This window comes from Monodelphis domestica, chromosome 1, assembly GCF_027887165.1.
Source record: "Monodelphis domestica isolate mMonDom1 chromosome 1, mMonDom1.pri, whole genome shotgun sequence".
Classification (NCBI taxonomy): Eukaryota; Metazoa; Chordata; class Mammalia; order Didelphimorphia; family Didelphidae; genus Monodelphis; species Monodelphis domestica.
This window is the reverse complement of record NC_077227.1, coordinates 267,721,829-267,793,917: the sequence shown is the minus strand read 5'-3', so window position 1 is coordinate 267,793,917 and position 72,089 is coordinate 267,721,829.

Below are 72,089 nucleotides of genomic sequence, written 5' to 3'. Positions count from 1 at the left end.
TGTAGAAGAGCAGAAATAATAAATTCAACCTTTTCAGATCACAATGCAATAAAAATAATAATTATTAAGGGTTGTAAAAAATTAAATCTAAAATAATAAAATGTTATATTTTAGGAGGTTTATTAAATGATCATTAGAAATAAAGGAATAAAGGGATACAAAAACAAAGACCACGTGCCCATGGCTGATCAGCCAGTTCAAATGCCCACCTTACTACCACCAAGCTTGGGACAGGAAGTAAAGAGTCAGAACCCTCCACGTCCCTGCCTAATATCCCATGTCTATAGGAGGTATGTAATGACAGGAAGTCAGTGGGTTCCCAGGAAATGAAGTTCTTTTTTAGGGCAACAGATTTTCAATTATACAGAGTCCATGGAGAGCCAAATCAAAAATAAAATGGAAATTAAATAATATGATTCTCCAAAATCGGCTAAAGAACAAATCATAGAAACAATTAATAATTTCATTGAAGAAAATGACAATGATGAGACTTGCTTTCAAAATCTATGGGATACAGCCAAAGCAGTACTCAGGGGGAAATTTATATCCTTGACTTCATATATTAACAAATTAGGGAGGGCAGAGGTCAATGAATTGGACATGCAAATCAAAAATCTTGAAAGTGAACAAATTAGAAATCCCCAGATAAAAAACTAAATTAGAGATCCTAAAATTTAAAGGAGAAATTAATAAAAACAAAAGTGAAAGAATCATTGAATAAATAAATAACTTTAGAAGCTGGTATTTTGAAAAAACAAATGAAATAGACAAAGTACAGATCAATCTAATGAAAAAAGGAAAGAAGAAAACCAAATGAACAGTATCAAAGATGAAAAGGGAGACCTCACCTCTAATGAAGAGGAAATTAAGGCAATCATTAAAAACTATTTTGCCCAATATGGCAACAGATATGGCAATCTAGGTAATATGGATGAATATTGATAAAAATATAAATTGCCTAGATTAACAGAAGAAGAAACAGAATACTTAAATAATCCCATATTAGAAAAAGAAATTGAACAAGCCATAGAAGAACTCCTTAAGAAAAAATCCCCATGGCCTGATGGGGTCACAAGTGAATTCTATCAAACATTCAAAGAACAACTAATCCCAATACTATACAAACTATTTGACATAATAAGCTAAGAAGGAGTTCTTTCAAATTCCTTTTATGGCACAAATATGGTATTGATCCCAAAACCAGGCAGGTCAAAAACAGAGAAAGAAAACTATAGACCAATCTCCCTAATGAATATAGATGCAAAAATCTTAAATAGAATACTAGCCAAAAGACTCCAGCAAGTCATCACAAAGGTTATTCACTATGATCAGGTAGGATTCATACCAGGAATAAAAGGATGGTTCAATATTAGGAAAACCATCCACATAATTGACCATATCAACAAACAAACCAACAAAAATCTCAATAGACGCAGAAAAATCCTTTGACAAAATACAATACTCATTTCTACTGAAAACACTAGTAAGTACAGGAAAAGAAGAGCTTTTCCTAAAAATAATGAACAGTATATTTCTAAAACCATCAGCAAACATCATTTGCAATGGGGATAAACTAGAAGCCTTCCCAAAAAGATCAGGAGTGAAACAAGGATGTCCATTATCACCTCTATTATTTAACATTGTACTAGAAACACTAGCAGTAGCAATTAGAGAAGAAAAAGAAATTGAAGGTATTAAAATAGGCAATGAGGAGACCAGGCTATCATTCTTTGCAGATGATATGATGGTCTGCTTAAAGAATCCTAGAGAATCAACTAAAAAGCTAGTAGAAATAATCAACAATCTTAGCAAAGTTGCAGGATACAAGATAAACCAACATGAGTCATCAGCATTTCTATATATTTCCAAAACATCTCAGCAGCAAAAATTAGAAAGAGAAATTCCATTTAAAATCACCCTAGACAATATAAAATATTTGGGAATCTATCTGCCAAGACAAACACAGGAACTATTTGAACACAATTACAAAGCACTTTCCACACAATTAAAACTAGATCTAAACAATTGGAAAAACATAGATTGCTCATGCGTAGGACGAACTAACATAACAAAAGTGACAATCCTACCCAAACTAATTTACTTATTTAACACCATATCCATCAAACTAACGAGCAACTTTTTTTTTTACTGAATTAGAAAAAAAATAGAACAAAATTCATTTGGAAGAACAAAAGATCAAGGATATCCAGGGAAATCATGAGAAAAAAAAATGTGAAAGAAGGTGGCCTAGCAGTACCAGATTTCAAACTATACTATAAACAGTGGTCATCAAAACAATATGGTACAGGCTAAGAGACAGAAAGCAGGATCAGTGGAATAGACTTGGGGTGAGTGACCTCAGCAAGACTATTTATGATAAACCCAAAGATCCCAGCTTTGGGGACAAAAATCCACTATTTGATAAAAGCTGCTGGGAAAATTGGAAGACAATATGGGAGAGATTTTGTTTGGATCAATGTCTCACACCCTACACCAAGATAAATTCAGAATGGATGAATAACTTGAATACAAAGAAGGATAAGTAAATCAGGTTAACACAGAATAGTATACTTGTCAGATCTTTGGGAAAAGAAAGATTTTAAGACCAAGCAAGAGTTAGAAAAAAATTACAGAATGTAAAATAAATAATTTTGATTACATTAAATTAAAAAGGTTTTGTACAAACAAAACCAATGCACCAAAATTAGAAGAGAAGCGACAAATTAGGAAACAATCTTCATAACAAAAATGTCTAACAAAGGCCTAATTACTCAAATTTATAAAGAGCTAAATCAATTGTACAAAAAAATCAAGCCATTCCCCAACTGATAAGTAGGCAAGGACATAAATAAGTAATTTTCAGATAAAGATATCAAATCTATTAATAAACACGTGAAAAAGTGTTCCAAATCTCTTATAATCAGAGAAATGCAAATCAAAACAATGCTGAGGTACCACTTCACACCCAGCAGATTGGCTAACATGACAGCAAAGGACAATAAGGAATGTTGGAGAGGATGTGGAAAAATTTGGAAATTAATGCATTGCTGGTAGAGTTGTGAATTGACCCCACCTTTCTGGGGGACAATTTGGAACTATGCTCAAAGGGCACTAAAAGTCTGTCTACCCTTTGATCCAGCAATAGCACAGCTGGGTTTATACCCCAAAGAAATCATAAGTAAAAAGATTTGTATAAGAACATTAATAGCTGTGCTCTCTGTGGTGGCAAAAAAAAATTAGAAAAAGAAGGGATGCCCTTCATTTGGTGTATGCCTGAACAAATTATGGTATACATTGGTTTTGGAATATTGTACCCAAAGGAATAATGAACTGAAGGAATTCCATGTGAACTAGAATGACCTCCAGGAATTGATGCAGAGTGAAAGCAGAACCAGGAGAACATTGTATACAGAGACTGATACACTGTGGTACAATTGAATGTAATGGACTTCTCTAGTAGTAGCAATGTAATGATCCAGAACAGTTAGAAGGGATTTATGAGAAAGAACACTATCCACATTCAAAGGAAGAACTGTGGGAGCAGAAACACAGAAGAAAAATGGGGATATGATTGGGGATATAGACTCTAAATGATCAACCTAGTGCAATCATCAACAATATGGAAATAGGTTTTGATCAAGCACACATGTAAAACCCAGTGGAATTGTCTGTTGGCTACAGGAGGGGGTAGGAGGATTAGAGGAAAAGAACACGACTCTTATAACCAAGGAAAAAATATTCTAAATTGACTAATTAAATAAAATTTTTAAAAATTAAATTTAAACAATTAAAATCAAAATGAAGTGAGCAGAACCAGGAGAATATTGTACACAGGAAAAAATTGTGTAAAATGATTAACTGTCAATGACTTAACTGTTATCAGCAATGTAAGTATCCATGACAACAGCAAGATAGTCATGGTAAAAAATTATATGCACCAACATAGAAGGAACTGGTAGAGTCTGAATGCAGATTGCAGTATACTATTCTTCACCTTATTTTATCTATGAATTTTTCTCTAGTGTAAGCATTATATGTTTTGTTTCATAACTAGCATGGAAATATGTATTGTGTGATAACATATGTACAACCTATATCATATTACCTGCCTTCTTGGGTCTTGGGGAGAGGGGAAGCATAGGAGAGAGAGAGAGTGCATGGATCATAATTTGTCAGAAAATTTTTATTAAAAATTGTCTCAACAATTAATCTGAAAAAAATTAAGTTTTTTGCAATCTGAGGGTCAGAGTAAATATATTAGTTAAAGCTGGAAGCAAAATAGAAAGAAACCCTACAACGATTTGCCCAGTGGGAACCCTGCATGGTGGTGGCTGGCAGAGATTATACACAAGCTAGCAGTAAAGCATCATCTAGCAAAGCAACATCTGCTGTAGATTAATTATCCAACAGAGACCAGCAAGGAATAAATCTAGTGGGAGCAGGACAATGATATCACTAAAAGACATCCCTTCAGTGTCAAATGTTTGAATTTCCCCTTGGTGCATTTAATCTGGGATGCATGCCTCTCCAGATATGTATGTGTCCATTCTTCCCACTGAGGTTGTTAATATTTGTAGAAGACTGGGCTCTAGGTTTCTAAGAGGATGTTTTATTACTACTTTTCTTACTATACCATTTCATTAATGTTTCTGCTTTGAACTAATTTTGTGCTTTGGCTAACTATTAATGGCAATCACATCTCTGGGGGCTCATGAACTGTGATTTTGATGAATGATTGCCTACAGAATATCTTGAACCTGGTATATCTTTTTAGGGATCCTACCCTAGACAAAGGTATGGAGGATGTGCTCAATAAACATTTTTAGTATATTTATTATGATGCAGCTGAGTGGGACCAATAATGAAGATTCTCCCAAACTCTAAAACATTAATAATAGAGATTTGAATAAATAGGTAGGAATAGAGTAGTAAAAAGGGAAAATTGCTGACACAATTGTTTAGGGTAAGAGGGAAGGAAGAAAGATGGGAGAAATGAGAGTAAGGATTAGTACAAAGTGGAATTCATGAAATGGATACTGTTTAGTTACCTAGGAACCATTTTATTTTGCTTTTAAGGACCTCAGAGGTAGTCCTACAAGCTTATATTATGTGTCATTTCCAACAAAGGTCTCTCATTTCCCAATTTCATGCTTTCTATCTATTGCCCTTCTAATCTTACAGCAAAGAACTTAGCCCTCCCAAGCTTTTCTGGAAGTTTGTATAGTTAGGGATTTAAAACATTCCAGCTCATAACTCTGTTACCACTTTCTTATTCATATTCTGCTCCCCTTCTTTCCCCCCCAAAAAACCCCTCTTTTCCCCACTTTATTTCTGTATTGAATGTTGCATTTTGGGATTCTTTGGGTAGCAAAATAATATTCGTTTACATTTCGTAGATCCATGATGGTGAACCCATGTGCATAGCCATTTTCGATGACACATGGCTGCATACAGGCTCAGTGTGCCTTGGGGATTGGGAGCTGCGTGCCCACAGCCATGGCTGTGACCATTCCCCAGCCCAGCCCAGGGGGAGGGCTGTTCCACATGCTAGCCATAGGTGGCTGGGACTTGTGGTGCTCCCATGATGGGGGGAGGAGGAGCGCATGCAGAAGGAGCGCACTCAGGTAGGCAGGTTGGCAAGAAGAAGTCTCTGCTTTTGCGGTGCCCCTGGGCCAGCCTGCTGGAGATGGGAGGGACAGGGCCAGACTGGTGGAAGATTGGGCGGGGCTCCAGCCCACCTGCAACAGAGGAGTGTCTGGTACCAATTACCAGACATTTTTAGCACCTTTAAAAATATAGCAATGACTTTACTCACAATTTTTCCCTCTATGTACTTTTGTGAGACCTTATTCTTAGTGTTAAATAATATCAAAACCAACAAAAGAAACAGATTGACAGATGAAGTTAGAAGCGCTTGCTCGGGCTTGAAGTTTACAAAATACCAACCTTCAATTGAAGATTTAGCCAATGAAATACAACAACAAAAAAGTCACTAATAGGCAGATTAGTGAAAGAATCCCCCCTCCCCCTCACTTATCTTAGTTCACAGCATTCCACACAAGTTAAATAATATCAAGACCAACAAAAGAAACCAACTGACAGATGACCAACGAAGTCACTAAGCAGGTAAGTTAAATAATTAGTTTTTGGTTTATTAAATTCAGTCATATATTACAATTACACATTTTTGTTTGTAAACTATAAATATCACAAAATTATGGGTTTTTTTTTTTCTCAAAGTAACACACCACCCTAGTTATGCTTGTTTTTTTGGCAAATTTTGACACACCAAGCTCAAAAGGTTGTCCATCAATGTGATAGATAAAGAATATTTAGCCAACTTGAGCACTTCCTAATTCAATTCAATAAACTTTTATTAAACACCTATTGTGTGCTAAGCACTGTGCTTAGTACTAGGAATACAGAAAGAAACAAAGGAGGATCCAATGGGAAATTTAACATATAAACAAGTATATATATAAAGTAGCAGAATAGGAAATAATTAAAGGAAAAAGCACTGAAATTAAGAAGTCTTAAAGAAGGCTTCTTGTAGCAGGTAGGATTTTAGTTGGTATTTAAAAGAAGGCAGGGAGGATGAGTAGTTGAAGTGGAGAAGGGTGAGCATTCTAGGTATAGATATGTCCAGAAAAAATACCTGGAACCAAGAGATAGAGTGTCTTGTTCATGGAATATTCAGTTGACCAGTGTCACTGGGTCAAAGAGTACATGTTGTTGAGCAAAATATAAGAAGACTGGAGAGGATAGATGGGGCTAGGCTATGAAGAACTGTGAATGCCAAACAGAACATTTTGTATTTGCTCACAGAGGCAACAGGAAGCCACTGGAGTTTACTGAAAAGGGAGTTGACATGACCAAACCTTTGTTTTAGGAAAATCACTTTAGTGATTGAATGAAGAATGGGTTAGAGTAGAGGGAGTTGAGGCAGGGAGACCGACCAGGAGTCTATTGGAATAATCAAGGAGTTGTGTGGAGTGAGAAATTAGTGTGTTATTCTCAAATTATTAATAGTTATTAATATCTTAGTTAGTAAAAACTGGTTCCCCCTCCCAGCCACCTCCATCCATCTCTCCCTGCATGACAAAAGCCTTACAGTTTTAAGTGTTTTGAGTTTGGTCTTTTGGCGTTTGTTTGGGAAATTGTTCTTAGATCCTGAGAGTACCCAATGATCAAATCTTGAGTACTCTTTTGTCTTAGAAGTCTCTCCCAGGTAGTCAAGCCCTATGGCTGGAATGATCCTCACATCAGCCCCTCCCAGATGTCCTGAACTCCTCCCTCTCTTTGTATAATATTCCTGTCCTTTATTTCTGGATTAAAATCTTTGTCTCCAACTCTTGGTCATTTCTTAAAATGTTTTGTACCCACCATGGCCTAATAATGTTACCTCAACCATCCCCCAACCAAGCTTGCTCCATACCTGGAGCAGACTGAGTTACAGTGACAGGGTCTACCTCCTTCCAGATGGGCTGGCTCGGGCACATGTCCCTTTTTCTATGACAGATTTAGCCCATACTAAGGAGAAATTAGGTTGCTACTCAGAGAATCACTCCAAATTCATTGATGGTTTAAAATCCCTTACCCTGAAGTTTGACCTGTCCTAGACAGATTTGCACATTATTATTTCTACCTGTTGCACTCCACATGAGAAAAAGTGGATCTAAGATTTGGCCATAGAAATAGGAGATGAGAAGGCCCAAGGCGGCACATGAGCAGGAGTCTCTGGTGCTACTGCTGTCCCAGGGCAAGATCCCATGTAGGACTATATGAATGAAACACATAGACAGTGTAGAGATCCCATGATTGACTGTCTCCTTGAGGCCATGCAGAAAGGGAATAGGAAGTAAATAAATTATAACAAACTTAAAGAGGTTACTCAAGGAAAAGAGGAGAATCCAACTCTCTTCTCGTTCCAATTAGTAGAGGCCATGAAACAGTATGTAAATGTCCACAAGTTCACATAGTGCATACTTCCACAAGGTCTAAGAGACAGCCCTCAATACTTTGGGGCTGCCCTCAACAAAGATCTCAGAGCCCTAAAACTCACAAACAGTTCAATATTACAATATGTTGATGACATTTTGATATCTAGTCAATCTGAGGCTGCTTGTAACCACAGACACAATTTCCACTCTAACCTTCCTAGGAGAATGGGGTTACAAGGTCTCTGCCTCTAAAGCCCAACTTGTGTCCCAGGCTGTAACTTACTTGGTACACAACCTAACCCCAAATTCTCGCTCTCTGACCACATTCAGGTAACAGGCCATACTATCCATACCTGTCTCCTCCACCAAAAGACAGCCCTGAACTTTTCTGGGTATGGCAAGGTTTTGCCACATTTGGATCCCTAATTTGGGGATCATTGCAAAACCCCTCTATGAGGCCATGAAGGGGCCTGACTCAGAACCCATGGATGGGGGGGGGGGGGTGAACAAAAACAAAAACAAGTCTTTTCACTTCTAAAATCCAGGCATTCTGCTGCCCCCACCTTAGGAATTCCAGACCTTGAAAAGTCCTTCTTTTTGTTTGTGGAAGAGAGAAAGCAATTTGTCCTTGTGGTTTTAGCCCAGTACTTAGGACCTGATCTAAGGCCCATGGCTTACTTCTCAAAAAAATTGATCCGATTAGCTAGGGGTGGCCACCATGCCCAAGTCCAGTTTCTGCCCAAATGACAGAAGAGGCATCTAAAATAACTCTGGGCCAACCCCTAGAAATTCTGACCCCACATAGGGTCCTGAGTATTCTGGAGACTAAAGGCCACTGATGAATCACTGGAGGCCATCTCACTAAATACCAAGCTCTTTTACTAGGCACACCTGGCTTCGCTCTGTAGATATTCAGGACACTGAATCCAGCTACCCTCCTCCCTCTTCCAGGAGACCCCATTCCCCATAACTATGAGGAGTTGATAGCCCACACCTTTTCAAGCAGACCTCAAAAATTCTCCTCTCCCCGAGGTGAGGCGGAGGTGGACTGGTTTACAGTTGGCTCCTCATTTATGGAAAATGGGATGAGGAAAGCAGGTTACTCAGTAGTGTCACAGACTGCCATAATTGAGGCAAAAGGGCTTCCCCCTGGGACTTCAGCACAAAAAGCAGAGCTGATTTCCCCCACAAGAGCATTGCAGCTTGCTAAAGGGAAAAAGGCAAATATATACACTGACTCGAAATATGCCTTTCATATTTTGCCCGCCCATGGGGCCATATGGAAAGAAAGGGGTCTATTGACTTCCAAGTGTTCCCCTTTAAAGCATGGGAGAGAAATCCTGAATTTACTTGAGGCAGTCACTTTACCTAGCAAAATTGCTGTCATTCCCTGCCAAGGGCACCAATGTCTAGATTCCAATATGGCCTGAAGGAACCACAGGGCAGACCTAGTCACCAAGAGAGCTTCATGAGCCACTTCCTTGACTGCTCTGACACTAACTCCACTAAACCCCATAATACCAATGGACATTTCCCCCTCATATACTAAGGAGGAAACTTAACAGGCAGATCTTCAGGGATTTACCCTTGAAGACATGGGGTGGTGGCATTCTCACTCTGGACCACTGCTCCTCCCAAAGAACTTAATGTGGAAATTTGTTATGGGGTTACATAACTCCACACATTTGGGCAGAGAAGCAGTAACTGTTCTGATAAAGCCACTTTTCACAGGCAAAGGCAACTCTAAAACCATCCAGGAGATCTGCAGATCCTGTGCCCTCTGTGCCCAAACTAATAGCACTGGAGCTCTTAAACCCCCTTCTCTCCTTAAGCCCATCCAAAGGAGAGGGGAATCACCAGGTGAGGATTGGCAGATAGATTTCACCTACCTGCCACCTTGCAAAAGGTACAAGATCCTTTTAGTCTTTGTCAACACCTTTACAGGTTGGCCTATTCCCCTCAAGACCAGAGAAAGCACAAGATGTCACAAAGGTTACTTAATGAAATCATTCCCAGTTTTGGCCTTCTAAAAATGCTCCAGAGCGATAATGGTCTTGCCTTAATATCACAAATCACACAGATAGTTTCAAAGGCATTGGGCATTACTTATCATTTACACCCAACCTGGAATCCCCAGTTTTGGGGAAAAACAGAACATATGAATCAGACCCTAAAAAGAGCCCTCACCAAAGTATGTGAGGAGGCAAATATTAATTGGGTCCAAGTTCTTCCAATTGTCCTAACCAGAATCAGGATGGCACCTCAGGCAGATTTAGGGCTGAGCCAATTTGAACTATTGCATGGAAGACCTTTTCTAACCTCTTATGTTCTTTTAGATACAGAAATCCACAGATTTGTTGGGTTTTCTAAGCAACTTGGCCCAACCCACCAGGTTCTAAGAGAATCTACTAATCATATCCTTCCCAAAGAGAGGATAAGGAGGAATCCTTATACCCAGCCCCAACAGGAGATTTGGTAATCCTGAAAACATGAAGTGGATCAAACTAGCTAACACCTCAATGGGAGGGGCCCCATCAAGTCATTCTATCCACCTCCCACAGCTGTAAAATTAGAGGGTCAGAATACATGGACTCATGTCTCTTATATTAAACCCTTTATCCCTCCAGAAACAGGTGGTGAAAGGGAAACAGAAGCCACTTATTCCTGTGAACCACTGAAAGATCTCAAATTCCTCTTTCAAAAGAACCAATCTAAGGACACTCAGGAATAAGTAGTCTTCTTCCCCCTGCTTCCTCCTTGTTATTTTATCCTTTTTCTTACACTTTCTGACTTTTCCTATTTTTTCATCATTAATGTCCAGCCAGCTGAACAGATAATTCTCTGATTTGTAACCTTGTCATTTCTCTAGTTGCTTCTAGGGTGAAAGTTCCCATTGGAGTCATTGAGATGCCATTACAACCCTGCAACTGTCCAAGCCTGAACCCCTGTATATTGCCTACAGCCAATACCTCTCTCCTGACAATAGGCAGGTATAGCTTTACAACCATTCTCAGCTCTGAAGATGCTACAGAAGACTGAGACCATCTCACATTTTTCCCTTAGATATTTGAAGAGGGAAGGAATGGCATGGGCATTGTAACCCCAGAAACTCAGGCAAACTATTATCAAAGAAATTTCTCTGCTCCCTTAGGCCCTCATGACTCCCTATCCAAAACAACTGACTGTGGAGATTATCCTCCTTTGATTGCCCCATTGAATTGAGATGGAGAAAGAGGCACACCTCATTTATTCATCCTCCAAATCATGAGAACCACCCCCCAACCCCTTGCTCCAGAGTCACATCCTCACTGCTATAGAAGAATATAAAAAACCCCGGAATGTAGGCATTCAGGGAGCAACCCCCCCAGGTTGTTCCACTCATGATGTCATGCTGGCCAAAAAATTTAACATTACTAATAAATCTCTCTCTTTACTTTTAAGCTAAGTTTCGGAGTCTTGCATTCTTGCAAAAGGTATCCTTCCCGAACCCCAGGAGTATACCTCTAAACCCCACAACAAGATCAACAAATGAAGTAGTAAAGAGGGAGAAGAGAAGAGGGTCCAGGACAAACCCCTGAGGGACACCAATGCTTAAAATCTGGAGGATTCAGCAAAGAAAATTGACAAGGAGTGATCAAATGGACAGGAGGAAAACCAGAAATATTGTCCAGAAAACCTAGAGAAAAGAAAGGTTCAAAAGAGGATAGTATGACCAATAGTGTCAAAGGCTGTGGAGAGGTCAAAGAGAATAAGGACTGAGAAAAGGCCAATGGATCTGGCAACTAAGAGAGCATAAGTTACTTTGAAGAGAGCATTTTCAGTGGGATGATAAGATCAGAGGTCAGACTATAAGTATTAAGAAGAGACTGAGAGGAGAGAAGGTGGAAGCAGCTATTATAGACAACTAGAGTTTAACTGCAAAGGCAGAAGAAAAAATACAATGATATTTAGTAGAGAATAATGCATAAATAAAAGATTCTGAGACCTCCCATGCATAGCAAGCACTATGGGAGGAGATCAGGATTTGTCCATCCCAGGAACCAGGAAGTAGGAGTGGTGAGGAAGGAAAAGGGGAGAGCAGTTTAGAGGTTTAACTTACTCCTCTACTTGGATATGTGGTAGCCAGCAGTGGGCCTTGAAGAAAGGATAAGGAGAAAATTTTGAATTGGGAGAAAAATATAGTTCCTGTGGATCCTGGACAGCTCAGATGAAGTGGTTGTTTCATGGTAGTCTTCTCTAAGCAATAAATGTATTGAATCAGGTACTGTTTATAATACATTCTTTTAAAAAATCTATTTAAGAAAATACAATTATGGTGAGTGATTCCCACTTTTCAAGGTACCTAGGTCAGTACTCTACATATATTTGTTGAATGAATGAATAAAAGATACCCTAGAGTTTGTTCCCCTACTTTCCACTTGCCTAATCATGCATAACAATGGTATTTTAAAAGGATTCCCCTAAAGCCTCATACTCACTCTCCACATCTAGTAATTTTATTTAAAGGGACCCCAGTGCCACCTCCATCCCATCCACACCTGATACCTAAAAAAGGGGATAATCAACATAATCAAATTAGGTTACTTTCCCCTTAACCTTTTTCTTATGAAACTTTTCTTCGAAAGAATTTCACAAGGTCTTTGATATACCTCATTAAAATAAATCAATAAATAAATTTAATTGTTCTTTCTGGATGCTTCATACCTTCTGTGTAACCTAAGGGCACTTACTTCTATGAGAAACAACAGTAGAATTTATTAGATCCATTATCTTATAAAAATGCATATCTTTATGCATGTTTACAATAACAAATGTGTGACAGCTGAGAAAAAAATGCTATCTCAGAAAAGACTAGAAAATTAATTATGATTTTTCCACTATCAATTAATTTTTCCCCTGGATCAAGGTATGGAGAAGAAAAGAATTGCAATTTCACAGTTCCTTTTCACATACTCATTCTGTTACCCCTCTCTAATGTAAATGCCATTTAACTCTGGATTTACATGGATTACTGGATTCAACATGGGGTATTTCAAATGACAAATGTGTCTCATTTGACTCAAGCACCCGTCTCAGATCATCTGGGAACTGCCTCTAAACTCCAGTCTGTACCACACTAACACAGTAGACAAGGAACAAGTGTAGTCAGAGCATTTACTCATAATGGTTTTCAATGTGGAAAAAAATTACCTACTACAATGTTGCAGGAAGAAGGAACAAAACCCTCATTCTCTCTCTTCTGGCTCCCACCCTTGGAATCTGATCCAGACATTCCCATTCTCCTCTCTATTCTCGAGACACTTCTTACAGAAAGATTCCTCTGCACATGAGCACAAGATAATATTGGGGAAAACAATATGACTTGATAGCCCAACTCCATCACCTCACTCCCAACATAAAAGTCAACTGTCACTTTTAATTCCTAGAGGACAATACCTCCATCAATGTGAATCTTGCTTTGGGAAGTTTTTAAAAGTAAAAAATTAAGTTAAGAGCTATGAGATTCTTTATTTGAATATTTATCTCCTGAATCCCCAACCATGGATTTGAACTCTCCTCTTCTTTTAATATTCCAAGCATTTAGGTCTAATTCTTGGGACCTGGGATTTCATGGGAAATGTAGCTCCTAATATGAACACTTGAAGTATAGGTTAGCACTCCTTCAGTGGCTATTACTCAACTAATTGAATTGTCTGTAAAACATTAAGAAGCAAGATCAGTTATTATTTTTCCTCTTGTATCTTCCTCCCTCTATTCTTATTTACATGGAAGCTGATAAACAATTAGTCACTATTAGGTTTTCCCTAAGAACCATAGCCAAGTATGTAGAAACATTACATGCATATTAGCATATTTTGAGTTTGATTGTTAGAGATTCATTCAACTTCTATTCCTTCAGCAAACATCTATTGATTTTTTTCTGCATGCAGCCCACCACGCTGAGTTGGGGGAGGTCATGGTATTGATTAGTTTTATGAAGTAAAAAAGAAAGTAAATAGCAACATGATTCTTTCACATTTATCTCCTGAACCCCTAGCCATGGATTTTAACTCTCCTCCCCGCCTGACATCTCACAGTGTCCCTATTCTCTGCTCCTTTCACTTTCATCTACATACCAAGCCAGGCTGAATTTCTCTCTGTTGTAACTTCTTATTTACAAATAGTGCAGAGATGATTAATCAGATTTTTAAAATATTCTAGAAATAACAACTGATTCATGGGTAGAGAGAGTACAAAAAAATAGGAGCAAAGTGTCAAGATGGTGAGTTGGGTTTCACTTATGCCTACTGCTATTAGATAGGACTTCCTTGGGGCAAGTTTGAAGGTACTGAACTTTCTCCCAGTGAGAGAACTCCTGCTTAGAGCAAAGCCATTTTCTCCCTTTCCATCTCTACCCAAAGAGTGGAACTCAGTTCCAAAGGATTAACATTCTTTGTTGTTGCTTTTTTAGTTATTTTTTAATTGCTTTCAACTCTTTGAGACATCATTTGGGATTTTCTTGGCGAAGATATTGAAGTAGTTTGCCATTTTCTTCTCCAGTTTATTTTGCAGATGAGGAAACTGAGGCAAATAGAGTTAAGTGAATGGCCCAGAGTCATATATACAGTAAGTGTCTGAGGCTAACTTTGAACTCAGAGAGATGAATCTTCTTGATTACAGGCAGAGCACTCTATCCATTGTACCACCTATCTGGTCCAGGAGCTATTATTGGAGATAGAGACACAGATTTGATCCTATGACCAGAGAAAATGACTCAAGAGAGATGGGAAGCTAAAAAGAAATTCTGACAATAGAATCCCAAAGATTCTGGTGAGAAACAAAAGAAAGCCTTTAAAGAAAACCCTCCCCCCCTTTTGTAAATACATAAAATGAAAGAAAAGGCTTGGGAGAAATGCTTAAAGCTACATAAAGATCTCTTAAATTATGTTTGGAGTGAGAAGAGCAAAGAAAAAAAAAAGATAAATCCCCTGATTAGAGTAGGTAGTGTAATGCTAACAGATAACAGATACAAAAGCAGAACTCCCCAACTAGTCATTTTGCATTCATCTTCTCTCTTAAGGAGCATGATTTTTCAAACTGAGAAGGGTGGAATAATCACAGTGAAGATGGAATCTGAGCTCAATTTGGGCAGGGAGATAATAAAGCTCAGAGCTGCTTTCAATGAGTTCAAGGCTCTAGGCCTAGACAAATTACATACCAGGGAACTGAAAGAACTTGCAGATTTGATCCCATAAGAACTGTCTGTAATCCTTGAGGAACTGGGAGAAAGACCAAGATGCCAGAATACTGCAGACAGATAAGCACTCTACTGATTTTCAAAACAGAAATAAGACTCCAAAAACAGACTTAGCAAGCTTAACATTAGACCATGACCAAATTCTAGAACAGATTGTAACCTGTGCCCTCCCATTTTCAAATTGTTATGTAGCTGATCTCGTGGTGAAGACAATAAGCATAATAATAACTAGCATTAATTTAGCTCTTGTTTTGTGCAAGGAACAGTGGATAGAATGCCAACCCTGAAGTAAGGAAGATTCTTCCTTCTGAGTTCAAATCTGTTCTCAGACATTTCCTAGCTTTGTGACCCTAGATAAGCCGCTTAGCCCTATTTGCCTCAGTTTCCTCATCTGCAAAATGAGCTAGAGAAGAAAATGGCAAGCCACTCCACTACATTTGCCAAGAAAACCCTAAAAGGAATCACAAAGAGTCAAACAGGACTGAAAAACAACTAAAAAACAAATGTGCCTAGCACCATGCTAACTGCTTTACGATTACAATCTCATGCTGTTATATAATAGTAGGTATTGTGATCCTCATTTTTCAGATAAGGAAACTGAGGCATCCAATCACATTGAATTCAAATCTTTCTGACTCCAGGCCTGTCTCTCTCTCCATTGCACCACCTAAGTCTCAGTTTGGAGAGAAAGCAAATGATAAATTTGGACATACTCTCTCTCCAGGAGCTGTTGGCTGGAAAATAGGCATGGGGTCCTCTTACTTTTATTATCTTTGAGAGCTGAACTTCCTAATCACCTCATGGGAAACAGGGGTCATCGGCATACTGAAGTCTTGGGTTGCCACTACAGTATTTCAAAATGGCAGCCGCTACTGCCTTGGGACTTGGGTTTTGCTGCTGCCAGGTCTAAAGATTCAACCAGTTGATAACTGTAGTTTTAGGGGGTCTAAGTCCCCAAGTGTAGCCAAGGACTGGAGAGAGAGGAGAGAATCTGAGTTCTGAAAGCAACAGCTATTAAGAATTGTGCTGGTCTTGGGAATAGGAGAGGGGAGATTGGAAGACAGTCAGTGGAGATCTCCTTCTAGACCCTCCACTTAAGGAAAGAGTCCAGGGAGTCATCTCTTCATTCCTCTGTCCCCAACACATACATACATACATACACACACACACACACACACACACACACACACACACACACACACTACTCTGGACTTCTTCCTATCCATAGGTAACCTCTCTCCACCTCCTTCTTTTTATGTGTGGTCTTTCTCCATTCAACTGTGAATCCTTTGAAAGGGCAGGAACTTCCTTTTGTCTTTATTGTATGTTCAGTGCTTAGCACGGTGCCTGGCACATACTAGCCATTTAATAAATGTCTACTGAGTGAGGACACAGAGAACTCTTTTTTTCCACTTTCATCCTTCTTTTCCTTAGTCGAAACCCAGATTCAGTGCTATACACATACCTTCTTGCCATTCTCTTTCTACAATCTGCAAATGAGTGTGACTCTAGAATTCCTCTCATACTCAAAGAACCTGGAGAGCATCTCAGAAGAGGTTTGGAGAGACAGGCGGGGTAGGGGAGGAAATAGCTAGACCTATATACATTTAAAGGAGGAAGCAGTTTCAAGGGAGCAGATAGGATTTCAAGGGGGGAAGCTTCTAGCCTGTGGTGGGGATGGAATTTCAAAGGGGAAGTCCCTACCCTGTTGGACAGATAGGATTACAAGCCACTGGAGGTTGGGGGATGCTGATGGACAGTAGCTCCCTGCCTCATGGGCAGCTAGAACATAAGGGTTTCTTTGTTCCACTGTATAACTGAAGGTTTTGCACTGGTGACATGGTATCTGGTAGCCCCTTTCTTACCTCTCCCCACCCTGCCCCATCCATACATGCACAGAAAACTGCCCCTTCTCAGACCTGGAGGATTCTTCCCTCTGTGTTGGCTGTAATTGCCACCACCCAAACATCATCTCCATAAAGAAAAAGAGAGACACCAGAAGAAGGTCTTGGCACTTGCTTGTACCAGAAACCAGAATCTTTCAATGTGTCCTTGCTCTGAATTCAACAGCTGTATCCTTAGGAGTTCAGTAAACCTATTTGAGCTAGTTTCAGGTCCACCATTTGTGCCCTTCAGATTCCTGAGTTTAAGATGGCTCAGTGAGAGAGAGTCCAGGGTGAGAGGCAGATGCTTCCATTTAGGATCCCTTAACCTTGATGTGAATAAATTATATAATTATAAATTATAAATATATTATATATAATTACACATGTAATTATATGTAAATATTATATCTAAATATATAATTATAAATAATAATAAATTATATAGTTGTATTGTGTTGAACATGAGAGAATAAAATAAAGGATAGTCTAGGTATGGGGTTGGGGCTCAAAAAATAGAGATTTCATTTTTTTTAAAAACCCTTACCTTCCATCTTAGAATCAATACTGTGTATTGGTTCCAAGGCAGAAGAGTGGTAAGGGCTAGGCAATGGGGGTCAAGTGACTTGCCCAGGGTCACACAGCTGGGAAGTGTCTGAGGACAGATTTGAACCTAGGACCTCCCATCTCTAGGCCTGGCTCTCAAACCACTGAGGTACCCAGCTGCCCCTAAGGTTTCATATTTTTTATAGAATTGATAGCATTGATCTAGAACCAGAAGGGACTTCTGAGACTATCTAACCCAACCCTTTTGTTTTTCAGATGAGGAAGCCAAGGAAGTTCAATGAGTTGCCTGCAATCACACTTAAGTTCTGAAGTGTAGTAAGGCTAAAACTAGTTGGATCTTAGCAATAAGCACGGGGCCTACTTGGAAAAGTCCCCTGAAGGGGGGCAGCTGGGTAGCTCAGTGGATTGAGAGCCAGGCCTAGAGATGGGAGGTCCTGGGTTCAAATCTGGCCTCAGACACCTCCCAGCTGTGTGACCCTGGGCAAGTCACTTAACCCCCATTGCCTAGTCCTTACCCCTCTTCTGCCTTGGAACCAATACACAGTATTGACTCCAAGACGGAAGGCAAGGGTTTAAAAAAAAAAAAAGGAAAGGTCCCCTGGAGCAGAGGGCCACCAGGAAAGGCAAGGCAAGCTAAATCTTCCATACTCATCAGAAATGAAATGGGATTCAGAGACAGAATTTGAATCCAAGTCCTCTGACTCCAACTTTGCTGGGTTTGGTTTTTTTTTTTTTTCAATCTACCACTCCTTGAGTGTAAGAGAAACATTCTCACTCCACCCCACATCTTAGTTCATGTACTCACAGAGGACCCAGAATATAATTGCAAAGTAGGAAAAAAAGGGTTAAGTGTTCGAATTTGAGAGTGCAAGACATTGTAAACTGGGATGGACCTGTAGAAGAGACACTTTGGTGGGGGTGGGGAGGAGAAGAAACTTTATCTTCGCCCCAGAGTTATTTGAACAGAAGGAGCCATAGCATAGATATAGATAGGTAGTTACTAATGAAGGGAGTAGCTTGACACTTGGCAAATGGAAGTCAGATTATGGAGGGAAACGGAACTTGGAAACCCAACACAAGGATCCTCTCCTCTGAGGTCAGAGAGGAGCTTCTGGGTCCCATAGTACTAGGACTTAGGAGTTGCTTTTGCCACACAAGTGTGCTCACTACCATTGTATTCTAAATTTAAGTCCAATATTCGCATGGACACTCTATATTTGTAGGAAGTATGCTCCAGGGGCAGGGAAAGCATTTCTTATCGACTGGTTTTACCATCTTATTAAATTCCTTTAATAAAAGCTCATTGTGTCCCCTGGTTGATTATTAAAGAGAAGCACACCATTGGAGGTTTGTGAATCATAGTATTCTGGAAAGTAGAGACCTAAAGAACTGGTATGGAGAGCAAATTTGCAAGACTTTTTTCTCTAATCCTAGTTGTTCAAAGTCAGCATTTCCCACAGTGAAACCTTCTTTTCCTAATGACCCTCCTATACTACAATCCCTTCTCAGTCTCTTTCCTCCTTTGTTCCCCCTTTCCATAATGCTCTCTGGAATTCCAACTTAGTTATTTAAAAACTGCTTTACCCTCATTCTCTACTTTTCACATTCCTTCCATCTTGTTATCATTCACTCAAACCTGGCTCTCTCCAGAAGATGCCTTATCTCTAGTCAACCTCCCTGGTTATGACTGTTCCTTCTCTAATGTTTCCCAAACGGAAATGTGCCAGAACCAGCTCATATTCACTAGAGAGATAAATGTTCAATGTTCTGTGTGAGCATTTTCACCCTGGAAATTGGCAATCACTTCAAATTAGGTCTTGATTTATTTGGTTGGTTGGTTGTCTAAATGGGAATGGAGAAAATGTTGATAATGAAGATTAAACTTAAAAGAGTGCCTGCCATGCAAGTCAGTCATGAAGCATGCTGAACCAGGAATGAGTCAGACTATTCCTTGCTCCTCACAATTGCTTCCAGAAGCTTCTGCCACTATCACTTTCTTCCTTTAAGTTTCATTCTAATAGGTAATAGAACTTTAGGGCTGTGAGCTTCCAATCTCATGGTTACTCTCTCTCCTTTTCTTGGGAAGTTAGTACCTGGCTTTCTTTCCAACCCAGTCCTTGCTCTCATATTGAGAAACTTCCATATAAACATTATTGTCCCTCAAATAAATTGGCCTCTTGGTTTATCAATCTTCTCAATCAACTGACACATATTTATTACTATATTATGTGTCAGGAATTGTTCCAGCTGCTAGGCATATACATACAAAGAGTGAAATCCCTACCTCAGTCATCCAAAGTGAGATTCATATTCTTTATTTCAGTTCAATCGTTTTTTCAGTCATGTCCAACTTTTTTTGACCCCATTTTGGGTTTTCTTAGCAAAGATCCTGGAATGGTTTGCCCTTTCCTTCTCCAGCTCATTTTATAGATGAAGAACTGAGGCAAACAGGGTTAAGTGACTTGTCCTGGGTCATACAGCCGAAAAGTTTCTGAGACTGGATTTGAACACAGGAAGCTGAGTCTTTTTGATTCCAAGCACAGCAACTCTATCTGCTGTACCACCTGGCTGCCCCATTCTTTATCTCAAAAACACCTAAAATTATGCTACCACCTTGATTTTGAATTAAGAAAACCACTCTTATTAAAATCACCTGTCCTTTTATTTCTCCCTCTTTTCAAGAGGGACAAAATAGCAAGCATCTCACTCCCTCCTCCCAGCAAAACCACTGCTTCCAGTAGAGCCCAGTAACCATCAAAAGGGGAGTAATCCCTAAAGAGAAGGGGCCCAGCATCCTTACATTATCAATACCAATTCATGACCAACTGCTTCAGTAATAGCAATCCTCTTCTCCACATACACGCATACCATTGTGCTTCCTGCTCTGCCCCTAAAATCACCAAGTAGGGAAGAAACCTATGAAAGATTAGACTTGACAGTTTCTTCTGCAGGACTTGTATCCCCCAAATCATGGGGAAAAAAGTTCTTGCCCCAAAATCCTTGGTACTGCCAAATGGCTCAACATTTAAAATAGAGATGGTCTTATCAATGGAAATAACATGTTAAAAGATGCATTAATATCTGCTTTGCCTTTGCACTCAGATGACCATGGGACTTTTCTGTCTGACTTGCACCTGAAATCCCCTATATATGTTGCCTCCCCCCCTATTAAAATGTGAGCTCCTTGAGGGCAGTCACTGCCTTGCTTTTTAAATTTTGTATGTCGGACTTCCGGGTGCCGCACGCTTCCTCTCCCCAGCACCGAACGAAATAGACTACATCAAAGGAGCATAAAATCACCTTTGGAGGAACAGAAGGACTCCCCAGTACCCCACAGAGGCAAAGGTACGTGGGGCTTGAACATTTCCACACTAAAATAAGAAGGAAAAGCTTGCACAGAAAAGTGAACTGAGCCGCCCTTCCCCCACCCCACCTCCCCCACTAAACCAGAGTGAGCTACCTGAGCGCTCACCGGGACAGCGAGTGAGTGGGGAGCGTCTCTGTCTGGGGGGGCACTCCAGGGTCCTTGGGATCTGGGGACTGCCAGGAAAAAACGTCTCAGGGCGCTTTCACTGGAGAATCCAGCGGACCTGGACTTGGGGCGGGCTGCGCTGAACAAGGCGCGCTGATTATCTGGGCGGAGCTGAATACCTGGGCTCGGAGGCTGGGAAGAACTAGTCTGAAGCAACCTAAATTCACAGAAAAACCGCTCTTATAACCCAGACCCCAGACCAAAAAGGAAAGGGAAATAAAACCACCAAAGGGATGGCTCACATGGCCCAAAATCAAGCCTCCAGGAAGAAAGGGAAAAAAGTGACTATTGAAAACTTTTATGGTGGAAGTACCCAAGGAAAAGAGGAGAATGAGGAGGAAATCCAAAAAAATTCAGAACACGCCTCCCAAAATGGAAACTATCAACAAGCTCTGGAAGATCTCAAACTGGAACTTACCCAAAAGATGGAAACCTTCTGGAAAGAAAAATGGGAGAAAGAGATCAGCTGTCTGACAGATAAGACTGCTCAATTGGAAAAAGAACTCGAAGCATCCAATAGAAGGGCAGACAAGGCTGAAAAGCAAATCCAGTCCCTAATGACCAGAATTAAGCACCTCGAAGAAAGTGAGATGATAAAACAGCAAGAATCAATAAAGCAAACCCAAATAATTAATGAATTGGAAGAAAACATAAAATATCTCACTGAGAAGGTCACGGACCTGGAGAACAGAGGAAGACGAGAAAATCTCCGTATCATCGGTCTCCCAGAAAAACCAGAGGTAAACAACAAATTGGATATTATTCTAGAGGAGATTATAAAAGAAAATTGCCCCCACGTTCTGGAGCAAGGGGGCAAAATAGAAATAGAAAGGATTCATAGAACACCTTCTATACTAAATCCCCAAAAGACAACGCCTAGGAATGTAATTGCCAAATTCAAGAGCTTCCAAGTAAAGGAGAAAATCCTACAAGAAGCCAAGAAGAAGAGCTTCAGATATAAGGGGGCTCCCATAAGGATCACACATGACTTAGCGGCTAACACACTAAGAGACCGCAAAGCATGGAACACGATATTTAGAAAGGCAAGAGAGCTGGGTCTCCAACCAAGAATCAACTACCCAGCAAAACTGACTATATACTTCCAGGGGAAAGTATGGGCATTCAACAAAATAGAAGATTTCCAAGCATTTGCTAAGAAAAGACCAGAGCTCTGTGGAAAGTTCGATATCCAAGCACAGAAAGCAAGAGAAACATGAAAAGGTAAATATGAAAGAAAGGGAAAAGGAGATAAATCTTATCTTTCTCTTTAAGTCAAACTCTCTTCTATAAGGACTACATTTACATCAAATTATATATATTAATATGTGGGGAAAATGTTTTGTGTAACTCTCATAAATTGTATCATCATAAGAGTAGTTAGAAGAAACATGCATAGGGAAAGATTGGGGCATTAAGAAGATTTGGGGAAAGTTGGGGCAAAAAAAGGAAAAGGGAGGGGGGAACCGTGATAATACTAAGATTAACTTCAAGAAATAGGGGGGGGAATCAATAGAATAAACTTTCCCATATAAAGATAAACATGGGAAGGGGAGGGGAAGAACTCTCATATGAGAAGGAGAGGAAGAGAGCGTGAAGTGGAATTACTTAAACCTTACTCTCAGTGAAATCAAATCTGAGAGGGAAGAACATCTAGATCCAGTGGGATCCTGAATTCTATCTTATCCATTAGGGCAAGAAAGAAAGGAAAATTAAGGAGGGGGTGGGGGGAGGGAGTACAAAAAGGGAGGGAAGGAGAGGGGGGAGGGGAAGGGAGCATAAAAAGGGAGGGGCTAGAAAGGGAAGCATCTCAAGGGAGGGGACTAGGGGGACTGACCTAAAGTAAATCACTGGTTCAAAAGGAGAAAGCTAAAGAAGAAAGGTCAGAACTAGGGGAAGACATCAAAATGCCAGCGAATCCACAAATAACAATCATAACTTTGAACGTGAATGGGATGAACTCACCCATAAAACGCAGACAAATAGCAGATTGGATTAGAACACAAAACCCTACCATATGTTGTCTTCAAGAAACACATATGAGACGGGTTGACACTCACAAGGTTAGAATTAAAGGTTGGAGTAAGACCTTTTGGGCCTCAACCGATAGAAAGAAGGCAGGAGTTGCAATCATGATATCTGACAAAGCCAAAGTACAAATAGACCTGATCAAAAGGGATAGGGAAGGTAAATATATTCTGCTAAAAGGAAGTATAGACAATGAGGAAATATCACTAATCAACATGTATGCACCAAATGGTATAGCATCCAAATTTTTAATAGAGAAACTAGGAGAATTGAAGGAGGAATTAGACAGTAAAACCATATTAGTGGGAGACTTGAACCAACCACTATCAAATTTAGATAAATCAAATCAAAAAATAAATAAGAAAGAGGTAAAAGAGGTGAATGAAATCTTAGAAAAATTAGAATTAATAGACATATGGAGAAAAATAAATAGGGACAAAAAAGAATACACCTTCTTTTCAGCACCACATGGCACATTCACAAAAATAGATCATACACTAGGTCATAGAAACATGGCACTTAAATGCAGAAAAGCAGAAATATTAACTGCAGCCTTTTCAGATCACAAGGCAATTAAAATATTGATCGGCAAGGGTACATGGAGACCCAAATCAAAAATTAATTGGAAATTAAATAACATGATACTCCAAAATCGGATAGTTAGAGAAGAAATCATAGAAACAATTAACAATTTCATTGAAGAAAATGACAACGGCGAAACATCCTTTCAAACCTTATGGGATGCAGCCAAGGCAGTACTTAGAGGAAAATTCATATCCCTGAGTGCATATATTAACAAATTAGGGAGGACAGAGACCAAGGAATTGGAAATGCAAATAAAAAAACTTGAGAATGAACAAATTAAAAACCCCCAGAAGAAAACCATACTAGAGATCCTAAAAATTAAGGGAGAAATTAATAAAATAGAAAGTGACAGAACTATTGAGCTAATAAACAAGACTAGAAGCTGGTACTTTGAAAAAACAGACAAAATAGACAAAGTACTGGTTAATTTAATTTAAAAAAGGAAAGAAGAAAGGCAAATTAATAGCATCAAGGATGAAAAGGGGGATCTCACCTCAAATGAAGAGGAAATTAAGGCAATCATTAAAAACTACTTTGCCCAACTATATGGCAATAAATATACCAACCTAGGTGATATGGATGAATATTTACAAAAATATAAATTGCCTAGACTAACAGAAGAAGAAATAGTTTTCTTAAATAATCCCATATCAGAAAATGAAATCCATCAAGCCATCAAAGAACTGCCTAAGAAAAAATCCCCAGGGCCTGATGGATTCACCAGTGAATTCTATCAAACATTCAGAGAACAGTTAACCCCAATATTATACAAACTATTCGACATAATAAGCAAAGAGGGAGTCCTACCAAACTCCTTTTATGACACAAGCATGGTACTAATTCCAAAGCCAGGCAGGCCAAAAACAGAGAAAGAAAACTATAGGCCAATCTCCCTAATGAATATAGATGCAAAAATCTTAAATAGGATACTAGCAAAAAGACTCCAGCAAGTGATTAGAAGGGTCATCCACCATGATCAAGTAGGATTCATACCAGGGATGCAGGGCTGGTTCAACATTAGGAAAACTATCCACATAATTGACCACATCAACAAGCAAACCAACAAGAATCACATGATTATCTCAATAGATGCAGAAAAAGCCTTTGATAAAATACAACACCCATTCCTACTAAAAACACTAGAAAACATAGGAATAGAAGGGTCATTCCTAAAAATAATTAACAGTATATATCTAAAACCATCAGCTAATATCATCTGCAATGGGGATAAACTAAATCCATTCCCATTAAGATCAGGAGTGAAACAAGGATGCCCATTATCACCTCTATTATTTGACATTGTATTAGAAACACTAGCAGTAGCAATTAGAGAAGAAAAAGAAATTGAAGGCATCAAAATAGGCAAGGAGGAGACCAAATTATCACTCTTTGCAGATGACATGATGGTCTACTTAAAGAATCCTAGAGACTCAACCAAAAAGCTAATTGAAATAATCAACAACTTTAGCAAAGTTGCAGGATACAAAATAAACCCACATAAGTCATCAGCATTTCTATATAATTCCAACACAGCTCAGCAGCAAGAACTAGAAAGAGAAATCCCATTCAAAATTACCCAAGACAAAATAAAATACTTAGGAATCTATCTCCTGAGACAAACACAGGATCTATATGAACACAACTACAAAACACTTTCCACACAACTAAAACTAGACTTGAACAATTGGAAGAACATTAACTGCTCATGGGTAGGACGAGCCAATATAATAAAAATGACCATCCTACCCAAACTCATCTATCTATTTAGTGCCATACCCATGGAACTTCCAAAATTTTTTTTTACTGATTTAGAAAAAAACATAACAAAGTTCATTTGGAAGAACAAAAGATCAAGGATACCCAGGGAATTAATGAAAAAAAATACAAAGGAAGGGGGTCTTGCAGTCCCAGATCTCAGACTATATTATAAAGCAGCGGTCATCAAAACAATTTGGTACTGGCTAAGAGACAGAAAGGAGGATCAGTGGAATAGACTGGGGGCAAGCAACCTCAGCAAGACAGTATATGACAAACCCAAAGATCCCAGCTTTTGGGACAAAAATCCACTATTTCATAAAAACTGTTGGGAAAATTGGAGGACAGTGTGGGAAAGATTAGGCTTAGATCAACACCTCACACCCTACACCAAGATAAATTCAAAATGGATGAATGACTTGAACATAAAGAAGGAAACTATAAGAAAATTAGGCGAACACAGAATAGTATACATGTCAGACCTTTGGGAAGGGAAATACTTCAAAACCAAGCAAGAATTAGAAAGAGTTACAAAATGCAAAATAAATAATCTGGATTACATCAAATTAAAAAGTTTTTGTACAAACAAAACCAATGTAACCAAAATCAGAAGGGTAGCAACACATTGGGAAACAATCTTCATAAAAACCTCTGACAAAGGTTTAATTACTAAAATTTATAAAGAACTAAATCAATTGTACAAAAAATCAAGCCATTCTCCAATTGACAAATGGGCAAGGGACATGAACAGGCAATTCTCAGCCAAAGAAATCAAAACTATTAATAAGCACATGAAAAAGTGCTCTACATCTCTTATAATCAGAGAGATGCAAATCAAAACAACTCTGAGGTATCATCTCACACCTAGCAGATTGGCTAACATGACAGCTATGCAAAGTAATGAATGCTGGAGGGGATGTGGCAAAGTGGGGACATTAATTCATTGCTGGTGGAGTTGTGAATTGATCCAACCATTCTGGAGGGCAATTTGGAACTATGTCCAAAGGGTGATAAAAGACTGTCTGCCCTTTGATCCAGCCATAGCACTGCTGGGCTTGTACCCCAGGGAGATAATGGACAAAAAGACTTGTACAAAAATATTCATAGCTGCGCTCTTTGTGGTGGCCAAAAATTGGAAAATGAGGGGATGCCCCTCAATTGGGGAATGGCTGAACAAATTGTGGTATATGTTGGTGATGGAATACTATTGTGCTAAAAGGAATAATAAAGTAGAGAAGTTCCATGGAGACTGGAACAACCTCCAGGAAGTAATGCAGAGCGAGAGGAGCAGAACCAGGAAAACATTGTACACAGAGACTGATACATTGTGGTACAATCGAAGGTGATGGACTTCTCCATTAGTATCAATGCAATCCCTGAACAATCTGCAGGGATCTAAAAAAAAAATACTACCCACAAGCAGAGGATAAACTGTGGGAGTAAAAACACTGCTGAAAAGCAACTGCTTGACTACAGGGTTGGAGGAGATAAGACTGAGGAGAGACTCTAAATGAACACTATAATGCAAACTCCAACAACAGGGAAATGGGTTCGAGTCAAGAACACATGTGATAACCAGTGGAATCATGCGTCGGCTATGGGAGAGGGAAAGGCAGGGTGGGGGGGGGGGAGGGGAGGGGAGGAAAAGAAAACGATCTTTGTTTCCAGTGAATAATGTATGAAAACGACCAAATAAAATAATATTAAAATTTAAAAAAAAAATTTTGTATGTCCACTGCTCTGTCTGTAGTTTCACACTTAATAATTGCTTTTTAATTGTTAATTAATTTATTCATATCCAGATATGCTTAAGCCTTATCTTTTATCTCACTATAGTTACCAATCCTTGCAAATCCTCCTAATTTCCCAATCTATCACTCTAGGTTTGGCTTCATTTTCCTCTTTTCTATTATAATAAAAGATATAATCTTTGTGACTATTTCTTGTTGTAATAACTAGGTATCCTGGCTTGAGACTAGAGGGCTGCTACTAGGGGACACACCCTGAGGGCTGCTTAGTTAAAATGGAGATAGAGGTACTACAGAGATAGAGAGATGCTGCTACAGGGGAATGCTCTGGGGTTTGCCTATAATCTCTATTGATGGCTAGTAGATCAATTTATTTCCTAACCTCCTCCCTACACCTGCCAGGTTTCACCCGGCCCTTTTGCCTCCCTTTCCCCTCGCTGGATCTTAGTCAGCCATCTTCTAAGTAACTCAGGGGAACTATGAGATTTCAGAGAAATATTCTTCACTCTTCCTTTCTCAAGTAAAGGGGTTTATTGGGAACAACAGGATGGGAAACTGAGGTAAGAGGGATGAGGGTTTCCCTAATCTATAATGAGTGATAGGAGGAATTTGGAAAATCAGTCCAGTCACAGCTATGACTCCAAGACAGCCAGAGAGATGGAGGACAACTGTTATTCTTCTTTTCTTCTCCACAAAGCCACCAAGGTCTCTCAGCCTAATTTCAGAAGTCCCCCCTCAAGAGTCCTTCAGCCTGGGACAGAAACTAAATAATAGTTCTCAGCTTCTTCCCCCTTCAGCCAGGCTTGCCTCCTTTCTTGGTCAGTCCACCCCAGAGAGAGCAGAGGTTTCTCAGTTTCTCCTGGCCAGCTCAACTGCCTCCTCCTCCTGAGAACATTCCATTTTGAACCTTCTCCTTGATTTTGCAGATCAGGTCCCCAGCTTAGTTTGCAAGCCTGAAGTTCTCTCTTTCTGGCTTGCCTCTTTCACTCTATCTTGATCCTTAGGGTTTTAAAAAATACATTTAAAATACCTTTAGTTAATAAATCACCTACATTTTTCACTGTATCCTTCTCACAACCCCTCCCAAAAGTAATCCCTTAAGAATGAAAAAAGAAGGGGGAGAAGCTAGATGGTTTAGTGGATTGAGAGCCAGGCTTAGACCAAAGGTCCTGGGTTCAATTCTGGCATTAGACACTTCCTAGGTGGGTGACTGGGCAAATCACTTTCTCCCCAATGCTTAGCTTATCCCTATTCTGCATTAGAACCAATAAACATTATTGATTCTAAGATGGAAGGTAACTATTTAAAAAATGAGAAAAGAAGAAAATAAATTTCAGCACAATTAGCCACCTTGCCCCCCCCCAAAAAAAGATATTAAATGCAGTGTTCCATGCCCCTGATTCCTCGCCCCTGCAAGGAATCAAGGGAAGCCACTTGACTCTGTAGCTGACTTCTTCAAGTTTATAGAGCCTCTAACCCTGACTCCTTTGCCTTCTTGCTGATCCTCAACTCTGAATTACCCCAGTTCCTCTCCTCGTTACATATGGCTGAACATAACTGGTGAAAATCATTCCAATAGAGTAAGTCCACAAAAAATCCATTTTATTTAATGGCAACAGGGTCTTCACTGCTATGTGACAAAACTATCATTTTTCCTTGATTGCTTCTACTACAGGTTCCCATTTCCTTCAATAGTTGTTCCAATACTTTTCTCTTTGGTACCCCAATTCTTCTCTCCTCATCTGATTTCCTCATTTTCTATTTCATTGAGAAAATAGAAGCTATCTACTGTCTTTCTTCTTTTATCCTGTTCCATACCTCAAAAGCCCTCTCCATATTCTTCATTCCTGTCTTCCTCTATACCTATCTCTGAAAAAGAGGTGAATTTTCTCTTTTCTAGTGTCAGCTCTTTTACTTGTGCCCACAATCTCACCTTTTCCTATCTCCTCTTGGAGTTTGCTTCTTGGGTCATTGCTTCTTTCTTTCTCTCTCTTCCTCTTTTTGTCTCTTATTTCTCTGGGCCTGTCTGTGTCTCTCTTTCTCTCACTGACTTTGTGTGTCTCTGTATTTCTCTCTACACCTCTCTGCCTCTGCTTGTCTCTCTCTCTCTCTCTCTCTCTCTCTCTCTCTCTCTCTCTCTCTCTCTCTCTCTCTCTCTCTCTCTCTGTCTCTCCTTCAATCTCTCCCTATTTAGTGATTCTTTCTTAGCCTTCTCTAAACATGATTAGGTTTACTCCATCCTTGGAAATTCCTCACTTAATGCTGCCAACCTTTTAAGTTATCATTCTATATATCTCCTCTCTCTTTCATTTTCAAACTCCTAGATAGAGTCCTCTATACTAGTTGCTTCTGCTTACACTCATTCATATTGCAACTCAACTTGACTTCTTTATGGAAAATGTCTTCCTCTAGGTACAAAATCTTCTTTAATCTCTCTGCTTCTCCTCCTGAACACTCTCTCTCCTACCTTGACTACTATGACCAAACTCTCAACTCTACTCCTTTTGATCTGATCTCTTCATCACTTTCTGCCCTCTTAGTATAAGTATATCATTTTCCTGCAGGATATCTCCTTCTTGAATGTCTTGTAGACAGCTCTAGCTCAATATGTCCAAAAGGAAACTCATTTTCTCTTCTCCTAACCCTTCCCCATCTCCAAACTTCCCCATTTCTATTGATAGCACCTCCATCCTCCCAATAACTCATTTTTATGACCTCACAATCATTTTTGACTCTTCTTTCTTCCACATTCCTTATATCTAATCAATTGCCAAGTCTTGACAATTATACTCCCACAAAATCTTACATTTCCTCCTTTTTTCCCTGCTTAGATACCATGATAGATCAGCTCCTCATCATCTCTCAACTAGACTATTATTATAAGCTCCAGATTTGTCTCCCTTATTCCATTCCCTCTCTTCTCTAATCTACCCTCCACAATGCTTCCAAAATAATCTTCCTATACTATGTCATTCAACTTTTCAAAAGCCTCAGTGATTCCCCAATGAGAGGCAAAATAAAAAATCTTTAATATATTTAGATCCCATCTACAATCTGTCTACCACATTTGTAGATTTGTTTTATACTACTCCCATTTTTAATTCAATTTTTCAGCAAAAAATGGATTCATAAATATTCTCCAAAAATTGTACTGTATTTCCTAACTCTAAGCATTCACAAGAGCTATTTTCAGTGCCTATTATGTACTTTATTCATTTCTGTCCATCAGAATTCTTGTTTTCCTCTAAGATTTAGCTTAGGTACCAGCCTTTCCCTGAAGCATTTCCTGATATCCCCTGGTTGTCTTTGTACTATACTTTTTTTAGGGAATGCTATATTGCCCCAGTACAATGTGAGCTCCTTAAAAGAAGGGACTATTTAATTTTTGCCTTTGTATCACCATCCTCTCAAACTCTGCCTTATACTTATAGGTGCTTAAAAAATGTTTGTGGCATTGCATTGAATAGAATATAAATGGTTCCTTCATTAAATGAGAACTTGAACTAGAAAAGATCTAAACGTCCTTTGATGATTGTATACAACTAACATAGAATATGAAACTGCTGCCCCAGGAATTTACCTGGTTTGGGTTTCCTAAGTATTCATGGTAATGACTAGTCCCTTCACCCATTGTATTTCCCTCTTTAAATTAACTAGAATTTATTCCAAGAATTCATGTTGTGCTAAAAATAAGAAAATGACAAATAGCTCAAAATTCTTCAAATATATTCACAGTTCCCAATAGTAGATACTTAAAAATACCTGTTCAGTGACCAGGACTGTCCTTCATTCCCATATTCCCAGCTCTCAGTTCCTGGATAAATAGGGCCCAAGGGCAGAATTTCCAATTGAGTGGTTGTTCTAGAGACTTTCTATGGAGACATGGTTAGATATGTTAGGGCTTTCCACAGATGACCATTTAACAGTATTGTGTCTCAATACAAGAATGTCTTGCCAAGAAACAAGTGATTCCTCTGCATTCTGTAAATACCTGAAGAGTGAGATCTCCGGTGCTGAATCAGTTCCTCAAGCATGGCATTGTCAGATTCAGAAGAAATTTCTCTGGTCTGTCATGGGACTGCTGTATCACCCCTTGTCACCTATTGGCAGGAATGTGAAAATATCACTGCTTACAACTCTGGTAGGATAGGGCACACCTCATATGGCATCCCTACCAAGGTAGACATTCTTTTCTCCATTTCCATCTTCTAAATTCAAATCATAATCTTGATGTGTCTTGCTCCTATGTCTTTTCTCTTTAACCCTTACTTGGCAAGGCAAGAGCTAGGCAAATAGGAGTTAATTGTGACAGAAACACACAGTTGGGAAGTATCTGAGGCTTGATTCAAACTAAGATTCTCCTGCCTCAAGACCTGCTGCTCTACCTACTCATACTTAGCTTCCCCCTGCTCCCATGTCTCCTTACATGAGTTTACTTCAGCTCAGCTAGCCAGTTGTGTGATATATGGGCCCTGGAGTGGTGCCAAAAGTATCCATTAATGGCAGCTGCTTGAAAATACAACTCAGAGAAACTTAGAGGCTGTGTATTTTTCAGACATACCCCTTACATAGAAGCAGCCAGCAATGGGTCAGAATTGGGAACAAATAAGGAGTAAAGAATAGCACAGAAGGAAGATTTCTGGAATCTTGCCAATTATTGAATGTGTTTCTTTAAAAAAAAATACCTCACTAGGACAGTTAAAATGTAGTATAACATTCTCTTCACATAATATAATCTTACAGAAGGTAGGTGGTCATAAGAATTATGGGAGGAAATAGAACACCTGCAGAAGGCATCATCATCAAGGCCTTGGAAAGCTGTCAGAGAACCACTTTTAATACACAAAACTTCCAAGATATTTGTTTTATGTTGACTTTAGCAAGTTTTTAAAAAAGACAAGAACTATAACACAATCTTAGATTCTATTGAAAATGTATCATGTCCAGAATGAGGGAGGCTTAGTCTTGTTACATTCTATACAGGTCAGGTCCCAGGTGAGGGATTGTGTGCAGTTCTGGATGTCGTATTTTTAGGAAAACATTGACAAACTAAAACACATCCAGAGACAAGTAACCAATATGGCAATAGGTCTTAGGAACATGCCCTGTTAAATTTGGCTGAAGGAACTGGGGATGTTTAGCCTGGCAAAGAGTTGACTCTTAAGGAAGTTTTATAACTATTTTAGAGTTATTCTACTTGGCCCAAGAGAGAAGGGTGAGTAGCAATGGGAAGAAGCTACAGAAAAATATAATTCATCTTTAATAGAAAACTTCCTAATGATTATAATTATTTCAAAATGAAATGGGCTACTTCAGGGAATGATGTTCCATCTTCCCTATCCCACCCTCACCCATTTTTGTTGTTCAGTTGTTTTCCGGTATGTCCAACTCTTCGTGACCACATTCAGGTTATCTTTTCAAAGATACTGGAGTGGTTTACTATTTGCTTCTCCAGTTTATTTTACAGATCAGGAATCTAAGGAAAATAGGGGTAAGTGACTTGCCTAAGGTCACACAGCTAGTAAGTATCTGAAGTCACGTTTGAAATCAAGTCATCCAGACTCCAGTATCAGCATTCTATTCATTGCACCACTTAGCTGTCCCAACCATTCCCCACTGGAGATCCTGGATGACCACTTTTTGTATACAACAGAGAAGAGATTCCTATGCATGTCCAGCTTAGATTAGATGATTTCTGAGATCTCTTCTCTGAATCTCGACTCTGAGATTCTCTGTTACATATTCCTTCAGCTAAGTTAAAATCATTTGCATGTCATTTTGTCTCATTTTAGAAACATATTGACAGAGTTGTTAACCTTGCCATGTGAAAGTGTGACTGCAAATATCCCCAGGGCACTTTCTATATTGGGCACCATGCAGTCTGTGCTTTGTGACTCTGACTGCCTTTTCCAGTGTCCTTTGCAGTTCTGCCTCCAGGCCTGTAGGACATATGGTGCTTTTGTTTCAACTGTGCCATGCATTTCTGATTGCATCATGCCACTTAGACTGAGCCTGGAAAGCATGAACTGCCATTGTTTACACCCTGTCATTTGAGGCTATGCTGAAGCATTTTCTTGAAGAATTCTTGTGGTCATTTCTCTACTACAGGTAACCATGTAATTAGCAAAAAAAAAAAATCTGTCATCCATCCTTTTTGGGCATGGGGGAAGCCATCACTTTGTTACTTTTATTATATCTTTTCCCAATTACATGTAGGTACAATTTTAATAATTATTTTCTGACATTTTGCAATTCGTGTTCTCTCCCTCTCTCCCCTCTTCCTGAGATAGCAAATAATAGGATATAGATTAGACATGCATGCTATCATGCAATACATACCTCCATGTTTGTCATGCTGTGAAAATAGACACTTTGCTTATACGAGAATAAAAACTCATGTGGGAAACAGTGAAAAATAGTTTGTGTCAATCTATGTTCAGACTCCATCAGTTCCCTCTATGACAGTAGATCGTCTTTTTCAACATGAGTCCCTTAGAGTTGTCCTGGATTCTTGCATTGCTAATAATAGTTAACATATTCACAGTTGATTATCATACATTGTTGTTGTTACTGAGTTCAACATTCTCCCCTCCTCTCAATAAATCTTACTTAGATGAGCTGAGTAAAACGTGTGACCCTAATTGGGTGAACTCAATGAGTATTAGGTTAGCATTGCCAGTGACCCCTTTCGAATTGATGGCAATGATAAGGTTGCAGCGTGGCAAAGAAGATAGAGCATTGGAGCTGGAGTCAGTTCCTCGCCCAAAGTTAGAAACACCATTTTAAGAGCCTAAGCAAGAGGCAATAAGGACTAGGACGTGAGCTATGTGAGCACAGGGAAATGGACAGATAGGAAATGTTATGGAAATAGACTCCATAAGACACAGCAACTAACTGATCAATACAGTGATCCAAGACAATAGGGAAAGACTCGTGATGAAAATTGTTATCCACCTCCAGACAGAGAATTGATGAACTCTGAGTGCAAATCGAAACATAATCTCCTCACTATCTTCACTTTTCTTGCTTTTTTTGCAACATGGCTAAAATGGAAATGTTTTGCATGGCTTCACATATATACTGGGTATCATATTGCTTGCTTTCTCAGTGGGTGGGGAGAAGCTTGACAGGGAGGAGAAATTTGGAACGCAAAAATGTTCAAAACAAATAAGTATTTTTAAGAAGGAAAAAATAAGAAAACGACTGATTATATATAGAGGGGAGAGGGAAAAGTCAAAGATGACAAGATTGGAAACTTGAGTGACTAAGAGAATGGTGATGTGCCCAACAGAAATAAGGAATTTAGTGGGGGGTAGTGTTGGGAGAAAATAATAAAGTCTATAAAATAGAGACAATTATGTTAGCACTTACTCCACAGGGCTGTTAAAAGGCTTAATTGAAAGAATGTACATAAAGTGTTTCTAAAGTCCTAAAATATATATATATAAAGAAAGTTGATTATAATATCTGAACAGAGTCTAAGACTTTCGATCATAAAACAGATAGAGTTTGGAGGGGATGTGGAAAAATGGGAGTACTGTTGGTGCAACTGTTGAACTGATTCAACCATTTTGGAGAGCAATCTTAAATTATGCCCAAAGACTTATAAAATTGTGTAGATTCTTTGACCCAATAATATCACTGTAGGGTCTATCTCCCAAGGTGATCAGAGAAAAAGGGAAATAAAATATTTTTGACAGCTTTCTTTATGGTGTCAAAGAACTAGAAACTGAAAGCATGTCCATCGGTTGGGGGACTAACTGAACAAGTTATGACATATAATTGGGATGGAATACTACTGTGCCATAAAAATGATGAGCAGGTTAATTAAGAAAAAATTTGAAATTATGAAAAGTGAAATGAGAAGAACCAAAAATACCTCCTTATATACAGTTATAGAATTGATGTTTGAAGAATGATTTGTGAATGTCTACCTCCAGAGAAAGAACTGATGAATAGAAACACAAAAGACATAGTTTATTATGTACATTTTTTTTTGGTCAAGTAATGCCTTCTCTAGTACAAGGAACTGTAGCAAAGGAAGGAAAACTCAAAAGAAGATGACTGACAGGCCTGGATTCCTAGAGCCATCAAGTCAGATTCTAAGCTGTTGAAAGGAGCAGGTTTTCAACAGTCACACTGGAGCTGAAGGTGAAGCCTGGAAGGTGAAGATCTGATCTCTCCTGGCCTCCCCTGGACAGCTAGCAAGCAGCTTTTTTGAATTCCACCAAATGAGGGTGAAAGGACATTTCCATACACTCTGGTGGACATAGTGAAACTTGGAGAAAACCCCTTTTCCCTGGGACAATTGAGGACTCAGCTGGATCCTTGTACCTGACCCACCAAGGACTGTGTGTGAGGAATCTGGTTCCCTGTTGAACTTACCCTTAGGAAACTTTAGATTAGAGTATTTAGATAGTGAGTTTAATAACTGGGTTAATTATCAGATGCTAACCTTTCCCCCTCATTCCCAAAACCTTTCCCTTACCTGTTAATAAATTCAATTTTTTATTTTCCTCTGTGTAACCTCCCCTCCCCCCTTTCCTAAAAATCATTCTAACAGAGAGAAGGAAGGGGGATAGATACCTGGGGATTTTAATGTAACCAACAAATAAAATAATAAGGAAAAGAAAGCAAATAAGGTAATATGTAATCAATAGCATGTAAGTTCCTTGAAGGAAGAGATTGCTTTATTTTTCCTTTATATCTGCAGTATGTTGCATAATGCTTTGCACACAGTAGGTACTTACTAAGTCCTTTTGGAATTGAAAACCTTCCCTTAGTAATTATAATAGCTAACAATTATATAGTGTTTTAAAATTTGAAAAGGGTTTTACAAATATTATCTCATTTATATCTCATTTGAGATATAAATTTATATCTCATTTGATCCTCACATCAACTCTGACAGTAGAAGCTATTATTATCTTCATTTTATAGATAAAGAAACTGAGGCAAACAGTGTTTCAGTGATTTGCACAGCTAGTAAGTGCCTGAGGCTGGATTGGTCTCAGGTGTTCCTAATTCCAGGTCCAGAGGTCCATTCACTGTGCCATTTTAGCTGCCCTTAATCTTAGGCAAATCAGCCTAACTGAGTGAAGCAGCAAGGCATCTTTTGAGAGTGATAGGGGACAGCTTGTGCCATTCAAGACAAACCACCACCACCACTTTAATCACTACCTCCTCTCTGACTCCATTAGAGATAGTCCAATACACTACAAGAGCAGCTCTCCCCCATACTACCAGTTTTGCTCTTGGTCTGATGCTTCAGGAATCGTTGAAGTGAGAAACCGCCATGGAGAAGAATCCTACTAATCACTGCTGATACCAACTGGCAGCCATGGGCAGGCAGGCTCCAAAACCCTGGGTGTGACAACACATTCCAGACCATTAGTTTTCCTTTTAGCCCAGCCCTCACATCATTATCCTCTGAAACAATGCCTCTGGGGATATGATTTGGCAATTATTCCTTTGGGTGCTATAGCCATAGATATTGAAGATGCCAAAAAGATTTTCCACCAAAGTCTCTGACACATTAGAAACTGATGTAATTTCATTCATGGGAATTATATTAAAGATGATTAATTACTATTTGTTTTGCCGCTGTACCATAAGATCCATGAGACTTTTCCATTTGACTGAAACCCTCTTTTTGTGCTGCCTCCTCCATTAGAATGGGACCTCCTTGAAAGTGTGTTCTTTATATTTTTTAATTTTATATATAACAGCATCTAACATGGTGTTTTAAGGGCTCAATAAGAGTTTTTTTCTTTCATTCATAGTCTGAGTCCCCATTGATATCATATTCTCTCTTGACCTCTCAAAGACACATACCCTTTTTTAGTCATGCTTTCTATTCCTTTGTCTAATACTAAAATCTGAACATGAGTCAGGGTTTCACAAATTCATTTGGAATTCAGACTTTAGTCATGGTACTGTTCTTTCATAGTAGCAGTGATACGGGAAGATAAAACAAATTCTTTGAGAATATGTACATCAAATGTGAAGTTTGAGCTATCCCATGGTCAGTCATTGACACTGAAGAATCCATTATACCAAGGCTATGGAATGGAGAATAAGATATTGGAAATAGAAATTTCTTCTTGTGTTTGGACCTAGTGGTCAAGGACACATTTAGAGATTCCATAGCATCTGCAAAGCAGTTTGTACACAGTCTTAGGCTGTGACTCAAATCTCAAAAAAAGGTATTATAGGCATCTTGACAGCAAAAGGGCTTACTATCTCTGCTAATGTTCTCTTCCTGGAATATCAGAGACTTCTCTGCTAATGAGTGTCTGGAAATTGCTTGATTTTTCTTCTATTTGCTAAGCTCATCTACTTCCTGAGAAAAATAACATGGTAAGCAGGTGTCACCTATGCAGTATAAAAACAGAAATGATTCATTACACTCAAATTTCCTGAAATAGCAAGCAAGTTTAAAAATCTGATAAAATGTGATAGCTTAGTGTGCAAGGGGAATAAGAGGGGAGTATAAAGAGGAAGTGTAAGGTGGGATGAAATTCTGTCTAGGCAATTCAATATCATGAACATTTGCTAATTATCTGTGCCAGATTCTACTTGGAGGGTGGAAGTGAGATACAATATGTGTGCAAATAAGTTGACCATCAAGAGATTGCTTAACACATCCCAAGAGTCCTTTAGCAACAAAACAAAGATGCTGCCCAGTTACAGGCAAGGCAAAATTCATGAACAAATCATTCCATCTTTCCCTTGGCCAGGATGCAATGCTGGCTTGTAGTTGCTTCAAATCCAATGGTTCCCAGGGCATATATTTTCAGGTTTTTTCAGTTTATTGGATGACTTTACTAAAGTCTTTCTTATGTGAAAGAATACTCCAAAACCCTAAAAATAGGAAAATGTATATTAAAATAACCTTGAGGATATACCTCTCAGAAAGTAAATTGGCAAAGATGACAAAAGATGGCAATAGTTAATGCTGGAGAGACTGTGGAAAGGTAGCACACTTTTTTATGTGTAGCACTATTTCTTGGAATATAATCAATTCTTCTTCCTTTTTTCCTTCCTTTCTTCCTTTTCTACTTCCTTTCTACCTTTTCCCCTTCCTTTCTCTCTTCTTTCCTTCCTTCTTTTCTCTATTCCTTTTTTACTTCCTTCCTTTTTTCTTCTTTTTCTCCCTCCTTCCCACCTTTCTTCTCTCATCCCATCTTTCATTCCTTTGTTCCTTCAAAAAGTAATCATTGACAAATACAACTTTTCTCCTTTTTTAGATATACAAGAGTAGGAAATCATAAATGTGTGCCTCCTATAATTGAAGTGCACCTTCTCTAACAATCAACAGAGCCCACCCTCCAACTGAATTGATTCTAGTAATGGAATGAATTATGTGGGAGGCACTATTCATCTGGGGAGGAAAGGTTACTGCTAGTCTAAATCTACTTTTATTATCTTTTGCCTTTGAGAAACTATGAAAATATGAGTCATCTAAGTCTCTTTTGTTCATATCTGATCCTGAATTTTTCCAGGAAAGACCTCAATAATAATAAATTCCATCTCTTTCTCTTCCTCCTATCACCTATTGCTTCTTCCTCAGCTGCCTTTGAGCAAAGAAATACCTATAGATCAGTAATTCATTGATCAACCATAGCCTTATCTTTTTGCAGACTTTAAGGATTAGGTGAATGGGGATATAAACAAAACTTGAACACTACAGAGATAAGTTTTGGTACAAGCATATGCTCTTCTGGGGAGGGAGAGGAAAGAGAAATAATGAAATCACTGTCTTTATTTGTCCCCCTGGATGAGTTGCCACACACCAAGATCTGTACAGATATGCCCTGTGGCCTCAGTGTTCAGCAACAGTTCTCATTCCACTTCCCTGGTTGGTGTTCACTGAAGCTTCTGTCTGGATCTCTCATTCCTCCACTCCCAATCTCCTGAAAGGGTTCTGCTTGAATATCCAACTCCCACAACCTCTTCTGGTACAGGGGATGATGGCTGCCACTGCCCATGCCTCCAGCCTGTTTGAACCCATTTCTTGTACTCTCAGGTCTCACTTTGCTGGAAGGACTTTTGCCCTTTACCCTCTCCCCACTCTTAGAAGGATGCGATAGAATCCTGCCTTTCATCCATAGTCTCAACAGCTTTTAAGGGACTCAAATGGCTAAACGCTGGGGAATTTTGATCTGACAGAAAACACTGATCTTCTGTACCCTGGTACACAAAATTACTTGTTTATTCAAAGAAATTGCACATACACCACACCATTCAATTTGGCACAGCTAAACTTTTTACCCGCATAAGAATAAAGTAATTCTCTTTTACAGCTTCAATGATCCTGCCTTGGATTTCATAAATCTTCTAATCCCCTAGACAGAAAGCTATGAACAAAATAAGTTTGCAACCCTGCTAGTCACGGCACCATTTCTCAGATTTATAGCTTTTCTATAATCAAGTCACCATCCTGACCGGAGTGACTGACTACCAGTAAAGCCATTGATTTCCTGACTATCTCTACTACTTCTTACATTTCTCTCTGGGCTTTGTTTTAAATAGTCTGTGATTATTCAGACATCATAGGTTTGTTAAAGGAACTTCATGACCCCCTGTCCTTCCTGATCAAGGCCCCTCCTACGTTTCATTTTTTATTTCCATGCATTTTTATTTCTACACTGACTTCCAAATGCCTCCACTTTTCACTGAGGCATGGTTGATGAAAGAAAATAGTATAGCTTTACGATCCCCAGGGCTACAGATATATTTGAATTGCTAGTAGGCTAGAGAGACTAAGAAAACACTACCTTTTCTGGAAGTGCAAGCTCTCTTCTACCCCCCAATTCAGAATAAATAAAAATGCAGTAGCCAGCAGCTTTAGATAAGACATATGCAATGCAGAATGTGTTCTGATTATGTGCTTAGTGCCAAATGGAATTCATAGGGATTCAGTTTAGCTAAGTTTCACATCTTAGTTTCTCAAAATGTTAGAGATATGATTTGCAGTAATTGTCTCTCATTTTAGTTGATGACATCTGAAAATTAGAAGTATTCTGAAAAAAGCATTGTTGGCAATTCAGAAATGCTACCCCCAGAATCTGTCTTTCAAGTTAGCATTTGTGAGAGCTAGTATGTCTTTGTTGTTGCAGCACATGCCAAATGTTCCCTCAAAGCTTTTAATTTATTTTTAGAATATTACTTACATTAGGGCAAATGAGAAATCTATTCTAACAGAAAAAACTTTTAAGTAACGATGACTTTTTAAGATTATTCTTTGTTTCTCTCCTTGTCAAATCTCCAAAGATCTCTTCCAGTTATTCACATATTTTGTACCCTACATATCTCCTTTTTATTCTTTCTGTCTAGCTTCAACCAAATCAACAAGCTTTTAGTAAGCACCCACTATGTGTGAGGTCTCTGACCTCAAGAGGAGTTCATACGGAAGACCAGGTTGGAGCCCAGTTTCTTGTAAACAAGACAGATCAGCAGAACTAGAGATCTGTCTTTCAGTTCTGGGAGAACACTATAGTACTATCAATCTTTGGGTTTAGAAATAAAGATGAATATGGGGCGACTAGGTGGCTCAATGGATAAAGAATCAGGCCTAGAGATGAGAAGTCCAGGGTTCAAATCTGACCTCAGATACTTCCTAGGTGTGTGGCCGTGGGCAAGTCATTTAACCCTGATTGTCTAGTCCTTGCCACTCTTCTATTTTAGAACCAATACTAAGACAGAATGTAAAGGTTTTATTTTCTTTTTTTTAAGGAAAAGAAATAAGGACTAATAATATAACATCATAATGATAACATAATAATAGCTTCTGGGGATACTGGATGGAGAATATAGTGTATATGCCATAATGGCTTTGTCATTTTTTCTTCCGACCAGAGGAATATAACACAGGCAAAACTCACCCCTTGGTTATTTCAGATTCTCTTATTCCTCCATTCATAGGATACCCACATGTCTTGAGTTACTATCTTATCTTTCTGTAAGCATAGCATCTTACATAGGTAGATTTTACCTGCTATTTCTTAAATAACCCTAACATTTATCCTTTATTCTCTAGACTTTGCTTCTTAACTGCTTTTTTATTTGGTAGTTTCAACAATCTTGGCAATTTTTTACTAAGTGATATTTCTAATGTCTTTAATATACACATGGTGGCCATATAGGGAGATGAGGCAGCTGGTGACATCCCTTTTGCCCCCACCCACAAGCTTACAGTAGTTTTTACCTTGATCACTACTGGGGGGGGGGGCGGTATTTGTTTGAAATTTTTCTATGAACACTTAATTACAGATCAGCAGCCAGTTAAAAAGTTTTTTGTCACCATATAGTATGTCAGATTAGGGAAACCCTCATCCCTCTCACCCTCAATTCCCATTCTGTTTGTTACCAATAAATCCCTTGCCTGAGAAAGGAAAAGAAAGGAGTTTTTCCTCATAAATCCCATATTCCACTTGGGGGGGAAGGAGGAAGCCACAGGCTTCAGAAGAAACTGGGAGAGAATGGAAGAAGGGAGGAGGTGAGGGAGGAAGGGTGATTGGCCATCAGTGATCAATAGACAGCTCCGGAGCACCCCTCTAGCAGGAACTATCTCTCCAGCATCATCTCTCATCTATCCCCATTTTAAATATGCAGCCCTCAGGTGTCTCCTAATAGCAGCTATCTCCAGTCAGCCAGAGTATCCAGTTACAACAATCAGAAATAGTCACTCAGATTATCATTTCTATTACAATAGACAATATAAAATATTTAGGAATCTATCTGCCAAGACAAACACAGAAACTATATGAACACAACTACAAAACACTCTCCACACAATTAAAACTAGATCTAAACAACTGGAAAAACAATAATTGCTCATGGGTAAGATGAGCTTACATAATAAAAATGACAATCCTACCCAAATTAATTTACTTATTTAATGCCATACCCATTGAACTACCATAAAACTGTTTTTACTGAATTAGAAAAAATCATAACAAATTTCATTTAGAAGAACAAAAAATCAAGAATATCAAGGGAAATATTGAAAAAAATGGGAAGGAAGGTGGCCTACCAGTACCAGACCTCAAACTCTATTATAAAGCAGTGGTCATCAAAACAATGTGGTACTGGCTAAGAGACAGAAGGGAGGATCAGTGGAATAGACTTGGGGTAAATGAGCTCAGCAAGATAGTGTATGATAAAACCAAAGATCCCAGATTTGGGGACCAAACCCCACTATTTGGGGGAAAAAAACTGCTGGGAAAACTGGAAATTAGAGATTAGGTCTAGATCAACATCTCCACACCCTACACCAAGATAAATTCAGAATGGGTGAATGACTTAAAAATAAAGAAGGAAACTACAAGTAAATTAGGTGAACATAGAATAGTTTAACTGTCAGATATATGAGAAAGATTTTAGGACCAAGGAAGAGATAGAGATTATTATAAAATGTACTGAAAGATAAGAGGAATTATGGAAAATGTCAGTATAGTCACAAATGTGACTCAGAAACAGTCTGAGACATGGAGGACAAGAAATTTTCTTATTTTCTTCTTTCTTCAGTCAGATAATCTCTGCTTGAGTAATTCAAGTCCAGACTCTGTCAAAAAACCTAGCTCAGGAAAAAGTCAGTCTCTCATGATCAGGAAAACCCAAAGAAGAGATTTCTCCTTTCTTGGTCAGTCACCCCCAGAGAGAGAGCCAAAGTCCCCATTTCTCCTCTCTCTGACCAGGCTCCCCAACTGCCAATTCCTGGGAACATTCCATTTGGAATCTTCTCCTTGATTGACAGACTGGTCCTTCACCTTGGTCTGCATGCCTGGGTTGTCCTGCAAATCTCCTCTCTCTTCATGTCTCTTCCACAATCCCCCCTTTTATTCTCAAAAAAATGCAACTTGCATTTTTCAATGATTCTTACCTTTATTATAATTCTATCTATAAGAAGGTTCAACGGCTGAGAGGGCGACGCAGCAAAGAACTGTAGAGTGCTTAGGGCGTGTTGGAGCACAAAAGACAACACGGCCATCCAATGCAGCTGAGGAAGTCTCCAGGTGTAACGACTTTTCGTGCCACTGGGCCCAGGCATCCAATGCCTAGAGAGTGGGACTGTCTCTGTGCATCGACTTTTCCACTTAAATCTCCTTCACGCACAAGTGTCTTTGTGCACACTTATCTACATCACAGATGAAAACGCACAAAGACAATCGTCATCCTCCGTTTCGGAGAGACTACTACTATAGTAAGTCAAAAGAAAATGGTTAGAGAGAGTGAATACTTGTTCCTACTCTGAAGTGAAGAAGGAAACTTCACCAATATACATTTTCATCTTATCTTCTTTCATTTATTTGTTTGTTTGTTTCATTAAGATTCCCAGATAACTCCTTCCCTCCCCTCTCCACACCAGAGAAGTCATCATTTTAGTATTTATGAAGGAATGGTTTAATATTTTCTAAAAACTATTGAGATAATTGATTACATCAACAAGAGTATTACTTTCTAGAAGTAGGCTCTTGTTATTGTTTTTGTTAAGTCATTTTTTCAATTGTGTCTAACTCTTGGTGGCACAATTTGGGGTTTTCCTGGCAAATTACTAGAGTAATTTGCCATTTTCCTTCTCAACTCATTTTATAGGGGAGGGAATTGAGTCAAGTAGAATTAAGTGACTTGCTTAGGGTCATATATCCAGTTAATATCTGCGGTCATATTTGAACTTGGGTCTTCCTGACTGCAGGCCTGGAGCTCTATCTACTATACTACAGAAATAGGCTCTTTAAGCCTCAATCTGGCTTGATCTGAGAAATAGCATATTTATATACTCTTAAGGACTTGGCCTTCACTGTCCACTTCTCCATTATATCACCAACATATCTTGAGTTTTATAGGTAGGTTTTACCTGTTGTTCCTTAAATAATCCTAATATTTATCCTTTGTTCTGTAGGATTTAAATTAATTTCCAATGCTCCAAGTATTAATTTATAAAGTTTATTATCTGATAAAATAAAATCACCATGTGATTAAGTTTTTCCACTTGCTCAAAAATGCCCACTCCACCAAAACTGAGATAGGAAGAAGAAGAAGAAGAAGAAGAAGAAGAAGAAGAAGAAGAAGAAGAAGAAGAAGAAGAAGAAGAAGAAGAAGAAGAAGAAGAAGAAGAAGAAGAAGAAGAAGAAGAAGAAGAAGAAAAGAAGAGGAGATGGAGAAGGGAGGAGGAGAAGAAAGAAGAAGAAGAAGAAGAAGAAGAAGAAGAAGAAGAAGAAGAAGAAGAAGAAGAAGAAGAAGAAGAAGAAGAAGAAGAAGAAGAAGAAGAAGAAGAAGAAGAAGAAGAAGAAGAAGAAGAAGAAGAAGAAGAAGAAGAAGAAGAAGAAGAAGAAAGAGAGAGAGAGAGAGACCTCCATCCAATTTATATCCTGTCTATGTCAGCATGTGACAACAGGAAGTGAGTGGGGTTCTGGGAATTGTAGTTTTGCTGGGGATCGTAGTTTTGCTGAGAATGGTAGTTTTTACGGTAACAGAATCTAATTACACAATTCCATAATGTTTTTCTCACCTAATTCCTTGTTCATATTATTTCCTGTGTCTGGACTGTGTGAATTGTAGAGGTAGAAGTGACATTATTAAGTAACTAATTGAATGTTGGGTATGGAGTAGAGAGGAGATAAACATACTTCTGATGTTTCAAGCCTTGGTGATTAATGGGAGCATTCACAGAAATATGTGAACAAGGAAGAGGGACTATTCCAACAAGTCAGGCTTGGGAGAGATGATCGCAGTTGTTTTAGATGTGATGAGGTTGATGTGTCAATGGAACACCCAGTCTAGAAAATGTTTGGGAATATCAGGTGGAAGGTTAGAGCAGAGATTAGGGCTGAATATTTGGAGTTAGCAGCCATCTAGGTAGAACTGGTAATTAAACCAATGCCTTCACCAAAGAGACAGCCAGGAAAGAGCAGTGTCACAGAAGCTAAGGGAAAAAGAGAATTAACACCTAGAAGGAAGGATAGATCAGCAGTACTTCAGAGGGGCCAAGAAAGTTAAAAACTAAGGGAAAAAACCATCAATTTAGCAGAATTTTCTGGAAATCTTAGAGTAATTTCAGTGATATTGGGAAGCTGGAAGTCAAGTGGCAAAAGATTAAGAAGTGAGGGGGAAGTGAAAAAGTAGAGGCAATCAGTAGAGGAGACTCTTGGACTTTGTAGATAAAAGTTAAAAGCGATATAGAACAATGGCTTGAGGGCATAGTGAAATCAAGTGAAGGTTCTTAAAGGGAAAACTGGATCAATATATTGGCAACAATAAGGTTTAAAAAGTAATTCGTTTAATTATCCTCATTTTGCAAAAGAGAAAATTGAGTTTCTGGTTTGACCAGGATCAAATACCAGGAAGTAATAAATGCCCAATGAAGGATATGAGTCCAGTTTTCCCAACTCTAGGTCTTGCACTTGCATTGCCCTACTGTCATTCAGTAAAGTAGGGGACAAAACAGAGGGAAATGTAGAAAGAATGAAAAGAAAAGGGAAGGTCTAGAAAATTCATTATGAAGAATGTAATTTAAATATTGCCACAGCAGTGAGGTCCCAGTTGAGACTAGAGAGCTCACTTTCTCTTCTGTCCTCTACTTGCCCCTTCTCCAGTGCCTACAAATAACTCATAACAGCTCACATTTATATGAAGTTTTAAGTGTAAACAGAACAACCATATGAGATTGGTAACGTGATGATTATTCCTATACATGGTGTCTCAAAAGTCTTAGTGCAATTCTAAGCCTTGAGAAGCCAAGAAAAGCTGAGATTCTGAAATCTTAATTGGTTAATTTTAATTAAGTATTTAGTAAGAGTTGAAGCCAGAATTCCAACATAGGTCTCCTGACTTCAATATCAGATCTCCTTGCTGTTTGTTTTTTTTTTTAATTGTATCATATTTCCTTTTATATCTCTTCTATCCAAAATCAAAACAAAAAGCCTTCCTACAACCAGCAAACCTCTTAAACTACTGTTCTGTCTTTCTCTTCACCAACAAAATTCTTGAAGGAGTATATATATATATATATATATATATATATATATATATATATACATGCATCCTCTTTAGTTCCTCACCATCCCTTAATTCCTTAGACTTTTCAATCTAGCTATAATTCCCACTATATTAGGGTGGTAGCAATATCAGAGGAGATAAGGGAAATGTTGATAAGAGATATCATGAAGATATTAATTAAAAGACAGCAATGAATTAAATGGAATGAGAGTGAGAAGTCAATGATATTACCCAGTTGCAATTCTGGGAAGATGGTGGTAGCCTTAATAATAATAGGGAAATTAGGAAAGAGGGGCATAATTGAAAGCCACCAAAGATTTATTAATGATCAAATCCATTGGTTTTTACTTAGTTTCCACTTTCTCTGTAGTATCTGATACCACTGACCAGTCTCTTGAAATTGCATCCCATTGATTCTTCTATCTCTGACCCCTCTTCCTCTTCCCACATCTTAAATATAAACATTCCCCAAATTCTCCCTTGGCCCCACTTCTTTCTGTTCAAAATCTCCTATGCTGAGCGTGTCTATCCCAGTAGTTTCAAAAATCATTTCTGTTAGTATCACACCATCCCAATAAAAAATTTCAATGACTTCCCACTGACTATCAAACTAAGTCCAAACTCATAGGCTTATCAATCAAAACTTTAATGGCACAGCCAAAAACTGCCTCTCCAGGAAGCTAGATGGTACAATGGGCCGAGAGTTGGATCTAGAATAAGGAAGATCTAAGTTCAAATTAACCCTTAGACACTTACTAGCTGTGTGACACTGACCAAATCACTTAACCTGGTTTTGCCTCAGTTCTCTCATCCATAAAATGGAGGTGATACCTCCCAGTGTTGTTTTAAGGATTAAAATGAGACAATATTTGTAAAGTGATTTGTGAACTTTAAAATACTATATAAATGCTATTACCATTATTGTGTTATTATTCTCTTTCACTTATCACCTGCATTTAACCCAACTAAACTGTATTGCCTTGCTTATTTCTTAAATAAAATAGAAATCTTCCTGCCTTTGCTGATGTGGTTCCCTATGTGTGCAGTACCTTTAACCTAAAATTAATTCAATTTAATTCAAGAAGTATTTCTGAAATACCTATTGTGTGCAAGGTTCATTTAATAAACTGAATTAATTGAAAGGATCATGCTACCACTCCCATCTTCATGTCTGCTCTCTGATATATTTTCTGCATTTTTCAAGGTCCAGCTTAAATTCTTCCATGAAGACTTTCTGGTTTTCCCAAACAGATGAAAACTCCTGAGTTTGCATAACTAATTTTTATCACTTTTATCACATTCTACCTTAGATTATATTCATCTGTGTACTCAGTTTCATCTGCATGCTTCTCATTAAAATTTAAAGTCATCTAGAACAAATATTATGCCTGATTTTTATTGATCTTGTGTCTTTATAGCACCTAACATGGTGAAATATTCCAATAAGCCATTCAATAAATATTTATTGAGAGCATGTTGGACAAATAACAGAAAAATGTATAGCATTGTGATATGGACATAGTATTTAAAGGAAATTATAATTTTATTTGCTAATAAAATTATGATTTCTAAAATTTATTTTCCAATCATTATTCATAAAAGTCTATAGAATGTAAACTTTAATAATAAATGGATAGCTTCTCTATACAAAGCTCAAAATTACAAGGTAATGACTTTTTTTGTCTTGAAAGCAACAGGAACTAAATATGCAGAAGGAGCTACACATTTCTAGACATAGCCAATGTGGGAATTAGTTTTGCTTAACTATGCATATTCTTTACAATGGTTTTCCTCCCTCCCTCCCTTCCCTTCCTTCCCCCCTCCCTTCCCTTCTTTCCTTCCTTCTTTTTTCTTTCTTTCTTTCTCTTTCTTTCTTTCTTTCTTTCTTTCTTTCTTTCTTTCTTTCTTTCTTTCTTTCTTTCTTTCTTTCTTTCTCTCTCTCTCTTTCTCTTTCTTTCTTTCTTTCTTTCTTTCTTTCTTTCTTTCTTTCTTTCTTTCTTTCTTTCTTTCTCTTCTTTCTTTCTTTCTTTCTTTCTTTCTTTCTTTCTTTCTTTCTTTCTCTCTTTTCCCAAGTAGGAGCAGAGGAAATAAGGAGGCAAAACAAATACTTATTAATTAATTGAAATATATACAGATATAATTTTAACAATATTAAAAGGAAATGTTACACATCATTTTAGATGACTTTATGAAAATATATTAAATAGATGACTTGCAAATGCTTATTTCATCTAATGGGATTTTTCCATAAAGTTACACAAATATTAAAATTGCCACGTTTCATCTCTGACTGCCAATTAAATTTGATTGATGAGGTCAGTGGTTTTTTTTTTTTAGTTTAAAATGGTATGAAATAATAGTAACTTGCAATTATATAAAAATAAATCCTAAAACAAGGCATTGGGTCAGGATATTTTCTAAAAATCAAAATGAGGAGGGTAGCCTTTGACTCATTAGAAGTCTTTCCAGCTCAAACTCCAAGCTTCATCACCTTCAGAAAGGCAAAACAGAAATTGGCCCCCACTGGGGTCCAGCTTCAGAGCTCTCCATGGTGAAATTGGATATAGGTCACCAACAGTCAGTAATTGGATTTGAACACAAGAAGCCCAAGTGTGACTTTAAAAAGGTAACCTATTGTTATTTCCAGTGGTGTCACTGAAAATAATAAAATTTCAGCTAGTCCCTAAAGAATATATACAGACTCCAGGAAGAAGATGGAAGAGAGAAAATTACTGCAACTCAAAGACATTTTCTTTGTTCTTGATGACTCATTGGCTCCATATTCACAAGCTGTGTTGTAGAACTGAAAATTCCCACTTGAGAGATTGCCTAGAGCTTACAGTATATAGAGACCATATTTGATAATAATAGATAGCATTTATAGAGCACTATAGGGTTTGTAAAATACTTTAAATATGATCCTCACAACAATTCTGTAAAGTAAGTAAATATTAATTTTTATTAACTGCCATCTCTGACTCCAAGAAGCTGTACCATATTTGGTGGTCATGTCCTAGTAATACAGACTAAACCAGACTGAGGGTAACTGTGATATCTCGCACCCATTGGTGAGTTAGGAGAATGTCTACCCCAAGCATGAGAAGAACTCCACAGCAGAACTGCCAAAGAGAACCATTTATTCCACTGTTCATGAAGGCAGATATCCAAGAAGTCAAGTTGATCCACTATATCCTGAGCCATTGCCAATTATCCTTTCTTTTGTCTTGCCACAGGACTTCACTGATTCTGGGAGAGTGAGGCAGATGACTTTGTGCAATTCTGCCTCACTTAAATCCAATTCATCTAAAAGTCAAGCCATCATTGGTCCTCTTTGAAAATGAAAGATGAACAAAAACATTATTATCCCTATTTTTACAGCTGAGAAAGCTAGGGTAAGAGAAGTTAAAAGACTTGCTCAGGGTGAGACAGCTAGCCAGGGTCTGAGACAGGATTTGAATTCAGGTCTTCCTGACTCTCTGCCCCAAACCTCTATCCACTCTGCTATTCAGCTGCCACTTGAACTCACTATAACATGATTGACTGTAGTACGAGATTTTCAGTGACAGTGGCTAATCATGAGCATCACCTAGAAAGGGAATCCCTGAAAGCACATCATGGTGATATATATATATATATATATATATATATATATATATATATATATATATATATATATATACCAATAAAGCAGTTTTCTGGCATTCATTCCAAGGGCAAGGATATAAATAGTCTTTCATTTTCTAGAGATGTAGAAGTTAAGAAATTCTACCAAAAATGTGCTCCAAGGAAACATCAAACATGTAGCCAATCCAAAGAACATTTTTCGTTCTAAAGTATTTCTCTTTTCATTCTCTATCCATGAGATGTGAGTTAACAACAGAAAATTTTAAAACATATCTATATCTATCTATCTATTTATCTATCTATCTATATATCAATGTAGGTTCTATTGAGCATTTCCAATGAAATTCCAAGTATGTACTCCTAAAGGTATCAGTCAGTCGAGGCAAAACTGCTGTTTACAGATTGATTTCACCTTAGAATTCTGCATCAGAAGCAACCTTGCACTAGTCTTCCATCTGGACAGAGTTTAGAACTAGCTGCCCAACTTCTTGGGTAAATGCATTTTAATGGCTCTTTACAAGGACTGTACTATACATTAGGCAAAATTATTTCCTACTCTTATTTAAAACTTGGGACTTTCAGTTTTCTTTCATGCCAAGCCATCAATCAGATGATGTTTCCCAGAGATGATAAATAATAATTCCAATCATTTGGAACTGAATGAGCCCAAACTATGTCCCTATTATTGTGTTTGATTAGAAATCAATGCAGGGTCAAAGGAGGGAGAGATTTGGTGATCCATTGCTTCCTCAAAAGAAGCTTCTTGTTTAGTGCCTTGCTTTAAGTTAAGTATACAGAGAAAACTCAGAAACAAAGCAATTAGCCAACCAATAACAACACCACAAACCAAATCCTAGGTCTTCATTCTGCTAATCAGCTTGCTGCTATTGTTCAATCATGTTTGACTCTTTATGACCCCGTGGACCTCTGTCCATGGGATTTTCTTGGCAAAGATCCTAGAATCATTTGTTATTTGTGACTCTAGTGACAGAGGTTAATTAAGTGACTTGCCAAAATTCACACAGGTAGGAAGTTTCTAAGGTTGGATTTGAACTCAGGTCTTCCTGATTACAAGCCCAGTACTCTGTCTATCCATTGTGCCACCTTGCAGCTCTAGAAAAAATAATATCCAGAAATGGTAAGAGAAAAGAATTTGGCTCCAGATGAATTTGTTCAACTCTAGGACTGGGAGTATTTTCAACAAGAAATATGAATATCTATTCATCTAGTCCCAAAATGGCAGACAGATGCAGGTCTGAATAACCCTGATGAAAAATATTGATGGTATTTGTAGAGCAATTAAAAATTTGTAAAGCACTTTACACAGGTAATCTCATTTGATCTTCACAACAGATGAGTATTAGATACTATTATTGTCCTATTTTAGAGATAAGGAAACTGAGTCTGGCAGAGATTAAATGACTAGGAATTAGACAGCTAGTGTCTGAGACAGAATTTGGACACAGGTCTTCCTGGCTTTGAATTAAATATTAATTGAACTATACCACTTAACTGTTTTTCTTCAACCCTTAAACTTTGGCAAAGTATTTTACAAACATGTCATTTGATCCTCAAAGCAATCTGAGAGATAGTTACTATTATTATTCCCATTTTACAGATAAGGAAACTGAGAATCAAAGAAGTTGTCATTTTTCCAGAATCTCACAGCTATCGAGTGTCCAAGGCAGGATTTGAACTCAGGATTTTCTGACTCCAAGTCTAGCATTCTATCCTTTGGCCACTCAGTGTTCCCCCTGTAATTTGGGTAATCAAAAGATAAGAAGATTGTATCACTTACATATTAACCAGCACATTTTGAGGTTTGCAAAAATACTTTCCTCATACCAGCCCTGGTGTGTACATAATACTATCATTATCCTTATTAGTACATTTTTTCCTTTAGATTCCAAAATGTTTTTTTCACGTATTACCTCATCTGAACTTCATAACTTATCTTTGGTTGTGAATTCATTATTATGAAAAATTCCTAAGTGAGGAAATTCTAGAATGTTTGAAACTTAGATAGTTAGCTGGGACCACAAAAGGTTATGTCAATCTTGCTCAGACACACTGATGTGAGTGAGAGGCAGGATTTTAACCAAGGTCTTCCCAATTCCAAGGTCAGCTCTTTTTCATAATATATTCATTCATTCTAGTCACATCCAACTCTTCATGATCTCATTTAAGTTTTTCTTGGTAAAGATACTGGAGTGGTCTGCCATTTCATTCTCTAGCCCATTTTATAGATGAGAAAACAAAGTCAAAGGATATTCAATGACTTGACCAGGATCACTCAGCTAGTGCCTGAGGTCAGATTTCAAATCTCAGATCTTCTGGACTCCAGACTTGGCACTCTATCCACTGTACCACCTGGCTGCCTATTAACATATCATAGTGCCTTTCTGTTATGAAGAAGTCCAATGGATTTAACCCAGTCTTTTGGTGCCCAGAGCTTTAAGTCTGAGCCTTGGATTACATAGATTTCTTGTCCCTTAGGTAACACATGTTACAGGAGATTCCAGGAATGGAGACAAACTATGAAGAAAAAAAATACGATACTTTCAAAACAAATAAACAGAAGTGGTCTCTTAGCAACTCAATTATTGGGAAACAGACTTTATCATTTCATTCAAACTATAGCATTAGGGGGGAAATCGGTAGCATTAAAGACAAATTGCTCTAAAATCCAGTTACTCACTCATAGACAGCATGATGACTATTTCCTAAATGCCATGTATTTTCTAAATTTTTGCCAATAACACAATTGAATATGTATGAGTTTCTGCCATATGCTAGGTACCATGTGATATAATAAAACATGGAAATTGCTTTATATGTAAAAGAGGAAATAGAGATAACATGTTGAACGAGTAGAATATTTGTGTTTTTTTTTAATTTCCTATCATATTATAGTCAAAGCAGGGGAGTAACACATATGAATGGCAATTCATTAGGCAAGGAGTGAGCAAACTACAGCCAAGGGCCAAATCAGGCTCACCGTCTGTTTCTGTATGTCCTGTGAGCTAAGAAATACCTCCTATTGCCAGTTAACTCTGACTGACAGACCCGGGAGTTCTAATCTCCATACCCATGAAACTGTTTCCAAGCCTGGAAATATCTATCATAAGATCAACTTTTAGTAATCTATGCTCAAGAAAGAAACACAAAATGAAAAAGACAGAGTCCCAAGACTCAGGCTTTGTTAGGCAAGCACCTTATCCTAGCTTCCATGGGCTGAAATGCCACTATTTTGCTGGGGGGTGAGGGAAAGGCAGCTGTCCTTTTGTCCTTATGGGGAACCCAGTAGGAAAGCTATAGAGTCCTGACATGTTTAACAGATGGAAGGGAAGAGAGATAGAGGCAGAGATAGAGACAGAGAGAACCAGGGACAGAGACAGAGAGACAGGCAGAGGAAGAGACAGAAAGAGACAAAGATGAGAGATAGAGACAGAGACAAAGAGACACAAAGAGAGGTCATTCTCTTTATAAGTGTTGGAAGCAAATTTCTCTCTCCCTTTGTTCAACATCATCTCTCAGTGACCTGGAGGTCAAAGACCACTGAGTAAATCCAGGTATAGATAAGCCCTTAGAGAAAGGAAGTTAAAGAACCAAGGAACCAACAAGCAGGGAAACTGATTCCACAGGCACTTCCCCCTCCTGGGCAGCCCAGGCAAATTAAGAAACTATGATTGGTTCCTGAGATGTGATGTGTGAGAGCTAGTAGAGGGAGAAGATGGATTATAAATGGAAACCAGGTGGTCTTTCAGGTCTTCTGGATGGAGCATGGGGAGCTGAAGCTGAATTCTTGTCAGAGTTAGCCACAGGCCTAACAGATGAGAGAGCTAAGTATTTCTCTACTCTTTTCCTACCTTTACTTCTCTTTACTACTCCTATTACTTTGATATAATAAAGTTATAAATCTACTATAAGCCTCATAATTTTAATTATTACATAAGGTTCCCTGAGTCCATGCCTTTTCTTGAACAATGGGCAGTAAGGTTGATTGTTTTGGTCTCTCCAGTCACCAAGTTCTCTCCATCACACACATCCCTAGAAGTTTATGGAGGAGTTCTATCACATACTTCATGGGAAGAACACGATAGGTCCATCTCCATATATATGCCATTGATTTTGACCCACTACCTTGAATTAATTCCTGTCAAGATCTTTAATCTATTGATGGGAATAAGACATGCATACACATCAATAACTGATTTATGGTAGATTCTGATGGTTGAAAAGGAGAATTCTAGGCTACAAACAAAGAAATTTGAAGAAAGCTCCTAAGATCACTTAAAAAAAAACCCTTATCTTCCATTTTAGAATCAATATTGTGCATTGGCCCCAAGGCAGAAGAGTATTAAGGGCTAGGCAATAGGAATTAAATGACTTGCCCAGGACCACCCAGCTAGGAAGTGTCTGAGGTCAGATTTGACCCCAGAACCCCTGTCTATAGACCTGGCTCTCAATCCACTGAGCTATCCAGCTGCCCCCTACAGTAAGATCACTTTCAACAGGGGGATGAGAAAAGATATCATGGAGTAGCAGACCCTAGGCAGAGATACAGGCACAGATTGGCAAACCCCCTTCTTTCTGCCAAAAAGTTCTCCTTTGGACAACTTCTAGGGGACAGAAAGTATTGAGAATTACACAGCTGCATCCATATCACTACTCCAGCTTCCTAGTACCCATATCACATCATTAATAGGTAAAGGAACAACAATCCTACTTAAGAACATCCACCCAAGTTTCCAGTACTAAAAGATAGCTAAGAACCAAGAAAACAAATGCAGGGAATTCCTAAATACTTTTAAAACATATATGTACACACACACACACACGTTCCAAAAGTCTTTTTCAGTTTTAAGCTGAATATAACTTTTAATAAACTTTATGTTATTTTGTGAATCTGTGAATTCCTGGGTCCATAAGTTGCTACTGGCTCACTACAAGAAAGGTGATTCCTACTTCTCAGAGAAGATCATTACCAAGAGAATCATCCTAAAACTATAAGGTTAAAAGAGTCATTCTCTGGCTGGACAGAACATCTGGAACTTGTAAGATACTGTAACAATGCAGGTCTCAGGTAAAGGAGAAATGCCTAGTCTCATAGTGTTTCTTACCTTTCAGGGAGAATATAATAAAGATGATGGGTTAGTGTTTTACATTTTAAGTATTCTTTAATGCATGCTTATGAGCTTTTTCTGTTTTTAGAATTTCTTTTGTAGTGGAAGAAATATATAGCTGTACTATTTTATTCATGGAATTTTCTGAGATGGGTACCCTGATAATCACTTCAGAGGAAACCATAGACATGAGCCATCCCAAAGAAATACTTAAGAAAATTTCCCTGAAATTCCTGAATGGGGATAAAGAAATGAGAGTTCAAGACAGTCTGACTTCTCTTTTGAAGGTTAAGGTAGCCAGGAAGGAATATGGTCCACATGAATCCTGATCCAGACAGAGCCCCTTGTGGGAGGGAGAGCACCCTGGGTGTGGGGGTTTTCCTTAATGGACTTCCCTGACCAGCAGGGTCCCACAAGGGAAGGGGCTCACCTTTGTGATGGGACCCGAGGAGAGGTAGGAACCCAGAACCAGGGTGGAAATGAAAGACACGGACAAGTCAGTGGTTGGATAGGGCAGGCAATCCCTATGATACTCCCTTTGATAGGAGAGTATGAGTACAAAGGAACACGAGGTGGAGGAGGAGATTAAGGTAGGAAATGCAAGTTACATTTGCAAATTTACAAATGTGGTTACAGCCTCGGGGAAGGAGAAGGTCAAGAGGAGAGAGATAGTCATTGAGGAGCTCAGTGGAGCTCCATGGAAGGGGAGAAAGGCCAAGAGGCAAGAGGAAGTTCATGGGTTTGCCTCTGAATTTATTCCTGTCCTGCTTGGGCGGTACTCCCAAGGACGTAGTAAGCACATCACAAAGTATAGACAATTAAGATTGGGTGGCAAGGTAGAGGGAACACCTTTGGGCGTGTAGATTGCAAACTGCGCTTTCCCGGGGAATTGAGTCCTAGCATGTTAATGAGTTTGTCTTAGCCAAGGGCCGCATGGCCAGTTCAAGGTTATATTCACAAACCTCATTGGTATAACCTTATGCTTGGAGACACAGTAGCCATACAGTCATTTATATTTCATAGATGCGAATATGCTTGGGATGCTACACTAGGTCCTACAAATACATACCTACACGCAGAGATGTGTGTGTATATGTATATGCATATACATACATGCTTGAGTATACATGCATATGTAAAGATACACATACATTATATTAAAGCCTTTAAGGAGAAGCTCTTCAGGGTTAAGAATTATTCCTTCTCAGGAGAGAATGTGGGTAGTAGAAGACCTGGAATCAAGTCTTGGATCTCATGTTTGTTAGACAAGTGACCTCATCCTACTCATTTGTTCCAAGAATGGAATCAAGTATAAACCATTTGGTTGAAATGCAAACTTATAATGGGTCAAATATATAAATACACAAATAATATCTCTATATATGTATAAATATATGTACACATGCAAAATAGATACTATATGTATATGTATATGTACACACATACTTTGTGGTTTAAAGCATTTCTCTTGTGTGGATGAAATAAATAGCTCTTCTATATCTGATCTACTTCACACAAATTATATATTTCTAGAGCCTTTTGGAAAGAGCATAGATTTGAGCCAAAACTGAATTTCAAGCTATTTCTCTCAGAGCTTCAGAGTAAGGGCATAAAGATCTAAAATGTATAAGAAAAAAGATATTCACCCCTCTTTTTGTGGCCCAGGTCCCCCCAATACTGGACCTGATCCAAAAGACCACAGAAATAGAATTTCTCAGTATGGCAAGGCTCCACTGACAGCTCTTCTGTATTAAAGCTAGTCTGTTAATATAGGTGAGAAAACTGAGGTTTAGAAAGGTTTTTTGAAAAAGAAACCTGCCCTTCTACTTGAAGAATTAACTAGGATGATAGGAAAATTGTACCTAACAGTATCAATTCTCAATTTTTTGGAAAGATATCCCAACATATTTCCCCTTTTTTTCTTCAGAGTAGATTCAACATAAATTTGGAGCTATCTGGTCATATCAGGTAGCTGACTTAATCCTCATTCTCCCTGGATCCATCATAATCAACAAAACAGTGGGAGAGTGCCTGCTTAGAAATAAAGAGCAGATAGATTTATACCACAATTAGCACTCACTGAGAAATGGTCATCCATCATCACCTTGACATGAAGACGTTGCTATGGCAACTGGTCATTGCATGAATCCCATATCCAGTTGCTGTGGAGACCAGTAACTGATCCAGGATAAGACACATACATACACACACACAAAATAAAAAATTTTAAAGCTCTTCTATTTAAACCAATAAGGTGTTTAAGAGAGAAACTTTGCAAATACACATAAGATTCCAAGATCCTTCCAAAAACTGTACAACCTCCTAAATTATCACCATGACACCAAACCTTTTATCGCTATTTTTTAGTAATTTTCCAATTTTTCCAGTTATTCTACATTTGAAATGCACCAGCACATACAAGCATTTCCATAAACAAGGAAAAATGGGAAAAGAGGTTTCTACACAATACTGCAAATCATCATTATGTACAGCTTGTTTTTTATTACAGAATATAAATATATATTATTGTATTAGACCCAAAGCTATTCTGTTTGTTGTCTGTGTTTTTCTCTGAATGCCTTATGTTCTGCTCTGTATACTTTTAAGAATGCATCACTGATGCTCTTGTCTCTTTTTTTTTGTATTTCTATCATAACTGCTACTCCTAGTAAAAACAACAACAACAACAATAACAACAACCAAAAAAAACTCCAAAGAGGAAAAATTTTATTCTCTGGATGCTTTTAAATGGTTTTGAGAAGTGCTTCTTCCTATGGGTTTTGAAATATAATTTTTGTAAAAGAATTGTTTAAATACTCTTACTCCAGGTACTCCATTGTTCTAGATGCAGAACAGTACTAGTCAGCTAACAAAGGTTTATTAGATTCCTACTATGTGCCAGGCACTGTACTAAGCTCTGGGGGTGGAAAGAAGGGCAAAAGACAGAACTGGCTCTCGAGTTTACAGTCTAATGGGAAAGATAACATGTAAACTATGTACAAATAAGACATAGATAAGATAAACTGGAAATAGATAAAAGAATGACACTAACATTAAAAGAGATTGATAAAGGCTGCTTTGAGAAGGTGAGATTTTAATACTTCTATAAGGGCTCAATGAGCATTTTAAGTGCCTACAATGTGTAGGTCATATGTATATTGAAGTTCATTGGTATGAGAGCTGCAGGCAGAGTGGGGAGAAAGATCTTGAACCAGGCACTGCATTAAATGTGCCTATTCTTCCACAGCTTCTTCAATAACATATTTTCTCTTTTTTTTTTTTAGCCATTTTATATTTTATGAGCTTCTCAAATGACTATCTGGTAAAGAACTTTCTTTTATTATCTATAGTTACAAAGGGTATCTCCTACCTGCCCCCATAAGTTGTTTATGATATGACCTTTTATTTCTAGGTCACATAACCATTTGGAACTTGTTGCAGTATACAGCATGCAGTGTTGGTTTAAACCTACTTCTGTCAGATTCTTTCCCACTTTTTCTGGCATTTTTGGTTGGATATTGAGTTATATTTATTGAAAACTATGCTACTTTATTCCTTTGATTTCTTGGTCTTATAGTCTTAACATATCATTGTTCAGTAGTTTTAGTCATATCCAACTCTTTGTGACCTTATTTGGGATTTTCTTGCAGAGATACTGGAGCGGTTTGATGTTTCCAGCTCTTTTCCAGATGAAGAAACTGAAGCAGAGTGACCAGGGTCACACAGCTAGTAAATGTCTAAGACTAAATTTGAATTCAGTAATTAAGATTTCCCGATTCCAAGCCCAGCACTGCACTATGCCATCTAGTTGCCCTAATCCTTTAAACTAATCAACTTTCTTATTTTTTAAGAAGTACAGCATAATTTTGTTTTTTACCAATCTGCAGTATAATTTATAATCTCTTTCCACATCTCTTGTTATCTTGAGTTTCATGATTAAATTTGTTTATTTCTCTATAAAAATCTTTATTAAATATGATTGGTCTGAAATAAAATAATCAAATAAATATAAGAAGCATTGTCATTTTTATTATATTAGCAAAACACAATTATGAGTATAAATAATATCTCTCAAATTATGTAAGCTTTTATTTCCATAATGTTTCTTAGATAAATTCTTGCAATCTTAACTGTGTCATGATAAATGGACTTCCAAATGTTTTCTACATTTTTAAATTTTTGAGTGGAATTTATCTTGTCTTTGAAAGTCTGTTTTTATTTTCATCTCCAGTTTTTTCATCAGGAATGTTTGAAATTCTTCTATTTCACTAAATAACCATTTTTCTCCTGGAGGATTATACTCAGTTTTACTGAGTAGGTGATTCTTGGTTATAATTCTAGCCCCTATACTTTCTGGATTATCATATTCCAAGACCTCCATTCCTTTAATGTAGAAGCTGCTAACTCTAGGGTGATCTGTCTGTGGCTCCATAGTATTTTGATTCTTTCTGGTTACTTACAATATTTTATTTTATTTGGGGGTTCTGGAATTTGGTCATAATATTCCTGAGATGGAGTGAGGCGGCAGTATTTACTAGGGGATTTCTTTCTGAAGGTGATTGGTGGATTCTCTCAATTTTCACTTCACCCTCTGATTTTAGGATATCTGGGTAATGTTCCTTAATCATTTCTTGAAATATGATTAATTTTTGGACATAGGTCTTAGACAGTCCAATAATTCATAAGTTATCTTGCCTCAATCTATTTTTCCAGGTCAGTTATTTTTCAAATAAGATAGTTCACATTTTCTTCTATTTCTTCATTTTTTAAATTTTGTTTGATTGAGTTTTTTTGCCTCTAGGAGTCATTAATTGACATTTTCCCAATTCTAATTTTAAAAGTATTATTTTCTTTTTTATAATTGCTTTTCCATTTGGCAAATTCTAGCTTTGAAAGAGTTCCTCTCTTCAGTGGATTTTTGTGTCTCTTTTACCATTTGGCCTATTTTATTTTTAAGGTTGCTATTTTCATCAGTATTCTTTTTGTTCCCTTACCAAATTATTTACTTTTTAAATTATTTTATTGGATCTTTCTCATTTCTTTGCCTAATTTTTTCCTTTACCTCTTGTATTTGGTTTTTTAAATACTTTATGAGCTCATCCAAGAATTATTTTTGGACTTGAGACCAATTCATGTTTTTGAGGCTTTTATTGTAAACTGTTTTGACTTTATTATCTTCTTCTTGGTTTGTTTTGACCTTTACTGATACCATAATAACTGGCTGTACTCAGGTTCCTTTTTTGTTGTTTGCTTATTTTCTAACCTATTTTTTTTTATTTTTAACTTTATGTTAAAGTTGGACTCTGTTTCTAGGATGGTAAGAACACCCAAGCTTCTGGTTTTGCATGTTGCTGTCTTCAGAGTTATTTCTGGAGGTCTATTGAGTTTTTAGTTCTTCCAAAGTAGTATGATCTAAAGTGAGGTATGGCCACTGCTTTCCTAGCCTATACTTTGGTCTATGAGTGATCACAAGCACTCTTCTCTGTGACAAGGATCCCCTGTGACCACACACTCTAATGATCATCTACTTCTCAACCAGGACTGTAACCCAGAATGCCCACACCAATAGGCAATGCATAAATTTCTGCACTCAGTGTCAGCAAAGGGTCCCCTATAATTTCCGAAGGTATTGCTGTGTTTTCAGTCACTCCGAAGGCTTGCAATTGTCTTGTTGGCATACAGTCTTTGATAGACAGCACTCTACTCTGACCCCAATGAGAAAGACCTTTCCTTCTGACCTTCTAAGTTGTCCTAGATAGGAAAATTTTCCAGCCCATCCTTTTGGTGTGTGTGTGTGTGTGTGTGTGTGTGTGTGTGTGTGTGTGTGTGTGTTTACCAGACTTTATTTTGTTACTTTAACATTGTTTAGAGGGGAAGTTGGGAGAGCACAGGTGAGTTCCTGCCTTTATTCCAACATCTTGACCCTACCCCTGTACCACATTTTCTCTCTAAATATCAAAATCATAAATGTACTTTAAGAAATATTATTATAGTAGGGTTGCTGAGACAAGTATTTATGGAAGCGTGGCTTTTATAAACCTCATAGAATTAGCATAGATAAGATAGAATTATTCATCAATAATTGGAAGACACCCCAGAGGCCATCTGTTCTATATTCTTCACTTTAAAAATGAAAGAATTAAATAGGAAAAAGCTGTCACACACATAGTGAGTTCAGAGGCAAGATTTGAACCAAAGTCCTCTGAAACATCTTTCTATTGTTTTCCATTAGGTATAGTTTTGTCATTTCAGTTGTGTCCAACTCTGTGACTTCTTTTGGGATTTTATTGGAAGATATACTGGAGTAGTCTGCCATTTCCTTCTTTTTTATTTTTTAGTTTTTTACATTATTTCCTCCAAATTTTACAGAACCAAATAAAACAAGCATTTCCATATACAAATATAAGAGTTCACACATGAATGAAATTTCAAGTCTCATATGCTTAGCTTACTTTTCTTCATATCTACATAATAAATCTTGTCCACCAGTGTCCCAGCCCATCCAACTCTTTTTGTATCATGAAAGATATCACCTGGAAAACCACCATGTACATATAAATTGTCTTTCATGTTTCACTTTTCAGGTCACTTTCTAGAGGTAACATTCACAGTTTATTCTTCTAACATTAATTCTGCAGCTATGTATAATGTTCTCATTTCATTGTTCATTATCTCATTTATTTTTTTCCAAGTTTTGTTTTTTTTTTTTATCAGCCTGCTTGTCACTCTTATGGCACAGAAATATTCCAGCCTTTCCTATCCAACTCATTTTACAGATGAAGAATTTGAAGCAAACAGGATTAAGTGACAAAGTCCAGGGTCACGCAGCTAGTAAGTGTCTGAAGCCAGGTTTAAATTCAGGAAAATAAGTCTTCTGACTCTCGGACTGACACTCTATACACTGTGCCACCTATATGGCCTAGATATAGTTCTCTTATTATTAATAGAAAGATTATATATACATACATACTTATATATATATATATATATATATAAAAATATATATATGTATGTATATGTGTGTTCAATGAAAAAGCAGGAAGTAGGAAAGAAAAAAATCATTATTCCCCAAACACTAAATAAAGCTATGAAACCTAACAATTTTAATAGTATTTTATTTGTTCCCCTAATACATTTAAAACATTTTAACATCCCTTTTTTAAGTTTTGAGTTCCAAATTCTCTTTCTTCTTCTAACCTTAGCTCCCACCCTCCTTTCCCCCTCCCTGAGATGGTAAGAATTAGATAAAGATTTTACATGTGTAATCATGTAAAACACATATTGATTTTTAAAAACTACTCTGTATATTTTCAAAAATGCTCATGCATGGAAATCAGATGTAGTAAGGATCTTTCTTTGAGGTCCAGGTAAAATTCCCTTATCCTTGAAAAGAAAGAAATATGGGGAAAGGACTTCCTTCAACCTGACATATTTTACTCAAAATGACACATGGTCCTTTACCATTTGTAACACACATACCCCTATCCAAACCCATCCCATCTGTATTTATCCCCACCCTTGTCCATCTCTATTTATACAACCTATAAAATAGAGGTTATCATTTCATCAGCTGGCTTGGGCCAGCTGTTAAGCTAATGGTAAGCTATTGGTTTTGGAGCCTCAGTCTGACTCTGCTGAATACCATCTGGTGTTTAGGCCATACTGTCATATTGTGACTCCATGCAGATGAAAAAACGTAGCCAAATTTGACAATATCTGTGTCATAAACTGTGAGCTTAATGTGGAGAGAAGTTAAGGAAATATGGGCTTTTTTGGCAAAGGTTCTAGTTGAACACAGCAATCCCCAATGGCAAAAGCTGCTCTACCTACAATAGATTAATTGAATAGTTTATGGGTACAGTTTTGTCATCAGGACAGACTGAAGATACTGCTCAGCTTCCAGGAAACACAAGCTTATAAGCTTTCCAGTTTGACACAAATGCACATACCCAGTTTCCTGGTGACTTCGTTTCCTTATATCTCTATCCCAGGGATGTATTTAACCTACAACATGAAGCAGTTATGTTTTTCTATTCTTATTATACCTCAAGAGCCATATTCCTTCCCTCTTTTCTTGAGCAGAAGAAGCATGTGATCTAGGCATCCTGAAGCACAAGGTTATCTGTATTTTTCAGGAATCCTTACAAGTGAAATAAATGCTTTTAGAACTAAAAGTAAGCATTTAAATAGCTCATTAAGATTTTCCTCTTCACCTATGCTCTCTCATTTGATAATACAACAACCCTAGGAGATAGGTCCTATCAGGAGCCTTATTTTGCATATGAAGAAATAGAGATTAAGTGATTTACTCAGTAACTACTAAGTGATTAAGACTAGATTTGAATTCAGTTCTTCCTGACTCTAAGTCCAACACTATATCCACTTCAACCCCTAGCCCTTACAAATGATTGATTTACATGTGTGAATCAGCATCCTCCACACTAGAACTTAAGAGAGTATGCCCCACTTCCCAGAGAAGTTGATCTGCTTCTCAATATTATTGAACCATGCCTTAGATCTGACTTGGCCCTATTGGTGAGTCAGAAAACAAAATCCATTTAACCTATTATGTCTAGTCAATGCCAGATAATGCCATCTGATCCATAGTAGATGATGCTTGCTGACTTGACTTGACTATTTGCTCTGGCACTCCTTCTCCCACCTTGACCCTCCTCTTGTTCTATGAACAGTAATAAAATCACTACTATCTTTGCTTCTGGAAAGAGCAAGGCAATACGTTGCTCTATGACCCCTTTAACTATCGACACCAAAACTCCCCAATGTCTATTATTGTTTCCTATCTTTTGAGGCTGGGGTATTTAGATTTAATATTGTAACAAAATGAGACACTCTCTAAGTAAATTGGCAGTCAATAAAAACAGATTTACTTAACTGTAACAGAAGGATATTTAACAGGGATAGGAATTGAGAACACTTTGAGTTCACTCAGCCACGCTTAGGTATCTTATCTGAGCAACACATTGAGATCTTTCAGCTAAACATCAGTGCTCCTCATGGCTACTTTGCACTCAGATGACTGAGAAGTGCGGTCAACAGCTGGGATATTTAATCAATCCTCTGAGGGAATTATATGTGTGTGTGTGTATAATTTTATTTTTCCTCAATCACATGTAAAAACAATAAACATTTTAAAAATAATTTGAGTTCCAAATTTTCTCCCCCCCCCTTCCCATTCTCACTCCCTTCAGAACCTCACCCCTCCATGAGCTGGTAAGCAACCTGATACAGATTTTGCATGTGCAATCATGTAAAACATTTTCCATGTTAGTCATTTTGTGGAAGAGAAAGGAGGAAGAAGAAAAGAAGGAAGGAAGGAAGGAAGGAAGGAAGGAAGGAAGGAAGGAAGGAAGGAAGGAAGGAAGGAAGGAAGGAAGGAAGGAAGGAAGGAAGGAAGGAAGGAAGGAAGGAAGGAAGGAAGGAAGGAAGGAAGGAAGGAAGGAAGGAAGGAAGGAAGGAAGGAAGGAAAATACAGTATGTTTCAGTCAGCATTCAGACTGTATCATTTCTTTCTCTGGGGACAGATAGCATTTTTCATCATGAGTCTGAGGGATTGTCTTAGATCACTGCATTGCTAAAAATAACTAGGTCATTCATAGCTGTTCATTAAAAAATATTGCTGTCACTGTATATATTTTCTTCTGGCTCTGCTCACTTTGCATCAGTTCATGTAAGATTTTTCAGATTTTTCTGAAACCATCTTGCTCATTATTTCTTTGGAACAATAGTATTCCATCATAATCATATACTACCATTTGTTCAATCATTGCCTAATTGAGGGACAACCCTTCAACTTCCAATTCTTTGCTACTACAAAAAAGCCACAATAAATGTTTTTGGATAAATAGTTTCTTTTCCCTTAAAAAAAAAAGTCTCTTTGGAGCACAGACGTATACATGGTATTGCTGAATCAAAGGGTAGGTACAGTTTTAGAGCTCTTTGGGCATGGTTCCAAATTGCATTCTATAATGACTGGGTCAGATCACAACTCCACTCGCGAGAGTTCAGGGCCTGCCTTACTCACAGCTTCAAGGGTCCTCAGCTTGGTGTGGCGGCAAAGGCGTAATTGAGTGATGGAAGACAGCTATGTGTGCCAGCCTGGGGCCAAACTTTGCATGGAACTGCTTCAGTAGGCCCAGGGTTAGCTTTTATTTTTATATCCCAATGAATACATATTTTCTTGGCACACTGCTACATTATTCAACATATTTATTCAAATGCAGATAATTGGATAAGTGATAAGATTAACATTCTGTGATTATTCTACATACTTATATTGTTACTATTGATTCTGACTAGATATACAAAGCTTTTGCAAAAGATAAATGATTTCATAACAGGTGGAGTAGTTAGAGGTTGTTTTTTTTTATTAATCTGTGAGGTGCTTGAGCTTGTGGACAATCAAAGAAAATCATTTGTTACTTTTAATAAAAATAGGTAATTGGGGGCAGCTGGGTGGCTCAGTGGATTGAGAGTCAGGCCTGGAGACAGGAAGTCCTAGGTTCAAATCTGGCCTCAGACACTTCCCAGCTGTGTGACCCTGGGCAAGTCACTTGATCCCCATTGCCTAGCCCTTACCACTCTTCTGCCTTGGAGCCAATACACAGTATTGACTCCAAGACGGAAGGTAAGGGTAAAAAATAAATAAATAAATAAAAATAGGTAATCAATCAAAAGTTCTAGAAACAATAAACAAACACTGTAGCCAAGTTGAGGGATCAAAAGGGTAATAGAAACACAACTCAGTTTTAATATTAAACTAATCATTTTTAAGAGTTCATGGGGAGTTCCAAGATGGATTGCAGTTGGTAAATCAAGTCACTGAGGTATGGTGTACTAAGGTATGGTGTACAAGCCTCTCCCTAGGAAGATTGATGTATTGACTTAGGAGAATTTGTTCTGTGCATGGGAATGGGGAATTTCTGAGCACAGCTTTGTTGAATTATATGCATAAGCAGAAGTTAACCCATAATAGTCTTTTGGGTTTGGTTTTGTGAGTATGATCTTTTGGTGGTATTCTGGGGGGATAATGTGCAAGCATTTTGCTCTCATATTATTTTCCCTGAAGCTAGGGAGAGAACAATAATCATAGCAATTTCATTACTAAGGGATGATAATGAGAGAAGTCACACAGAGGGGGGTTGAGTGGGTGTGTCCATTCTGCCAAGGAGCCACTTTGTGACCTCCTAGCCTCCACGTGTGACCATGTCAAGACATCGTGGCTTGATGGTCCCCTGGCACTCTACCAGTAGTTCTTTGGTGTTTTAATTTTCCTTCAAACTTTATCATTTTCATCATCTGTCATATTAGCAATCTGATAGGCATGTGGTGGTACCTCAGAGTGGTTTTCATTTAAGGCAACCAATTCTTGACAATGGTCTCATTACTTTTAAGGAAAATTAGACTAACTTGCTTGGGGAGAAGGGTTAGGATATTGCTTCTACTACAGGGATTATCTCACTTTTTAATTTGTATTCCTTAAGAATAGTCTAGAACCTAGCAAATACTAGGCATTTAATAATTTTTTATTCAATCATTACTTCATTTTCCTTTGTATAGTATTATATAGTAAGTACCTCACTCTCTGACCCTACCACTACTATAAGGAATTGTGGGATTGTGGTAGCAGGAAAAGGAAGGAAGAGAAAAATATTTGTTACCAGATGTGATAGGATATAGCTTCAGTGTCTGTCTTCTGAACCCCCATCCCTGAACTAGAAGAGTATCAGAAAGATCCTCGGTCCATAATTTCTAAGGAGTACTTCAGTATTCTTCATACAATGACCAGACCTGATAGATATGTGAGTTGAGGAAAAGTTTCTTTCTTTTAATTTTTTCCTAAAACCCTTGCCTTCCATCTTAGAATCAATACTGTATATTGGTTCCAAAGCAGAAGATCAGTAAGGGCTAGTGTGAAGATAATTTCAGGGTTGTGACTTAAAATCTAGATTTAATTGGCCACCAGGAAATCCCAAATAAAATACCCAAGTCAGTCTGGAAATTTATGGTAATTTAATTAATATAGAGGGAAGGAATTTAAGGAGAAGGAGGGAAGAGGATATAGGATTTCACCAGGGGGAGTTTAAAACTCCCACCTGTAGGTCTCTGAAGAAGATTAGAGGCTTCTAAGAGGATAAAGTTGGAAAAGCAAAGCAGGGAAACTCAGCCAGAAATTCACCACCGAACTGGATAAATAGCTTGTAGCCACGCTAAGATGCCGAAAGGCCCAGCACACTGCTATCAGCCTACTCTCCACTGCAAAAGGCCCCAGAGAGAGGAAATGAGCCAATATGTAGACCTTCACCCTTGTATCCCCTCCTCTAAATGTCCATTCTTTTACAGTTCTCATCTTCTTTGATTTGATTATATCTTTAGAGTTATTTAACAGTTCTTGGTTAAGTTCACCTTTTGTGAGTTACTTAACCTTTTTGTGATTAATTTAACCTTTATAGTTACTTAACACCTTTTTTGTATTAAGATCTTAAAATTGACTTAGCTTAAAGTTCTAGCCTCACTATAAGGTAAGAGTTAAGTACCTTCATTGTCAATCAGGAGATTACAACTTTATCTTCCCCTAAAGTATGGTCTAAGTAGGGTGGAGTAATTTAGAGTTCCCAAGACATTCCTGATTTTGTTAAACCAAGTATCTTCATTGTTACAATCAGTAAATAGCTAAATCCAATCTTCACACTAGATAATGGTGGATAAGTGACTTATCCAGGATCACACATATAGGAAGTGTCTGAGGCCAGATTTGAACACAGGACCTGCTGTCTCTAAGCCTAGTTCTCAACTCAAGCAATGGTTTCAAACTGCATTGTATTATGACATTCCTTTACTCCCTTTAAAAGAGGACTAAACTAGGCATTTCTTAGTACTCTTGTGTTCAAAGCAACTTCTGTACTGTTATATCCTGAGGCAAGGAGAACACAAGGCATGCAACTGCTTAGTAGATATTTTATATATTCTTTCATCCTTACTTATGTACTCTTTTTTGCCTATCCAATGTGGGTCAAAGTAAAATTATCATGTCAATTGAGATCAACTATGCAAACCTTAGGAATGCTATATAAATGCTAGCTTTTTTTTTTTTTGGTAGAAGCTAAATGGCCCAATAGTTAAAGCATTGAACTTGGCATCAGTAAGTCCTGAGTTCTAATTCCAAATTTAAAGAGTCCAGAAACACTTAGTAGTTATGTGTCAGGGAGAAAGTCTCTATGACTTAGTTTCCTCATCTATAAAGTAGGGATAACAATAGCAACTTCCTCTAAGGGATGCTCTAAGGTGTAAGCAAGCTGCAATATATAAGCAAAAAGGAACGTCAGAGAAAAACAGAGTAGAATATGTCATCAAGGAACCATATGATAGGAAATAAGATGGGCTGGTAACAAGGCAAGAATTAAGGATGATGGGGAATAGCCAGACTGCTTCATCAGTATCTTTACAATGTTAAGAGAAAGCAAGAAACACCTCCAGCTTGTTGAATGGTTTCCCCACAGTGAATATATGGGAGGAAATGGACAAAAGTAATACCAGATGGATAGGCTTGGATAGATTGTGATCACTGTCACTCGCAAAAATTCCTCAAAAAATAGTATCACAGATTCATTTGAATATTTAAGCATATCCACTTTGCACTTATTGTGGTAGAAATTATAAGGTAATGATCTAAACCAAACTACTTTCCATAAGATTGCTTTATAAACACTGAGAATTTAAAGGAAATAGAGCATTACTTGCAAAAATATAAAGTACTCAAAATAACAAAACAAGAAATAGAGATACTAAGCAATACATCTCACAAAGTGAAGTTAAACAAGCCAAAAAAGAACTACTAAAGATGTGGGGGTAGGAGTAGAAGGGAGAACATCTGATATAAATAGATGCATATGTGAATTATGTAAATCAGTCAGTCAATAAACATTTAAGCACTTACTATATGCCAGGCACTATGCTGAGCATGAGGGGTACAAAAAAGAAAAAAGCAAGGTCCCTTCTCTTAAGGAGAATATAATTTTAATGGGAGATAAAACATGCAAAAACCAAGAAATACATAAGGTCAAGGAGAGGTAAATTCAGAAGGAAAAACCCTAACAGTGAGGGGAAGGGGGAGGCACAGGGAAAGATCTCTTGCAGAATATGGGATCTGAGTTTGGGGGGTTTTTTGTTTGTTTTTTTTTAACCCTTACCTTCTCTCTTAGAATCAATACTAAGTATAAGTTTCAAGGCAGAAGAGCGGGAAGGGCTAGGTATTTGGGGTTAAGTGACTGGCCCAGGATCATATGGCTAAGAAGTATTTGAGGCCAAATTTGAACCCAAGACTTCCTGACTCTAGGTCTGGTTCTCTATCCACTGAGCTCCTTAGCTATGTTTTGAAGGAAGAGACAGGGAAGTGAAGAGATAGAGGTGAGGAGAGAACAGGAATGGGGGATAACCAATGAAAAGGCATAGTTTATAGATGCAGTGTTTTCTTTAAGGAATAACAAGAAAACTGGTGGTGTTGAATCATGGAGGGGAGTAGTGTAAGAAGTAGAAAAATAAGAAGGGACCAGGTTGGAAAGACCTTCAAAATCCAAACTGACAAGGATTTGACATTTGATCCTGGAAGTGATAGGGAGTTTATTTAATAGAGGAATGACATGGTAAAACTTGTAAACTTGAAGATGACTTTAGGTTAGGGTTAGGTGATTCAGGGGATAGAGAGCCAGGCCTGGAGATGGGAAGTTTTGAGTGTGATCCTGGGCAAATCACTTAAACCCAGTTGCCTAGGTCTTACCACTCTTCTTTCTGCCTTGGAACCAATACTTAGTATCAATTCTAAGACAGAAGGTAAGAGTTTAAAATGATAGAAGATCACTTAGCTGAATGGATGATGGACTGAAATGGGGAGAGACTTGCGTCAGGGAGACTTACCAGAGAGCTACTGCAAAAGCTCCTGTGTGAGGTAATAAGAGTCTGCTCTAGACTGGTGGCAGCATCAAAGCCAAGAAGGGGATGGATGGATGTGAGAGATGCTGTGAATGTGAAATTGACAAATATGATGGGAGGGGATGAGAGAGGAGAGTTGAGAATGGCACCTATGTTGAAAGTCTGAGTCACGGGAAGTATGGCAGTGCACTCAATAATAATGGGAAAATTTGGAATTGGGGAGGATTTGTTCTATTAGGAATGACAATAAAACACAAGAAGGAAATTGAGGGTATGAACTTCAGCAAAGGAGAGACATAATTGTATGTATTTTCAGACATAATATTTTCATTAGAAAATACCTGAAAATCAGCAAAGAAACTAAATTCCTTAACATTATTATATTAATATTAATGGAATATAATATTATTGATAACATTAATAAAATATCAGAGTATAATTCTCAAAAAATCACCAGAACTTTTATATAGTAAAAAGAAATCCTGGAGAAAGTTATAAAAATGAAATATTATTTAAAATAACTATAAAATATATTAAATAGCTGTTGCTATTCCTGAGCCTAGAACTGTCTGTGTCTATGTGCAAAAGGAAGACATGGAGTAAGCCAGCCAGCTTGTACCTGATGCCATTGAATAGAATAGAATACCATGTGACTACTGAGAGGAAGAAATTCATGACCTTTTGAATGTTGAGACAACACCAAAAAACCAAGATAGTGCTAAGAAATTATCACTGCAGCTAATCCAATCTGCCACTTCTCTTCTTGAATTCTTCCCCTGTGATTAACAAATTCTTGCCCAATGTTACTCTCCTAATCTCAGTGATATTGAATCATGATTAAGAATAAATCGTCCCACCCTCAAGCTCCAACCACCCATTCTCTCACCCCCATCCACTGCAACTGTTATGCCTTAAATATCTCACTCTATCTTAGCCCACCCCTTTCACTGTGCCCTCCAATTCTCTAATCAATAAATATCCTCATACTATTGAGCTGTAAGAAATTATGAAAAGGACACTTTCAAGGAAAAAATACAAAGGCCTTTATGAACTGATAAAATAAACTGTATCAAAATAATCTATAAGAGTAACAGTAATACTGTAAAAATAATCAACTGTAAAAGACTTAGTAACTCTTTGCAACACAATGAATGACCCACCACAATTCCAAAGGAGTAATGATGAAACATGCTATCCACCTCCAGAAAGAGAACTGACATGCTCAGAGTACATATGGAAGCATATTTTTTTTTCTTTCTTTTGCATACTGGTGGGGTTGGGGGTGGGGAGATGGTGAGAGGGGGGACAGGGGAGGAGGGTGTTACATGGTTAATACAAATATTTGGTTGGATTCCTAATTTTGTAATAGAGTTTACTTTTCTTGCCTTTTCAGATAAGGAAGAGGGTAAGGAGAGGAAAAGAATTTAGAATTAATTTTAAAACTGTAAGTTTTGTTGTTATTTAAATAATCCCATCATTTCACTTTAGAACTTCATATTCCTCCCACTCCTGGCACTCACAGAACCTTAGCTCCTCTGAATGACAGTCCATCACTAGTTATCCTTTCCAGTATGGTTTTGACCTTCTTCTCATACATAGCCATGCTTTTTGGGAGAAGGGAGGAAGAGCATGGCATTGGGAAAAGTCAGAATAATCTTTGCTCTATATTGCCATTTCTAATCTCTCCCTCTATTGCTTATTCAGTTATTTTTCAGTTGTGTCTGACCCCTCATGACCCCATTTAGTGTTTTTTTTTTGGAAAGGATACTGGAGAGGTTTGCCATTTCCTTCTTCAACTCTTTACTGAGGCAAACAAAGTTAAGTGACTTGCTCAGCCACAGAGTGTATGAAGTCAGATTTGATCTCAGGAAGACAAAACTTTCTGATTCTAGGGTGGGTACTCCAGCCACTACACCACATAACTACCCCTCTTTTGTCCCTAGTGCTCTGCAACCTCTCCTACTCTCCAATTCATCCTATTTACATCTATCATCCAAACCACAGTTACCTATGTTCTCCCAGGTCTTCTTTCTTAAGGAGTTCAGTACCAGATTTAGGAGTCTTCCTCACTGCCACAACTTTTGCCCTTATGCTCAGAGATTTTGTACTTCTTCATTTT